Here is a 72,089-nt window from a genome sequence, read left to right as displayed (position 1 = left end):
TAGTTTCCATGGTGGTGCTTTAGTGATCATGAATATCTCATCATCTAGAAAATTGGAAATGAGAGGATGATCACCTCTGAGGGGAGCATCGACCAACTAATCTGCAATAACCTGACCCTTGCTAGCCTTACAATCCACATACTCGATGTCAAATTCACTTAGAATCATCACCCATTTGGCCAAGTGGCATGTCAATGCTTCTTTGCTAAGTACTTTAGTGGATCAATTTTGGAAATGAGTTGTACTTTATGTGTTAATAGATAGTGCCTTAGTTTAGTGGCTATCAATATTACTGATAGGAAAGCTCACTCAATAGGTGTGTAATTGAGTTCATAGCCAACCAGTGTGAGAGAGATGTAGTAAACACACACTCTTTCCCTTCTACATTGTGTTGAGCCAGTAGTACTCCCAATGCTATATTTGTTGCTAAAATATAGAGTAATAAAGGTTTACTCGGATCCGGTGGGATCAGTAATGGTGTATTCATGAGAAAGTCTTTAAGCATCTGGAATGCTTGCTAGCATCCGGTATCCCATTCAAAGTGGATGTTCTTGTGTAATAAGTGTGTAAAGGGGTGACACTTATCTGCTAGTTGTGCAATGAATCTTTGGATGGATTGTAGTTGTCTTTGTAATGTCCTTAGCTAACTAAAATTCCACGTAGGTGGCATGTCCATGATTTCTTTTACCTTTCATGATCGACCTCGATGCCTTTGCTTGAGACAATGTATCCTAGAAGCTTCCCTGAGGTTACTCCAAGACATATTTCTTTGGGTTGAGTCGAACATTATATTGTTCCAATCTGTCAAATATTTTCTCTAATATTTCTAGATGACCTTCTCTTGTGAGTGATTTTGCCAGTGAGTCATCAACATAATCTTCCATTATGGTATGCATCATATCATGAAAAATGATGTTCATTGCTCTTTGATAGGTTGCTCCTACATTCCTTAGACCAAAAGGCATTACATTCCAATAGTATGTCCCCCATGGACATGTGAAGGTTGTCTTATGTTGATCATCTGGTGCGATCTTTATTTGGTTGTACCCTAAAAAGCCATCCATGAGAGAAAGCATGCCATGTCTTGTTGTTAGGTCTACGATTATGTCAATGTTTGGTAGGGGGAAATCATCTTTAGGACATGCCTTGTTAAGATCTCTGAAGTTAATATAGATACGGATGCCCCCATTGGGTTTGCCGATAGGTACAATGTTGGATATCCAATCTGCATAATCAATTAGCCTAATAAAACCAACGTCTACAAGTTTTCTTAAGTTCTACTTTGACTAGTACCCCAATCTGGGGATGCATCTTGCGAAGTTTCTGCTTGATAGGCTTGGCTCCTTCTGCTACAATGAGGTGATGTATGACTAAATCAGGATCAAGACTAGGCATGTCTGAATATGACTGCAAAATTGATCTGACGCTTCTAGAAGAATTCTACAAATTTAGGTTGTTCCTCTAGAGTTAAAAGAGTTGCCAGATGAATGTGGTGAGGAGTTTCAGGAGTCCCCATGTTTTATTATTTTGTCTCTTCAATAAGGATTGTTGATCATTCCTACTGTGTATTAGAGGGGAGAATGTCAAACCTTTCATCCTCAGGTGCCTCAGAGAGTTTTTCACCATTGGATACGTTATTTCTTTTTACTTTTGTGGAATCAAATAGTGCCACAGTGTGGTTTTCATTGGAAGATCTATGTTTTAGTGTTATATTTTTGTAGCTAAAAGGTTTGGCATCTGCCCCAAAGTATGTTGCGCTATTAAGTTCAATGGTGAATCCAACTTTGTGATCCCTGCTTAGTATGTTATCCCATAGTTTCAAAAAGTCAATGATTGCCTCATCATTTTGGAAGTGGTCAAGGCATGGGGGATTAGATTGGTTCCATTCAATGAGCTCAGGATGGATAATGGGCATTACCTCTGTAACGTCATAAATTGTACGCACTTGCTAAAGCAGTACAATTTAACACCTAGTTTAGCACCCGCCTTGGCGCAGTTGCATTTTGCATTTCATTTCCCCTTTAGCACTTAATTAATCAAATTAATTAGGTCTAAAGGTTCTATTTCATCATCTTCTACATCATAAAGTCGGGCCCTTTCATTAAAGCGTGCCCCTTTCATTTTATTCCTCCAATACATCACTTAATCAAAAACCCTAATTAGGCCCTATTCTGAGCTTGGGGGCTTAATTTCGGGGGTCAAAACATCTCGAAATCACCTGTAACTTCGGGATTCTCTCTAAAATCATCATATCTGACGGCCCTGAAAATTTGGTGAAAAGTTGTCAGGACCGTGGCGCTCGGAGTGCACACGGTCCCGAACATTTTTCCCAAAATTTTAGGAGCGCGATCCAATCATAAAATAAAGCTTAACCCCAAGAAATTGGCGGGAGATTCAATCTCTAGGTCGGCCAAAAGACGAAATTACGACCTAGGGTTTCATACATAAGAGCTCTCTTTTCTCATTTGAAGGGATCCGAATTTTTTTTTCAGGAAACTCATATGCAATGAAAGAGCAGATCTTTGAAGACTTCAACCACTCTCAACATTCATTCTCCAAGCATTCATCAAATCCATTCATTCACTTAGGGCTTTGAAGGCATTCATCAAATCAATAAGGGATCACCGACTGAAGATTGGCTTGTACCCCTCCCTTGGGGTTGGGTATGATTTCATGTTGTTTTCATGTCTTTACATAAGCTTCATTATATCACTTACATTCATGCTTTAGATCACTTGGCATCTTGATTTGGAGCATTTACATTGTCATTTACAAGCAATTAGGGTTTACTTTCTAGGTTGCTCTAGTTTGCTTACTTGCATTTTAGATCTTGCACACACACAAGGTCTGCACACACATTACTTTTACAATACAACTTGGCTATTCGTGGAGGTGGAAATCATCGAAGCGGGGGTTTGACTATGGCAAAACCCTATATAGCCGCCCAAACACCTCTTTCAGATATAAGTGCAGATTTCGGGATTCAGACGACGCTACAAGTTACAGATCCGAAAGAAGTAGACGGAGATGGAACCACACACCCAGTTTCAGAGCAGACAGGACAGGGGCGTGGGGTGCCCTGGTCCTGCCAAGACAGGGGCGCTAGGTGCCCTGGTCCCTGGGACAGGGGCGCTAGGTGCCCTGGTCCCTGGGACAGGGGCGCTGGGCGCCCTGGTCCTCCTGACAGACAGCAATCTTTAGCAGTTCAGATAGTTTTCCAGAGTGCAAAACAGCAGTTTCAGGTGCAGTTTCAGGTGCAGAATCAGGATAGTGGCGCCCGCGCCCCCGTCCCGAACATTTCCACTTAGATTTTGACTCCGGGTACGCATTTGCATTCTTGTCTTATCTTTGTATTTACAGCTTTCCATTGTTTAAGTTGAATTCTGCAATCTTGTTATTAGTTCATACTTGCATTTTAGGGTTAGGAATTGAACTTGCATAATCTTACCTTTCAATTACAACAAAGGAATAGAAATCCTAATAGGTAGCCCGTGGCTCTCTCTTTCACAAAAAGAAGTAGCCAATTGTATGATACCTCTAGGCTCTTTCGTATTCCGTAATGTGTGTCAAAAGGTAGGATTAGGGCATGATAACCTAGTCTCACTTTTTCCCCCACACAACCTCATTGATCAGGTTAAGTGCATAATATGTGTCAGTGAGGGTTAAGACGTTGTGGTGAAGATCATTGATTGTACTCTTCCTATCAGAATTGGGCGTAGGATGTGACGTAGGGTCTGTGGAAGATATTTCCAGTTTAGGAACCTAATAGGTTTTAATTTGTGCTTCTCCATAAATAGGGATGTCTTTGCAAGGTGGAGGTAGTGATGCGTCTTCCTCATCTAAAGTATTGAATCAAATTGCCACTCATGTGAGTCAGTCTCTAAGTCACTTTCTAGTATCTGATTACTATACCATACTAGGATGTCCTTTGAGTTAAACACTGCAGGTGCAATCGACTGATGTACCCTCGTAGATGAATTGATTGGTGTTGCAGGAAGGATTATGGGGATTGGTGAATCCGATATAGGTAGTATCAGCATTGTTGAATCTGCTGCTTCTCTTAGAGTTGTCAGCGTTGTCAATATTGTTGTGGGTTTTGATATTGCTAATGGTGTTGTTGATACAGTTGTTGCTACTGCGAGGTTGTTGGTTTGATTGGTGGGATGATTGGTGTTGTGGAGGTTATTGTTGGGATGTTCAACCGTATTGGAGTAATTGGTGTGGTATTGGTGTTGCTGATATAATCAAAGATGGTCTCTTTAGAGTTTTAGGCTAATATAGAGGTTTTTTGGGTTTTCCTTTGAATCTAAGTTTAGGAAGAATATCCTTTTGAAAGCCTAATCCAGTGTTATCTTTGGGCTTTAATTCTGACTACAACGGTTCATGTTGTCCTTTCTTGCAAGTTCCCAAAGCACTCTAACCATCATAGCCCATTCTTTGCATAATGACAAGGCCTTTTCCATACTGATCTGTGGTAAGCTTAGCTTGTGGGATGTTCATGGTGATTGGGTCTTTATAGATCCATTCTACTAAGTCTTCATCTCTAGTATCTTCTTCTTGACTCTTTCCAAGGATGAAAGGCATCAAAGTGCATGATGGCTTGACCAGTGGTATTTGAAGTAACCATTGAGGTTTACCTTGAGCTCTAGGATAAGTGGGCATTTGTCCAACACAAAAGAGTTGGCTTAGATTGTACTCTCCAGGACCTTCTTCTGCCATTTTCATTTTGAGCTTCTCTTGCTTGGGTATAGTGGTGTTTGAATTGGAAAGAGAGGATGGACTAACATATGAGGTGGATGAGGTGGCTTCTCTGTTGTTAGGAACAATAATCTCTAATTGATGGTTGATACTGTTAGAATATGCAAATGGATTTGCATCCCTCAAGATTGTAATTTCTACACCATTATGAGGAAACTTGATACACTGGTGGTAGGTGGATGGAACGGCTTGCATGGCATGTATCCAAGGTCTTCCTAACAATAAATTATATAGTAGAGGAAGGTCCAGAACTTGACATATGATGTACTTCACTACTAGGCCCACTTGGATTGGTAGCACAACTGCTCCTTTGGATGAATGCTCTGCATCATCATAAGCTTTTATGGTTATCATTTTGTGGGGATCCACTGATTCAACTGCATATCCCAATGCGGTGACCAATTGTAGTGTACAGATATTTAGGCCTGCTCCATTGTCAATCAAGACTCACTTGATCTAATGTTGGTTGATAAATCCTTCAATATGGAGTAAGGCATTATGAGGTTGCTGGAAGGATGTATTGTCACTTTCAGAGAAAGTGAGACATGGTGATGACCTCAAATTTCCAACCATAGCTTGGAATCGATCTGTATTTAGATTTGCAGGGACTGATGCCTCTTGGAGAGCTTGAGCCAAGATTGTTTTATGAGATGGGGATAGGCGCAAAAGCTCTAAGATGGAGATAAGTGTAGACATCTTATCTAACTGTTCCACAAGGTTATACTACTTTGGGATGGAAGATGTGCCTTGTGGAGCTGCTTTGATGGTGATCTTGCTGCGATGCATAACAACATTGCAAGTAGAGTTTGGATTTTTGATGGTAATGGTTGCAATTTGTTCATTGGCATCATATAGGTGGTTTACAGTGTAATTATAAGAAGCTCACGTATAATTAGTGGTATCTGTATTTTGCCGTGAAGTGGAAGAACCCCTTTGATCTTGTGATGGAAGTGGATTTTTAAACATAAGATGATCATTGTTTGTAGTTTTTGAGTTGTGGCCTTCAATTTCAATCTTGCCTCGGTCAATGAGATTCTGAATAAGATCTTTCAATCTATGTCAATTGCTTGTTTTATGCCCTTTCCCTTGATGGAATGCACAATGTTCATTGTCCCTCCACCATGAAGGTTTAACCTAAGGTTCATAGTTGGATGTTTTTTGGTAAAGTCAGGAGATTTGAAGAGACCAACTGACATAACACTATTTCAATAGGTTTCCCTAAGGGAGTGTATGTTCGTTTTTGTTTATAATTTTGTTGGCGTTGTCTTGGTTCTTCTTGCGGTACATTACATCCTTGGTTTGGTGGGGGAGGAACCGTGTTGGTCTTAGGAGGTGGGTTTTGCCCTGCAAAGCGGACCACATGTTGTGCACTTTTAATAGTTCTTGCATCTACAACCCCATCATTGACGATGTTCTTGTTTTTATTCCAGAAGTTAGGTTTATCACTGTTGAATCACGGGCGAGACACATCTTTGGGTTCATTGTATATTTTGATAAGCCCCTTTTTGATGAGGGTCCTTTCACATTTTAAACCCTGTGTGATCATGTCATTGAAAGACTTTGTACCTTTCATGTCTAAATGAAATTTCATTTCTTCGTTCAAGTTGGAAATAAAGATTTCCACTAGTTCTCTTTCAGGTAGCTGAAGGGAATGTCTGCTAGACATTTGTTGCCATCGTTGCAGGAAAGCTGAAAATAGCTCCCCTGGTTTTTGCTTAGTGCTGCATAGATTGGCCATGGTGATATCGCGTTCAATGTTATGTGAGTAATGTGCAATGAATTTATGGACCAATTCTTCGAATGTCCTAATGCCACCTGTTAGTTGGGAAAACCATTGTGTCATTGTCCCTACCAAACTTTGGGTAAAGAGTCACATTAAGTATGTGTCCTCATACGCCACTTCTAAGCATGCTGAATGAAATTCTCTAACATGATCGCGAGGGTGTCCTTTTCCTTGATACTTTTCAAACTTATGTGTTTCAAACCCTCGTGGAAAAGGTGGCATATGTAGATTCCTATCAAAGGGATAAGGACAAATATCATTAAGTGAAAACTAGTTTGTTTTCACACCACTATGGAGTTGTTGGGCTAAATTCTTGACTTGTTGCTACAACATGTCCATGTCATTTGGAGGAGGTGGTGGGGGATTCCCTTGATGAAGGTTGTATCTAATGTGATCTCGACCTCTTTCTTCCTCATTATGAATTTGGCATTTCAATGATTGCCTTAGTTGTGCAATATCAAAATCAGAGGGTAGTTTGGCTCCCTCTTGGGCAAGTCTTAAAAAGTGAGCATCAGCGTCGCTCTTGAGGATTTTGTTAAAAAATCGATTAAAGAGAGGGTTGTGTTGCGCCCTTTCTATTGCTGTAGGAGTAGGAGTACTTGGATTTTCATCATTTGCATTTCCTCCAAGGAATTCTTGGAATTCATTGAGATTTTCCTCCTCTTCCTCTTCAATTTCTAGTTGTCTAGACCTTAATCTGGTTTGAGCCATTTTGTTTATAAGTTTTTGTTGAAGTTTGATGAAAATGATGATGAGTTGGTGATGTAATGAAAGATTAATGTTTGGTGAAGTGTTTTTCATATGGATCTCTAACACTAAAGGTAGATGTTACCAAATTCCTTTCCTTGAATTGCTTGTTTGTGTTTGGTTGACAATGTTTGATATGATAAGGTTTAGAGAGATCTGGGATGTGTTACAGACCCAACTACCTAGTAATGAGAGGGTTCACTCATAGACTAGTTTTAACCTGCATAAAAATGCCTCTTAGGATGAGTTTATCCTAGATGTAGAGAAACTCTAAAAGTGATGTGTTGTGTTTGATTCAAGCAATATCGAAATAGAACTTAGGACAAAAACCTCTTGATGTTTTGAGAGTTGGAATGGATTTGATGAGATGTGAATGTGATAATGGATGAAATGTTAACTTCAATAGAAACTCTATGTTACAAAAGGAACAAACTCTTCATCTTCTCTTTTAGGGGTTGGTGGTTCTTCCCTAGCTGAGTTATATGTGATGCAAATGTCTAGAAAGAAGGCAAGATTGATTTTGCCTCCCTTTTTTTGATGATAGCTCAAAGCTCTATATTGAGTAAAAGCTATGTGGTTTAATGCTTCTTGATCAAACTCATTTGATTTTCCTTGAAGATATAGACGCATGTGATGTAAGAAGGTTCTATGTGAGACAAATATTTGTCTATTAAGATAGAAGAATTATCTTCTTTTGATGAAAGCCTTTGAGCTCAATGGTATTTTCTTAAAATTGATGTGTTGATGAAGATTCTTCTTTCCCAAGATGTGAAGAATGGTCATATAGTTTGATACTTTGTTTTTGCACTTTGTTTTTTATCTTTGTTGGTATTTTGAAATTTTTCGTGTTGGCTGAATACTTGTTTCGGAATTGGATTTTTAATTTTTCTTTGACAAGAAAAAAAGAAAGCACACAAACACAAGAATGTTGCCTCAAAAGGCACAAATAAGTGTGGGTCTAGATCAACCCAATCTTTGGACTTTTATGACCCTTTCCTTCCAAATGTTTTTGAGTATGTTTTTCCAAAAAAAAAGCCTGAAGTTGGCTCAATTTATCACTGGTCTTGACACAAAACGAAGACACTTCAAACACTTTTTATCCGTAAGGTCAAATGGCTAGTTGCGATAATTTCAGCCCACATCTTGATATTTCTTCAACTTTGGTACTACATACCTTATGAATCCTATCATGGTAGGTAAGGATGTGATATACTAAGTCTTGCATGAGCATAACAAATAGATGATCCCTATGATGGGGGAGTCACCACTTTTATCAGGCTACAAGTAACCTTTCAAAAAGCTATGTTTCTACTCAAGGAAATATGTATGGTGAGTATCTTGAGAGCAAAACCTTCTATACTCTTGCACTGAATTTATCACAAATATTCTCAATCAATAGAATGGGTGGGCTACTACATAAAGGTGTTTAGTAATTTTTGATGTCTTTGGACATAAGATCATTCTGCAGTGACTCACTTAAGAGCCTTGTAACATGTGGTGGGGCCCATTTGTCCTTTCGGCAAGTTACATTGTAGGAACAACTATACCCAAGGCTACAACTTTCGCTCACACCTGATTTCTATAGAGGCTTGAAGAATTTACCGCATGAGGCCATTCCCAAGAGTGATGTGTCTCTTGGCAGGCCTCTCTTAAAAGGATAAACTTCGAGTGTTACTAACACTTTTCTCTTGCACCTAGGACCATGAAAGCCAAGGGAGAGGATAGTGTGTGTTAGAAGTAGGACCACTCAACAAACTCTTTGCACAAGTGTGCCAAACACAAAAGAAACTTGTTCTTTTTAGCTTATCATTGCAAAGGTGATCTAACTATTTGGAGATGTTGCTCCAACAGTCATGGTGTTCTTTTTATCCTTCAAAGGCAATATGTTGAGTAAACTAGGAAAATGAAATCCTAGTCAACTGAATGAAAAATACGTTTGCTTGAAGTAAATCGCTTTGAAAAAAAAAACAAGTTGATTTTTCTTTTTATTTTCCCAAAACAAAGCGAGGATTGTGATTTTTTAGCTTGAGTTGATGCAAGAAAATCAAATTTGTCTTGTTGAGACCAAAATAAAATTCGAGCTCCCTAACTTGCAAGAAAATAAAAGTTTGTTGTGAGTTTTAAAGCACCAAATGAAATTTGAATTGATTTTAACTTGCAATAAAATCAAAGTTTGTTGTGAGTTTTAAAGCACCAAAATGAAGTGTTTCAAAATGATTTTAACTTGCAATAAAAAAAAGAAAAGTGAATTTCTAAAATCTTAAGAAATAAAATGGGTTAGTTTAAACCTGCACAAGAAACAAAAAGTCAGTAAAATCTGCATACATGGTGGGCCTCTACAAGCCTAAAAAGTTTTGATTTTTTGGTTACAAGGCTTTTTTCACAATGCTCTGTTACAATAGTGCTACTCTGTGTGAGAACAGAAGCACTATTTAACACAAAAGCACAACAACAAGTACAAAAGCGCTAAACTAAATTATTACATAGCGAGCCAAAAGCGCTAATATTGCAACAAAAGCGCTACTTAAGGGTCAATAGCGCTATACTATAAACAAAAGTGCTAATTTTGGGACAATGGCACTATTGGGGAAACAATAGCACTAAAAGACCAAGTTGCGATAGTGCTAAAGCGTGAACAAAAGCGTTGAAGCGCAGCCTATGTGTCAGTTAAAACAGTAAAAAAAATTAGTAGTTTAAGAAGTTTTCTCTTCAATTCACATCAGGCTCACCAAATGATGCTCTGCAAAATGGGAGATTGTTAGACAAAAACTTGTGGTTGTATAACACATAAGAAACACAAGAAACAAAGAGAAATATTAGTGTTAATCAACCAAAGACTAATCTAAGCAGGCATAGCAAGAGAGACACTAAAAACATAATGAAGCATTTAACTATGAAAATAAATGCAAGAACACATCTCCAAATGCCTTTCACCATGCTTGTAGCTCCTTCTCCCTTGTTCCTCTCCTTTGCAAGTTCCAAATAAGTGTACCTCTCAGCATCTTTTTGCACTATGGATGCCTTATGGAGGTTCAAGATTGAAAAATGATTAATCTAATGCTATGTAAGTGTGAACAAAAGCTAAAATAAGAGATTATCTAATTAGCTAGTGTTGATTTTAAACCAAAACAGTGAATATGATTTATTTATACTAAATTCTCTCTAAACATGATTATAATGTAAATGCATACAAGTTTTCAGGATCTGGATTATGAAGAAATGAACTCTATGTATAGAAAAAATGGAGCAATGGATGGTTGAGATTGAGTAATCTCAACAAGGTTTAGGATTGAATGGTTTAAGATCCATGTGAGGACTTTCCCAAGATGACAAGTGTCAACATGAGATGGGTTGAGAGGAGAGGGAAGAAGCATTAAATGCTTGACATGACCTGAGGGTTAACTTGGGAGGTAAGGTTAATGTTGAGTTGAGTGAATAAATTCATTATTCAAAGAATAATGCTTTTATCCAATGGATAAACTCTTGTGCAAGAGTTAGTGAGGATAACCATGGTCAAAGCAATAAATGCTTGAGAAGACACATGGGTCACATGAGGGTTGAGTTAGGGGTCAAAGTCCCTAACCATGGGTGCAAGCAAATTTAACCATAAATGGTCATGTAAGAGCCATTAGTGGTTTGGAAGACTTTAGAGGTTAGCTTGTTGGACACATAAAACATTAAATGATTTTCAAAGACTTTGAAGTCTTTGAGAAGTGACTCCAAGCTGCTTAGGAATGTAACAATAATTAGGGGATGGATTAGGCTAATTAGGAAGGGGTTAAAAGAATCTAAAAAGGCTTTAGGATTGCAAGTGGGTTTGGTGGGTGAGGGAAAATAGGATTTTTATTAAAATAAAATTCATTTATTTCAACAAATAGGTGCAAGTTGCATTTTTAGGAGAATGCAAGTGGCGGGGATTTAATGATTTAAATAAATCTTTTATTTAATTTATTTAAAAGAGGAAAGAGGATTAAATTGAATAAATAGGATTTATTCATTTAATTGATTGTGAATTTGGTTTAATGAATTAATTAAAATAAAATTAATAATTTATTTAATTAATAGGAGAATGTTTGAAGATGAATTAATTAAATATTAATTTAATTAACTAGTGGCTAATGGATTTTTAATCAAATAAATAATAAATATTCATTTAATTAAACTGGATAGATTTATGTGACTACAAATAGTATTTTAATATTATTATGATGATATGATAGTTATCTGTGAAATATGGAAGTGATTTTTTTGAAATCGGTATCTCTATCTTTTGGTTTTATGTTTTGGATTTCTTGAGGCTAGAGGAGGTAGTAGAGTCAATGATGGGAGTGGCTCCAACTAACATTCCTGACCCATAAGTGGTACGCATGCCAATCACATTTGGGGAGTTTTGTAATCAAGTTATAATATAATAAAATAATATAGTAAAGCACTAATAAGATAATTGGATTCCTCAAGAATGTCATGAGAGCTATCACAAGGTTATGGGTGCCTCTAGAAGGCATGCTTGCACATTGACCACTAGGAATTTTTAGAGAGGCATACCCACTCATGTAGTGCTAGGACATGCATGATTATTACTCCCATCCATATGACAGTGTTCGGTTTTGCATGATCCATCACTTCGAGCTACATGATGACTCTCCACACTCTTATCCTATATATACCTATCCCTATAGATCTGAGTAGCAACTAGAAGATAATATTACTTTCATGTTGATAGTGTCCTTTTATGGATTTATGTGGACTCCTTATATGTTGGCCATTTGACCTTATTATCTCTTTGATGATTGGTTGATAAGTGGACTCATTCTAGATGCTTAATGTTTCTCCGCCTTGTTGAGAAAAGTTCTTGTTGGTTCTTGATATTGATTGCCTCATATTATGGCCTTACCATCTCTTACCTTGATGTGTCATTATGTTCCTTAATTATTGATGTGATCATGTTGAGTGTGCATGCTCCATGTTTGGAACTTGTGTGAGCTTATTACTCCCCTTGCATGTGTGTATTACTATTTGGGCCATGTGACTATCTCCATGAGCATGGCTAGGTGGAACTCATGGTTCCACATGGTTGGTTGGCTTTGCCAACCACCATCAGGGACTGAAGGTTTTGGATCATGAGAAACTTGAGGAGTTCTTGTTCTTTCTCCTTTCATTTCTTACAAAATTTGTAATCATTGTATATTGTATCAAGTATGGTCAATAGTGATTATATATGTATTGGACTCTCCAAGAGGAGATGGATATATTTGTAACATATTGAGTTGGAGTGTTGTATCTTTAGATGGATCAATGTTAGAATCGGCTACAAGAATGATCTTGTATGTTTATCATTTCATGTTATATAAGGTTTTTATCAAACAAAAATTTTCAGTGGTGCTTTAAAATGAATGTATATATGTCTCTTATAGCTTCAAAGATTGATTTAGTTGTCTCCTATTGTGGCCATGATATATTGACCAAGTGTTCATAGGATGAGCTCTTTAGAGACAATCCGGGATTAACTAGAACCACCTAATGAGTGTTTCTCGGAGTTAAATTGAGGATTATAGTTGTATTGGGATATTTTGTGTTTATATATGCTGGTTGTGGGTGTCGTGGGTTGAGTTGTGGCAAGATGAGTCCATTCGGACTCTGCCTTGTCTCATAGTGGCCATCCAGTGACCCAATGCCACTCAAATAGATCAATTTTCTCATCATTTTATTTTTTCTTCTAATTCCAAGTTTGTATGCACATTTTGACCTCACCAAGGAGTTTAGGGTGTTTGGAACTTTGTACAATCTAATCGAGAAGCTCTCTAGTTTTGGATGAACACGTGGCTTAGGGATGTCAATGTGATTTCACTAGTATAGAGGATGAAAATTTATCTTGGGGATGCATGAATGCATCAAGGACACTTGAATTACATGCTAGTGTCCTCAATCTATGCTAGCTTCCTCTCAAGAGACTTGCGCAGGCTCACTCTAGTGTCCTCAAACCCTCAAGTGTCCTGCATGTTTGACCTCATTTTAGTGTATTGCATAGGTGGTGACATCAAATAACCCTCTGATGGGTCTTGAGTAGGTTTTGAGTAAGTTTGGATGGTGTCGAGGGTGTTCTTTTTCAATTAGGAGTCTATTGGAGTCTATATGTGACACCTAAGACATAGCTCAATTTGTCATTTTTGTTGTATCAAGCTTGAAAACATTGGGGATGGTTATGTATGACCCTAAACACCTATTAGAAATTTTCCTAAGTTTTGGGAGACCTTTTCCCTTATTCATTTGTAGTTTCAAGTGTTTAGTCATTTGCATGTGAGTTGTCGATTATTGATAGTTTGATCTTATCTTTAGGATTGAGCATTGTAATTGTATATATTATACATGATCATGCTTTATTAATTCCAAAAAAATTATTTTCATACATTTCATGTGTATTTAGCTCTTATCCTATATGGTTCCTTGGTGGAGCTTTACATTTGGTCTAGTAGAAGGTGAGACAACCACTTTCTATAAGGTTTCTTGGAGCATCCAAGTATGTAGGTAAGGTTTGAATCAAATCCTGAAAGGATATCTTAACTAGAGTAGCACAAAGTTGCTCAAAAATAGCATACTCCTTACCAACATGTTGTGAAAGACAAGGGCATGGAGGAACAAAAGGTTGAGAAGTGAGAAGATCATTTGAATATTTCTTGTTGTTTTAAGTGTGCTATATGTGAGCTACTACATGATAATCAAGTTGTTTAACACCTTTTATAACACGCACAAGTTTTTTTGAGGTTGAGGGGCATCTTGACAAATATGGACAACAATATTAGGCTCCACATGGCTAGAAAAATGGATAGAATTGACTTTATTGGGCTCACTATCTACTAAAGCTTTATCTTTAGAAGAGAGAGGTTTGGAAACATTGTTAATAGTATCCTTGTCTTACACCAAAGTATCATCATGAATAGGATGAATTTTGGAAGATAGATGACTGATCTCCACTATATACCTAGAGTTGGTCTATTATATCATGCACTCAACTTAGTTGAAGTGTTTAAAGGGGTAACTATAGAGGGGGAAAAGTGAACCACACTGACAGGTGGATAACAACCTCTTGGGGACTCACTAGTCTCCCTCTCCACTTAAGATGAGTACAAAGCCTAAGGCTATCAAGTAACCTGTAGATAACACAAGGTAGGTCACAAAGGCTTTGTGACACACTCTGTTTACTCTCTATTTGAGGAGATATGAACAGGTCTTAGATGACAACGTAACACGTTGGCATCCCATACAAATAGAGTATGGATTTCCATACATAGATCTTAAAGTAACAAATACTTTTTCTAGATAAAATAATACATGATGTATGTATAATAGGATGAACAAAAAACCTATAGAAGTAGAAAAGGATAAATGAAAGGGAGAAAAAAAAATGGTCTTAAATTTGGTCCACAATTTAAGCCTCTAGCAATAAGCTCTTTGCTAATAAAACCTACACAAAATCAAGAGACAATAAATGTCGAGGCTATATTTTGAGGTCTGCCATAGTTAGACCCCTATTTTGGTGTAATCACCTCCATGGACAACCAAGATAGATTGATAGATAAACTAATAATGGAATAGAAAATAAAGAAGAATGTAAATATGCTAATGGAGATAACAAATAAGGGGAAAGAAGAACTCCCCTTCCACACCCAAAGTCAAGAGCTCGTCAAGTGAAGAAAATGAAGCACCAAATCCTCATCAAGCACAAAGAACCAAGAATGATGGAAATTATCACTAGAAAGCTTCAATGGTGTGATTAGAGAGCATCAAGAATGATCTTGAGTCTAGAGAAGTTCAAAAATGAGTTTCTAGAGAGCTAAATGAAGCCAAAGAGGTAAAATATACATGCAAGAAACAAAACTGACATCAGTGGTCGCTAAGAGGGGCGCCACAAACTCTTCAAGTCATAGGAGTAATACTCCAATGGCTACCTATAAACAGTCAACAAGGTTGGATAAAAGGCAGAAATAGTGGGTGATGGAGAAAGCCACACAAACAAAAGGATAAAGAGGTGAATAATGTCTTTATTTGACATAAAGAAAAGGTTCTTATGTAACATGTAATCGCATAGGGTGCAATTTATGACACTACATTTCCCCCCACTTTAGTAAGAATATTGCTATCACAAGATGAGAGCTAAAGTAGAGATATTTTACCGAGATATGAAGGGGCACTAGTGTTGGGCATTTGGTGGAATTGATTATGTGTTGCATTGATGTTATGTCATTGATGCCAACACTAGTTGTTTGGATGCTTTACCAACACCCTTCCGGTCTTGGTAGGTTGAGTGGATTCTAGTTGTTTTGGATATGACATGATCTGGTAGGCTCCAATATAGTTTGGTGATGGAATTAGTTTATTCATGATACTCATGCTTATATGCGGTCAATTGTTTTTGGTCTGGTGATCGGATGCTATCCTGCTTGCTTAGAAGCTTAGTTTCTAGTTCCAATGAGGGTTTCAACGGCAGAGATTTTGATGAATTGCATAAGTGGTGTTGGTGTAGCTTCTGGTGAAGTTTCAGTATGTTGTTGGTGATCATGTTCAAGACTTGGTGGATGGAGATCATTGTTGTAGTATGTGGACCTATACTGGGTCTCGGTTAATCTAGGTTATGGACCGACTTTAATGTAACATGTGGATTGGACCTCTCGATGTGTTTCTGGGATGTCTTGTGTGTTGGATAATATTTGTTTGATATAAGGCCGTCATGAATTGTAATTATGCAATTGGTTTATTATCTAGTGGCCGACCTAATTGTTTATGGTCAAGGGTTTGTATATATAGATGTAAGATCTCATTGTAGATCATCATGGTTATGTTAGAGATCATGGTCAAGGAATGTAATGTGTGAATAATGTAATATCATCCAAGAAGAGGATTTGGTTGATCATTGGATATCAAATTGGGTTTATGTAAGAGGATTCATTCCTCTGGTATTGAGTTTATGGAACTATACTCAGGCATAGGAGATGTTATCTTTTGTAGTTCAACACTTCTCTGTATTGTAGTATGGATTTCTATGTAGTCAGTGAGGGTCCTTTTGTGATGAGAAGTGTGCTCTAGGTTGTTGGCCTTCCTGCAAGTGCAGGCCCCTCAATTGCAATTCACATACTTACTACAGAAGTATTATTCGACTGTGGGTAGGCTTCCCACCATGGTTTTTCCCTTTACCGGGTTTTCCATGTATAAATATTGGTGTCATGTAGATGGTTTTTATTTTGTGATTATTATTTATGCTTAATTGGTTAACTACTATTTCGGTATTAAGGTTTTGGGTTCTGGTATTAAAATTTTAAATTGCTAATGGTTCCAGTAATCTATGACAACTAATTCACCCCCCCCCCCTCTCAATTGTCTTCTGATTATTTGAACAATCTAACAAGTAGAATCCTCTAACTATGTAGACTTGCCCCTAGGAAAGATAGCTAAACCTTTGTAAGATGTTACTAGACTAATTCATCAAAAACATGTGAGTTGCAGATAAACTTGTTAGATGGAAAAGCAAAAGTTATGATAAAATTATATGATCAAACTCTGAGTTAACAAGATACTGATCACTAAGATAAAGAAAATAAAAAGAAAAAAATATTTCATCAGTGTGGGTAGCAAGTTGTGTTATGCTAAAAATCCATATGGTAGGGTGACCATGCATAGATAGTGGTTTGGCTCCCACAAAAGGAAAAGGATCAAGTGGATTAGCATCCACAAAGGCAATAAAAATAAAGATCAAGTGGATTGGCCCCCATAAAGGAAATAGATAATAAGATCAAGTGGATTGGCCCCCAGAAAGGCAATATAACTAAAGATCAAGTGGACTGGCCTCCACAAAGGTGATAGATAAAGAATAAATCATTAAATAAATATATTAAGATAATCATGATGCGAATGTAGAGATATGAAAGCCCCCTTAGAATGGTATGTGTGGAATGTATGCCATTCTAAGGAGAAGAGACATTGTGTGACATCAACCTAATGATATTTTTTCATGGAATGTCATCTTCAATGAATGACACATGAGACCCACAACATCAAAAAAACCACAAAGGCATAGGGAGATACACAGATTCGGTATCTAAACCCATAGTTGTTAAATAAGACAATGTATATAGCTGCATATGAGTATTTCATCATGGTGCCAAACTTTATGAATCATATGAAGAAGGTACATGAAAACAAAGATAAAAGAAAAATCAAATCAACATGGAAGGGAGCCTAAATGCCCCAAACACTTTTCATTGTCCTTAATATCGAAAATGAAGATACAAAATAAATTAAAAAATCAATAAATAGAAGAAAGGAATGATAGATAATCCCCTATTTCCAAACACCAACAAAGTAAATCATGTCCTACAGGAGAGAAAAAACACATAAAGACAATCAACCTCTCATTTTCAAGCACCAATGGAGTAACTTGTGTTTTTCAAGAGGGAACAAACATATAAAGCAAGCACAAGCGAACATAGATAGGCACACTCTAAGATAAAAGATAAGGAGGGTACTATCCTAGTAGTCAATCACCATTAGGTCATCATCCTCCAACTATTGATCATACAAGGAGGGAGGATGACCTTGAAGAGGGACAACCGTGAGGGAAAAATTGAGCACAACACCAACAACAAGAGCTAGGGATGATGCAACTTCAACATTCTTGTCTAGAAGATCATGAAAGGAAAGGGTCAATGATCTTGTAAAGATTGTATATAACATTGGGATATCCTCTAAGGAGTCAAACAAATGCCCCTCAGTAGAAGAGGCAGGTCACTATTCCCCAAGTGGTGAAATAGGAGTCACACCACTAACCTCCAGATTAGGGATGGAGATAAACTTTGGAGAAGGTGGAACCTCCTCAACAAAAGAAATAGATGCTAAAATAGGGAAAGAAAAAAAAATTAAAAGCACTAGACCTAACTTCCAATGACAAAACACAAGCATGAGGCCCTGCTCAAAATTTTTCTCAGGTTTATGCAAAGGTGAAGGCCTTCAATCACTTGTAGTGAGTTTGAGTACCACAGGAAAATTTTGATGCAAAGGTAGCTATGAATAAGGAAAATAAAACAAAGCTAAACTAGACACAACCTATGTATGCAACATGTCAATGGACTAGGAAAATGGAAGAAAACTGGGCAACAAAGTGATGAGGGGAGGCTCCAAGGAGGTAGCAATGAAAACCTATACCCTTTTTTGGGGGAGGCTCATCAACAATCCCCGAAGAGAATGATAGTAACAAAGAAGATGAAGTAGGCACAAGGATACTAGAATGAACAAAAAAGGCAGAATTAGACACCAATTATTTAATCATAGCCTTCAAAGTAGTCTCATGCTCATAGGTCATTACCCACCTATGATGCTTGTGCTCACATGTGTTGGTATTTCAATAGAGAGGAGATTGTTGGCATTTCAATAAGGATATTGAGAAGGTTGTTGGAGATTATTGATATAACTAAAGAAGGATGATTACTATCTCAATAATATTATTTTGTCATTGATGTCAAGCAATTGATGTTCTGATTCAGTATGATGTTCCCATATCTTGAGAAGTATGTTTTGATGAATATTAAGAGGTCGGCAAGTGACACAGAAAGAATGTGATAATAAAGGGGAGAAATAAGTTATACAAATGGGCAACTATTACTGAGTTAGACAATGATGAGATCACATAGTTTTGATTGTTTTGATATCCTAAATATGTTGTTGATTATAAGTTTAATACTATACTATGTCATCAAGCAAAGAACCTAGTCGGTAAACCCTAAGGTTATCGATATCGGTTAAAGAAGGCAGAATGTCTACCGAGTGAAGTTCAGTGTTAACTGAGTAACAACCGAGTTATAATAGATCGCATTGGATGAATACAAGCATTATTTAATGAAGGATGCTGATGAGCTAGAGATGAATAAATGATTGTTATGTCGCGCATGAAGTTTGTTAAGGATCTACGACAATGGAAAATCAAGAGGAAGATCTACAACATAGATTGAACCACAATAACCTAGCACAAGTTCCAAGGAAGGAATGCAAGTTCGAAGGTGAGATAAAAAAAATTTCAGATCGAAGGATACATTGAACCTAGTCAAGTTTGATGATCTGATGGTTAAGATTGATCATGGGAAATGTGATCAAGGAGATTAAGCGGTTAGAATTGTTTATAAATAAGAAATTATTGATGAACAATGTATGTGGGAAAATGTATGCACATTGATGCTACAGTCATGTTTACCGAGCACTGAAGCTTGAATATCTGATTGAAGAATAGAGTGAGAAGCCCAGCAAGTACACCAAGGGACAAGATAAGTCTTATGACAAGATTGTTTTGAGAAAATAGAATCTACTTTAGCATTTCAGATGTGAAGTTGCAGATATATTTTATTACTGTTATTTATTTTGTAAGTGACAAAAAATCTCTTAACCAAGTAGACCTAACAGTCTTATTTGTAAACCCTCTAACAAGGTAACATTCTAGTTGAGTGTTTGAAATACTTTGACAAGGTCACTTCTAACAAAGTGCAAGGTTCTAATAGATCTGAGGGAAATCCCTTAACCGGGTCACATCTAACAATGTGTTTGTAATCTTTAACAGGATTTTCTTTTTACCGAGCATACTCTAGAAGGGTATATTTCTTAGTGGGTCCAAAATCCTACAGTGGTTTTTCCCTATTTGGGTTTCCACGTTAAATCTGGTGTTATGTGTGTTGTGATGTTATCTATTCATGAGTTTGAATGTTTTTTAGTTTTAGCTATATATTCTGTATTATATGCTATCGAGGTTGAATCTGATGAATTTATCGAGAATTAAGGTTGTATGATTCACCCCCCCCCCCCCCCCCCCCCTCTCATCTTATTATCTATTTGCTTCAAAGCTTTACAATTGGTATCAGAGCTTTGGACTCCAGAAGAAAATTTTAAAGGTACTTGAGGCAAAGATCTGAAGATGTATAAAAGGGATGCACCAAAGCTGAACAAGTCAAGTTTCTCCACATGGTAGAAAAGGATGAAGCTACACTTATTAGGAATTGGATAATATGCAACATATTATCCGGAGAATGATTACATTACATCGAGCACCTACCCAATGATAATGGAAGAGATAAAGGAAAAGCAATAACATATTCAAGCTATGATTAAAATAACATCAACATTGACCGACTCAGAGTTTAATGATCTAGAAGGCTATAATTATGCAAAGGTGATGTGGTCTAAGCTCATATCTATGTACGGTGGTGATAAACATGTTCAAAGAGATAAAGTAGATAGTCTAAGAGGACAACTTGAATCCATGAGAATGAATGAAGGTGAGAATATAACACAATACAGTACAAGGTTAAAGGAAATTCTCAATCAAATTAAAGGAGCATAAGGAACTATTGAAGAAAAGGATGTAACAACTAAGTTATTGAGAACCCTTCTACCTGCTTATGTCATTCGAGTATCTACAATCAATGAATTAAGGTTTGTACCAAACATGCCAGTCTCTTTGGATGACACTATCGGTAAGCTACATGCATTTGAGTTAAGTAATTTTGATAACAGTGGGTCTTCAGTAAATAAAGTTGAATCTGCATTCAGCTCTTTTCATCTTGGTGAATCTAATGACTATAATGATAGAACAAATAAGTATTCTGAAGGAAATCACAGTGGAGCAAGTGAGAGATTTTGTAAAAACATGAAAGAAGTACACAAACTATATGAGGAAATCAGAAAGCAAGAAGAGTTTGAAGCACTATTGGCCAAAAGGTTACCGAGAGGTAAAGGTAAGTATAAAGGAAAGATACCTTTGAAATGTTTCAATTGTGATAAAATAGGACATATGACTTCTAATTTCCCTGACAAAGAATCTAATGAAAAGAGAGAATACCGAGAAGACAGACATAAAGACAATCACTACAGAGGACACTGAGACTTCAGAAGGAGAGATAGAAAGACATGCCTAGTAGCTGATGAGGAATCCAATGATGATAAATCTGATGAAACTGAAATAGAGAAAGTTGTTTATGTGGCTATTAAAGATGGATTAGAAGAAGAAAGGTATGAAGAAGAAGCCCTAATATCTCACATAAATAATAATGATTCTTGGATCATAGACAGTGGATGCTCTCATCACATGACAGGTGATAAACACAAATTTGTAAAATTAGAAGATTATGATGGAGGTTATGTAAGATTTGGTAATGATGCACCATGTCCGGTGAAAGGTAAAGGTTCTATCACACTTCTTGATAATGCTAAATGTAATGATGTATACTGGGTTGAAGGTTTGAAATACAATTTGTTGAGTGTAGCACAGCTAAACAATATAGGATACCGAATAGAATTTTAGAAGGGAATTGTCAAAGTTCATGACAAGCATGGAAAGCTAGCTGCTACCGAGACTGAAACAAGAGGTAATACATTTCAATTGACTCAAATTGGAACAAATGTCTATATGCAAAAATAGAAGATACCTGGTTATGGCATAAAAGGTTTTTTCATGTAAATTTAGTTAATCTGATCAAAATAAGTAAGAAGCATCGAGTAAGAGGTCTATCGAGCTTGGAAAAAACTGAGAATGCTATGTGTCGAGGATGCCAGATGGGTAAGATGACAAGATCAAGATTTACAAGTAAGTCCTACACCTCTAAAGGAATTTTAGATCTTGTACACACTGATCTTTGTGGTCCCATGAAAATTCAGAGTTATTATGGTGATAAATATTTCATATTATTTGTGGATGATTACTCAAGGATGATGTCAGTTATGTTTTTAAAAGAAAAATCATAAGCTTTTCAAATGTTTAAATGGTACAAGAAAAGAGTTGGAAATGAAACAGGAAGACCGCTAAAATATCTTAAATCGGATAGAGGAGGAGAGTTCACCTCTGATGAATTTAACTTATTCTGCAATGATCATTGTATAAAAAGGCAAGTATTTGCACCGAGAACTCCACAGCAAAATGGGATAGCTGAGAGAAGAAATAGATCTATTGTAGATTGTGCCAGAACCCTGATGATTGAAAAGAGGGTACCTCAAACATTTTGGAGAGAAGCAATAAGAACTGCAGTCTACACCATGAACCGAGTACAACTGAAGAAAGGAACTATGAAGACACCATATGAAATCTGGTATGACAAGAAACCTAATGTAAGTTTTTTTAAAATCTTTGGAAGTAGATGCTATGTTCACAAAGATGACAATAATGGAAAGTTTGATCAGAAAAGCGAGGAAGGAACATTTCTTGGTTACTCTTCTAGAAGTAAAGCATTTAAATGTCTGATCAAATCATCTAACAAAATAGTGGAAAGTGCAAATGTGAAAATTGATGAATTTGCAGAAAGAAATGATGAAGGAAATTCCAAAGAACCAGAAAATTATGAAGAATTTGTTTATGTTCAACCAAGAAGTCCTATCGAGAAAGTTGTTGAAGAACATGAAGATTGTATCCAGCTACTGAGTGATGAAGAAGATCATACAAAGCCTACCGAACCTATATTAGCCAAATATCTCAGAAGAAATCATGCATCAAGTAAAATTATAGGAGATAAGGATGATCCAATAATGACAAGGAGCAAACTGAGATAGAACACATGTTTGATATCTGAATTAGAACTGAGAATAGTAAAAGAGGCATTTAACAATGAAGATTGGGTAAATGCTATGATAGAAGATATTGATCAAATCAAGAAGAATGAAATAAGGACATTGGTCCCAAGACCGAAGGACAAAAATATAATCGGTACAAAATGGATTTTCAGAAACAAGCTAAATGAAAAAGGTGAGGTCATTCAGAACAAAGCAAGGCTAGTTTGCAAAGGTTATGCTCAAGAAGAAGGAATAGATTATGGTGAGACTTTTGCACCTGTGGCTAGACTTGAGGGAGCAAGAACATTGTTGGCATATGCTACTTTCAAAAATTTCAAGGTATATCAAATGGATGTTAAATCTGCATTTTTGAATGGTATACTAGAAGAAGATGTTTATATTGAACAACTTGAAATATTTGTTGAAGACAAGAATAAAGACTAGGTACGTAAATTGATCAAAGCTTTATATGGTCTGAAACAAGCAACTAGAGCATGGTATGAGAGACTGCACTCATACTTAATCAAGACTGGTTTCATAAGAATAAGTGAAAACAACAATATGTACATGAAGAATGATGGGGACAATGGAATACTGATCTCAGCCATATTTGTTGATGATATTATTTTTTGTGGAAATGATTCTCTATGCAAGAACATAAAGGAAATCTTGAAGAAATTTGGAATGGAGGATTCTAAACCAGTAAGTACTCCTATGACTACTAATTGTAAGCTATCAAAGAATGATGAATCTGCATCTATTGATGAGACACTTTACCGATCCATGATTGGGAAGTTGCAATATGTTGTTCACAGTAGGCCGGATATAGCACATGTTGTAGGAATAGTTACAAGATTTTCTGCAGATCCCAAAGAAACCCATATGACAGCAATCAAGAGAATTTTTAGATACCTAAGAGGCACTGAAGATTACAACTTAGTTTATGAAAAAAGGAATGATTTTGATTTAAAAGTTTAGACTGATGCTGATTGGGCAGGGAACATTGATGACAGGAAAAGCACAAGTGGTGGAGCTTTCTTCTTAGGAGAAAGACTAGTAAGTTGGCTTAGCAAGAAACAAGGATGCATTTCACAGTCAATAGCTGAAGCTGAATATGTCGTTGCAACATTGAATTGTACCAATGTAGCATGGATCAAGCAACTATTGGAAGGTATAAATGAAAAGGTTACCGAGCTAGTAACTATATTTTGTGATAATACTAGTGACATTAACATTTCAAAGAATCCGGTAATTGGCTCTAAGACAAAGCATATCTCTATAAAGTATCATTATCTTAGAGAAGAAGTTCAAGAGAAGAAAGTTGTCCTAGAATATATCAGCTCAAAGGAGCAAATTGTAGACATCTTCACAAAGCCACTACCAAGGGACACTTTTGAGTATCTCAGAAGCAAGTTAGGGGTCCTACCCCTATCTTCTACTCACTGACAGAGTTTGGTGAAAGCATCAATTAAATGAGTCTATAGAATATTATTTGTGGATTGATGCTAATTTACGCACTTTAGGATATTTTCTAAAGGTGTGTAGGAAATTGTGAATAGAGACAAGTTGCTCTGACCGAATCTGAGATGATACATGTGTAACACAGTGAGGCAATCACTTCAGAGGGGAAGAAACCCTGAATTAATTTTTTTTCTTTCCTTTTTTGGTATTGTTGTCAAAGGGGGAGAAGACTAAATGGAGAAAATGGAGAAGATAACAGAAAACCAATGACAGGGGGACAAGACTTTAGGAGAAAGCTTAAACAACTCAAGGATAATAGGAGAAGTCTACACAACAATCTGAATCCGAATCAGTTGGTACTGCCATTTAAAAGTTGGTATTGCCATCAATGGCAAAGGGGGAGATTGTTGGTATTTCAATAGAGAGGAGATTGTTGGCATTTCAATAAGGATATTGAGAAGGTTGTTGGAGATTATTGATATAACTAAAGAAGGATGATTATTGTTTCAATAATATTATTTTGTCATTGATGTCAAGCAATTGATTTTCTGATTCAGTATGATGTTGCCATATCTTGAGAAGTATGTTTTGATGAATATTAAGAGGTCAGTAAGTGACACAAAAAGAATGTGACAATAAAGGGGAGAAATAAGATACAAATGGGCAACTATTACCGAGTTAGACAATGATGAGATCATTTTGTTTTGATATCCTAAATATGTTGTTAATTAAAACTTTAATACTATACTATGTCACTGAGCAAAGAACCTAGTCGGTAAACCCTAAGGTTATCGATATCGGTTAAAGAAGGCAGAATGTCTACCAAGTGAAGTTCAGTGTTAAACGAGTAACAACTGAGTTATAATAGATCGTATTGGATGAATACAAGCATTATTTAATGAAGGATGTTGATGAACTAGAGATGAATAAATGATTGCTATGTCGCGCATGAAGTTTGTTAAGGATCTACAACAATGGAAAATCAAGAGGAAGATCTACAGCACAGATTGAACTGCAATAACCTAGCACAAGTTCCAAGGAAGGAATGCAAGTTCCAAGGTGAGATAAAATGTTTGTCAGATCGAAGGATACATTGAACCTAGTCAAGTTTGATGATCTGATGGTTAAGATTGATCATGGGAAATGTGATCAAGGAGATTAAGTGGTTAGAATTGTTTATAAATAAGAAATTATTGATGAACAATGTATGCAGGAAAATGTATGCACATTGATGCTACAATCATGTTTACCAAGCACTGAAGCTTGAAATTCTAATTGAAGAACATAGTGAGAAGCCCAACAAGCACAACAAGGGACAAGATAACTCTTATGAAAAGATTGTTTTGAGAAAATAGAATCTGCTTTAGTATTTCAAATGTGAAGTTGCAGATATATTTTATTACTGTTATTTATTTTGTAAGTGACAGAAAATCTCTTAACCGAGTAGACCTAACAGTCTTATTTGTAAACTCTCTAACAAGGTAACATTCTAGTTGAGTGTTTGAAATCCTTTGACAAGGTCACTTCTAACAAAATGCAAGATTCTAATAGATCTGAGGGAAATCCCTTAACTGGGTCACATCTAGCAATGTGTTTGTAATCTTTAACAGGATTTTCTTTTTACCGAGCATACTCTAGAAGGGTATATTTCTTAGTGGGTTCAAAATCCCACAGTGGTTTATCCCTATTTGGGTTTCCACGTTAAATCTGGTGTTATGTGTGTTGTGATGTTATTTGTTCATGAGTTTGAATGTTTTACAGTTTGAGCTATATATTTTGTAGTATATGCTATCGAGGTTGAATCTGATGAATTTATCAAGAATTAAGGTTGTATGATTCACCCCCCCCCCCCCTCATCTTATTATCTATTGGCTTCAGAGCTTTACAACATGAATGTTGGCTTTGGTGTAGATGGAGACCAAGAAAAAATGTCTAAGAAGGTCTAGTAGAATCATTCTCCATGAGTAAAGCCTCTTGAGCTACAACTGATAGTTCTGATACTAAATGTTTAGTATAGATGCCAAGCTAATAAGATGAGAGGGGGGGGTGAATCATACAAACTTAATCTTCCATAAAAACAACAGATTCAACCTCGGTAACATATACTTCAGTAATATAATAAAACTGCTAAACATGCAAACTCAAAAGCATATAAACATCATAACACTCATAACACTAGATTTAACATGGAAACCCAAATAGGGAAAAACCACTGTGGGATTTTGGACCCACTAAGAAATATACTCTTCTAGAGTATGCTCGGTTAAAAGTAAATCCTGTTAAAAATTACAAACACATTGCTAGATGTGACCCGGTTAAGGGATTTCCCTCAGATATGTTAGGATCTTCACCTTGTTAGAAGTGACCTTGTTAAAGTATTTCAAACACTCAATTAGAATGTCACCTTGCTAGAGGTTTTTACAAATAAGACTGTTAAGTCCACTCGGTTAAGATATTTTATGTCACTTCACAAAATAATAGTAATAAAATCTATCTGCAACTTCACATCTAAAATGTTAAAGCAGATTCTTATTTTCTCAATACAATATAGACATAGAACTAATCTTGTCCATCTGCAGGGCTCTATACTCTATTATTCAAACAGGTCTTCAAGCTTCTGTGCTCGGCAATCACTAGGTAGCATCTTTGTGCATACACTTGCCCGCATGCATTTTTTATCAATAGTTCCTTATTTATAAACAATTTGCCAACTGCTTAATCTCCTTGATCACATTTCCAATGATCAATTATAGCCATCAGATCTTCAAAATTTGACCAAGTTCAATGTATCCTTCGATCTGAAAAACATTTTACTCCGCCTTGGAACTTGCATACATTTCTTGGAACTTTTGCTAGGGTATTGCAGTTCAATCTGCATTGTAGATCTTCCTGCCGATTTTCCTTTGCCATAGATTCTTTAACAAACTTCATGCACGGCATACCAATCATTTAATCATAGCCAACTCATCAGCTTCCTTCATTAAATAATGCTTTTATTCATTCAATGCATTCTGTTACTACTCGGTTGCAACTCGATAAATACTAAACTTCACTCGGTAGACATTCTGCCTTCATTAACTGATAGCGATAACCTTAGGGTTTACCGACTAGGTTCCTTAGGGTTTACCAACTAGATTCTTTGCTCGGTAACATAGTATAGTATTAACCTTACAATCAATAACATATGTATGATATCAAAACAATCTAAACATCATGATCTCATCATTGTCTAACTCGATAATAGTTTCCCATTGAATAACTTATTCCTCCCCTTATTCATCACATTCAGTCTGTGTCTTTTACCGACATCTTTATACTCATCAAATCATACTTCTTAAGGTATGGCAAGATCATACTGAATTAGAAAATCAATTTCTTGACATCAATGACAAAATAATAATATTAAGACAGTAAACATCCTTAATCAGTTATATCCATAATCATCAACAACCTTCTCAATATCCTTATTGAAATGCCAACAATCTCCCCCTTTGGCATTGATGGCAAAACCAATTGATTTGACCTAATTGATTCGGATTGCTGTGAGATTTTGAAATGCTCTCCCCCTATCATCAGTCTTCTCCCCCATACATTATTCTTCTCCTCTTTTCTTCAGTCTTCTCCCCCTTTGACAACAATGCCAAAAAGTAAAGAACTAAAACATAATTTCTTCCTGTATGAAGTGATTTCCTATTGTTATGTGTCAACTTAGTCTCGGTTAGAGCATTTAAGTTGTCAATTCATGTTTCCTGTACACCTTTAGAAAACATCCTAAAGTGTGTAAATCAACATCAATCCCTAAAAGATATTCTATAGAGTCATCGAATTGATGCTTTCACCAAACTCGGTCAGTGAGTAGAAGATAGGGTAGGACCCCTAACTTACTTCTAAGATACTCAAAAGTGTCCCTTGGTAGTGGCTTGGTGAAGATATCTGTGATTTGTTCCTTTGTGCTAACATACTCCAACACCACTTTCTTCTCTTGAGCTTGTTCTCTAAGATAATGATATTTGATAGAGATGTGCTTTGTCTTAGAGTGCATAACAGGATTCCTTAAAATGTTAATGGCACTAGTATTGTCACATAATATAGTTACTGGCTTGGTAACTTTCTTATTTATACCTTCCAACAGTTGTTTGATCCATGCTATGTTGGTACAATTCAATGCTGCAGCAACGTATTCAACTTCTGTTGTTGACTGTGAAACACATCCTTGTTTCTTGCTAAGCCAACTCACTAGTCTTTCTCCTAAAAAGAAAGCTCCTCCACTTGTGCTTTTTCTATCATCAATGTTGCTTGCCCAATCAGCATCTGTATAGACTTTTAGATCAAAGTCATTTTCTTTCTGATATACTAAGCCATAATCTTCAGTGCCTTTCAAATATCTGAAAATTCTCTTGATTGTTGTCATGTGTGTTTCCTTAGGATCTGCAAAGAATCTTGCAACTATGCCTACTGCATGTGCTATATCTGGCCTGCTGTGAACAACATATTGTAACTTTCCAATCATGGATTTGTAAAGTGTCTCATCAACAAATGTAGATTCAGCATTCTTTGATAGTTTACAGTTGGTAGTCATAGGAGTACTTACTGGTTTTGAATCCTCCATTCCAAATTTCTTCATGTACATGTTACTGTTTTCACTTGTCCTTATAAAAGAAATCTTGAATAAATAAGAGTGCAATCTTTCATACCATCCTCTAGGTGCTTGTTTCAGACCATATAAGGTTTTGTTCAATTTACATACCTAATCTTTATTCTTGTCTTCAACAAATCCTTTAGGTTGTTCAATAAAAACTTCTTCTTCTAATATACCATTCAGAAATGCAGATTTGACATTCGTTTGATATACCTTGAAATTCTTGTAAGTAGCATATTCCAACAATGTTCTTACTCCTTCTAGTCTTGCCACAGGTGCAAAAGTCTCACCATAGTCAATTCCTTCTTCTTGGGCATAACCTTTGCAAACTAATCTTGCTTTATTTCGAATGACCTCACCTTTTTCATTCAACTTGTTTTTGAAAATCCACTTTGTACCAATTACATTTTTGTCCTTCGGTCTTGGGATCAATGTCCATGTGTCATTCTTCTTAATTTGATCAATTTCTTCTGTCATAACATCCATCCAATGTTCACTGTTAAATGTCGCTTTCACTATCCTCGGTTCAAATTCAGATATCAGACAAGTGTTCTGCCTCAGTTTGTTCCTTGTCATCATTGGATCATCCTTACCTCTTATAATCTAACTTGATGCATGATGTCTTCTGACATACTTGGCTAATATAGGCTCGGTAGGCTCTGTATGATCTTCTTCATCACTCGGTAACTGGATATTTCCTTCATTTCCTTCAATAGTTCTCTCAGTAAGACTTGTCGATTGAACATAGACAAATTCATCATAATCTTCTAGTTCTTTTATGTGGATCCCTATCATCGATAGCTTTTTTGGTCATTACGTCCCAAATAAATCAAAAGATTTTTATTAATGTGAAGAATTCCTTTTTCTTCAATAAAAATGGGAATTCACATGACCAAGAAAAAAAGGAATTGAAGCATACTTTCGGCCTTTCATTTATAAATTATCATAAATGGTTATTTACTAACCAATTAGACCAATTGAGTTATCGTGCCATTGGTCTAGGATTTTCTCTTTTAACTATAGTTATACTTTATGGGGTAGTATGGGCCAACGAAGCATGGGGATCTTATTGGAGCTGGGATCCAAAAGAGACTTGGGCGCTAATAACTTGGATTATATTTGTAATTTATCTACATACTAGAATAAACAGGGGTTGGAAAGGGGAAAAACCGGCAATTGTTGCTTCTCTAGGATTTATTCTAGTTTGGACCTGTTACTTAGGGGTTGATTTATTAGGAATAGGGTTACACAGCTATGGCTGGTTGATTTAGTAGAAATAAAAAAAAAAACTACATCTTTTTATTTATGTACTCGAATTACAAGTAGACAGTTTATTTAATTTGACTTAGGAGGATACAATCGTTCTTATGGAACGGTGGAGAGCAATCGGCATTACTACAGGTCTTCCTTAGGAAGGAAGAAGAATCGGTATTATTGCCGGTAATAGAATATTACTGGGGGAGAATCGAAAACTCAACAAAAAACAAATCTGAATTTTTTGCAGAACTAAAGTTTTATCATTTCAGTCCAAAAAGGAAAAATTAAATTAGAAAACGAATGAGCTCCTCTGACTTTGGCGAGATAATGGTAAAAAGTATATATATATATATTTACTTTTTACTTTTTCAAGGAGTAGGATAAGTTATAAAATCAGCGAAAATAGTAAGCCAAGATTACCAAATTCTCTCCTTCCTTCTATTTATGCTTTGATTTATTTATTTTGAATATGATAAATCAAGGTGAAAAAAGATAACATATATATATAATATTGAATGTCGCGCATAACTAGGGAACTCACTGTTTAACAAGTTTGTTCCTGAATCACTCATTATTAAAGATGCACATATTCTTTATATCTCCTCATTCTTCACAATCAATATATTCGAACAGAGGGAAGGGGCAAATGAAGGGCTCCAAAAAAGTATGACTTTATTATTGCAATTTTTATTTACATAATTCCATGAATCATCCATAAGATGGAGATTCACTTTTATGTGCCTAAAAATTCATTTCAACCAATTGAACTTTCTCAAATTGTTTCTTCTTAAGAACCAGAAATATCTGTGCTAAAATGACAGATGCTAAGAATAATAAAAGACCTTGCACACGTAAAGGATCTTGAAGTACTATTTCTGCATTTTCCTGACCAAATCCACCCACATTAGGGTTATTCATTAATGACTGATCCGCCTTGATGAATTCACCTTCTGAAACAAGAAGTTCCAGTCCCGGAGGTACAAAGTCAACCACTTGTCGACCGTCTGATGGATTATCAATAGTTATTTGATATCCACCCTTTTCTTTATGCGCAATTTTACTTACTTTACCCGTTGCTGAAGCGTTATAGACTGTATTGTTGCTTTTGATGTCTCAGAACACGGTCTAAAAGATTGTTGTATTGAGTAGTCGGATCATAGTCTCTTACCATAAAAATAGCTGCATGTGCAGCAACGCCAACTATGAGAAATCCACCAATCCACATATGGTGCGTGAACAGAGACAGTTGGGTACCATAGTCAGTAGCTAGATATGGATAGGGAGGCATAGAATACATATGGTGAGCTACGACAATAGTTAAAGACCCTAACATAGCTAGGTTAAGAGCTAATTGAGCATGCCATGAAGTAGTTAAGATCTCGTAAAGACCTTTATGTCCTTCCACTGTAAATGGACCTTTATGAGCTTCCAAAATATCCTTGAGGTTATGACCAATAACCCAATTGGTTCTATACATATGACCAGCGACTAGAAAAAGAACTGCAATAGCCAAATGGTGGTGTGTAGTATCGGTCAGCCACAGACCCCCCGTTACTGGGTTGAGTCCTCTGCGAAAAGTCAAAAAATCTGAATATTCCGACCAATTCAGGGTGAAAAATGGGGTCAATCCCTTAGCGAAACTGGGGTAAAGTTGAGCTAAAAGCTCACGATTTAAAATAAACTCATGAGGAAGTTGTATCTCTTTAGGGTCCACTCCAGCATCTAAGAGTTGATTAATAGGTAAAGAAACATGTATTTGGTGTCCTGCCCAAGATAGAGAGCCAAGTCCTAGTAACCCTGCTAAATGGTGGTTCAACATGGATTCTACATCTTGGAACCGAGTCAATTTTGGAGCAGCTTTGTGATAATGGAACCAACCAGCAAAAAGCATTAACGCTGCAAAGATCAATGCACCAATTGCGGTGCAGTAAAGTTGCAATTCACTAGTTATTCCGGATGCTTGCCAAATCTGGAAGAACCCAGAGGTTATTTGTATTCCTTGAAAACCTCCACCCGAAATTTGAATAATAGTAGGATCGAGTCGGAGAAAAAACTTTGTAAAAGTATCCTTATCTATGAGGGGAGAGCGTATGAAAAATGTAACTGATTCTTTCATTTCCCTATCCTCCGCTGAGGGTTTCTGGTTAAATACCAATATTTTAGAAACAAATATAATAAATCTCAGTGTGGTGCTTGGTGTATTGATCTATTTCGGAGAGGGAGTGTGTGCGAGTTGTATATTTGAATAATCTAGCTGGATCCAACCAACTGCACTTTGTAGATAGAAAAGTGCATGATCTCAACGAATTACTTCTAAAAGGGAAAAAAATATGGAAGAACTATAGCATTTCGTAATTGATTGGGAAATTTTATTACCAATCCCAACCAACAAGAGAAAATCTTTAGAATGGTTAAAGCTAAACTGCTTGAAGTCCAAGCACAACTGGGTACTCTTTCCACTGCTGTGCTAATATGAGAAGGGTTCAAAGGCATAGTTGGAGGTTGATCCGATATATAACATTCATATCAATGGAATTATTCAATCTATCTACTGAAAAATAGTCCTAATCTCCCGTCCAATTTTTTGGGTTTAAATGCGGAACCGACGACCTACACAAAAGCGAATTTATTCAAGAAAAAGTAAATAGGAAATATGAATGAAAAGAAAAAAACAAGAAAAAGAAAAAAGAAGAAAAAGAAAAAACAACTTTGTTGATAATAAAAAATCCCTTTTGGCAAAAGAGCCCTTCGTAGATTTTGGTCTTTGATAGATTGATTTTATTTTTATACATAATATGAACGAAAAGGGCAGGCTTGGTAAAAAAAAAGCCGAGCGGGAGAGCCGAATGAATCGAAAGGTTCGTGTTCGGTTTGGGAAGAGATTATCCATTCGTTCAACTTATGAATAGATAATCTACTTTCATTAAGTAATCTATTAGATAACCGTAAACAGAAAATATCGAGTACTATTCAGAGTTCTGAAGAACTATGTAAAGGAGCTGCTAATCAACTTGAGCAAGCTCGGGCTCGCTTACGGGAAGTAGAAAGGCGGGTACGCGAAATTCGGGTAAATGGATATTCTCAAATACAACAAGAAAAAAATGATCTTATCAATGTTGCTTCTATTAATTTGAAACAATTAGAAAATTTAAAGAATGAAACCATTCACTTGGAACAAGAAAGAGTAATTGAACTGGTTCAAAAACAAATTTCTTACAAAGCTGTCCAAAGAGCTCTAGGAACTCTAAATAGTCGTTTGAATAGCAAGTTACATTTACGTACGATCGAGCATAATATCGACCTGCTCCTAGCCATGAAAAACATAACTGATTAATAGTATATATAATATAGTAGGTCCTATTTTTCAAAAGAGAATTAACTAGTGTTAATGGTAACTATTCGACCTGATGAAATCAGTAGTATAATACGTAAACAGATTGAACAATATAATAACGAGGTCCAAGTTGTTAATATTGGTACTGTACTTCAAGTAGGAGATGGCATTGCTCGTATTCATGGTCTTGATAAAGTAATGGCAGGGGAATTAGTAGAATTCGTAGATGGTACAGTAGGTATTGCCCTAAATCTAGAATCAGATAATGTTGGAGCTGTATTAATGGGTGATGGCTTGATGATACAAGAGGGCAGTTCCGTAAGAGCAACAGGAAAAATTGCTCAGATACCAGTAAGTGATGCTTATTTGGGTTGAGTTGTAAATGCGCTAGCTCGACCTATTGATGGATAGGGAAATGAAAGAATCAGTTACATTTTTCATACGCTCTCCCCTCATAGATAAGGATACTTTTACAAAGTTTTTTCTCCGACTTGATCCTACTATTATTCGAATTTCGGATAAGCAGATTTCGAGTACTTAGTAAGTCCCAGGTCCTGCATAACGATAAATAAGGATACAATTATGAAAAAAAACTTTGTTCTATCTATCTACTTCTCCGAGTGTCGCAAATCTTTCTGACCGAAACAAGTGAAGTATAAGTCCACTATTTTGGATCAGCCCCCCCCCTATTGGCTGAACAAGAAAATTGATAGAGGGGGGTCTTTAAAATCCCGAAGAATACGGATTTTGGTCTCCGAGATCAAACAAATGGATTAGCAAATAAAAGTGCCAGAGCTACAACTAATCCATAAATAGTTAAAGCTTCCATAAAAGTTAAACTTAGCAGTAAGGTGCCTCGTATTTTACCCTCCGCCTCTGGTTGTCTCACAATACCTTCAATAGCTTGTCCCGCAGCAATGCCTTGACCAATGCCAGGTCCAATAGAAGCAAGGCCTACGGATAATCCAGCAGCAATAACGGAAGCAGCAGAAATCAAAGGATTCATGGTAATCTCCTCTTAGGTGTGGATAATATGATAGTTTTATCTATTGATTTGATTGTTCACGTTCAACTAGAGAACAATTTCTTTGAAACAACTAAACTCCGATGAAATGGCATTCAAAATTATGATATTACCAATTCTCTACCCTGACATTATATTCTTTTTTAGATGAAATAGAGACAGATTTTTTTTCATTTATAAAATAAAATATTCTACGTAATAGCCCATTTTTTATGGTTAATTCTAAATAATTATAATTATATATACTAGTATATATATAATTATATAACATAATACAAACTATGTACATAAAATATATGTATCCCTTCGAAATCGAAAAATGCATTGTTCCACACCGGGGTACACAGTTTACTAAACTAATTCCCATTAGTAAACCTATTCATTTTACTATGTAGATATGAATCTACAAATAGGATCTATTCTATCTATGAATTTTATCGACGGGATTAGCGATCCTTAATTTTTCTACTAAGATCTTAGAGATGAAGTATTTTCATTTATGATTATACAAGGGAGAATCGAAATGAAAAGTTAGAAAAGACTGAGTCCAATTAATTGAATTAATGATGACCCTCCATGGATTCGCCTATATAAGCTGCGGCTAGAGTTGCAAAGATTAGAGCTTGAATACCACTTGTAAATAATCCTAGGAACATTACAGGTATAGGTACCACTATAGGTACTAAGGAAACAAGAACGGCAACTACTAATTCGTCAGCTAATATATTTCCAAAAAGTCGAAAACTAAGTGATAGAGGTTTTGTAAAATCTTCTAATATGTTAATTGGTAAAAGTATTGGGGTTGGTTGAATATATTTACCAAAATAGCCTAAACCCCTCTTTGTAAAACCTGCATAAAAATAAGCTACTGATGTGAGCAAAGCTAGAGCTACTGTGGTATTAATATCATTTGTAGGTGCGGCTAATTCCCCATGAGGTAATTTAATAATTCCCCAAGGAAAAAGAGCACCTGCCCAGTTAGAAACAAAGATAAATAGAAACATAGTCCCTATAAAAAGAACCCAGGGACCATATTCTTCTTCGCCAATCTGAGTTCTAGCCAAGTCCCGAACAAATTCGAGAACATATTCCAAAAAAATTTGTGCTCCATTCGGAATGATTTGTGGATCTTGAACAGCTAGAGTAGCTGAACCTAATAAGACAGCAATTACAATCCAGGAAGTTATAAGTACCTGTGCATGAACTTGAAACCCCCCTATTTGCCAATAAAAATGCTGACCTACTTCCACACCGGATATCTCGTAGAAATAATTCAGCATGTTAATAGGAAATTGTAAAATATCCATATTACCCTTTATATAGAAAGATGAACTTCAAAAAGAAATGATTTTGGTTCAATGACCGATTCCTTAATTATTTACACTATCATCAGTCAGGCTACGAAATAAAATAATGGAATGATTATTTGATTGATTAAGAAGATTTCTTTATTTCTATCAAAATAGATTATCTTAATCTATTCTATAAGATTTGGGAATAGTAGCCAACTTAGTTATAGCTTCTCTTTTTTTTATTTTTCATTCACTTTTTATAGTACAATTCTCTACCCGCGTGAATTGCTAAAATTAATTTATTTAGGATCAGGCGGATTGGTCCTCTACCATCATCATTGGCTGGGATTGGGATATCCACGAGATCTGGGTCACAATCTGTATCAACTAAGCAAATTGTTGGAATACCCAAAGTTCTACATTCCTGAATAGCAGTATATTCTCCTTTTTGATCGAGAATTATTACAATATCGGGCAATTTTGTCATGTATCTAATACCCCCTAGATCTTCCTGCAATTTGTTCAATTCTCTCTTGAGTATTGCTGCTTCTTTTTTCGTAAATCCATCAAATCCTCCCGTATTTTTTTTTTTCGTTAAATTTTTGAATTTTTCAAGTCTTGCTTCTGTAGTAAACCAATTAGTTAACATACCCGCGAGCCATTTTTTATTTACATAATGACATCGAGCTGCTAAAGCAACTAATTTAGCAGCATCAGCTGTTTGATGTTTTGTACTAACTATCATAAATTGGTTTCTGTATTGGATAACCGCGTCCTCGAGCTCTAGGTCGAAATCTTTTGAAAATAGGACCTTCATTCACTTCAGCCATAAGGACAAATAAAAAACCCTTATCTATACCCATATTGTGATATGCATTTGCGGCTGCAGAATGAAGTACTTTTAATATGGGATAACATGCTCTATGAGGCATCCAATTCAGTATCGAAAGTGCCTCCATATAGGTACAACCATGAAGTTGATGAGCTACTCTACGTGCTTTATTAGAAGACATACGTACATGTTTAGCTACAGCTCGTATTTTTCTAGTCAAAGCCCTATTTATAAATTTCATCTTCATCCTCCACAATGAATTAATGTATACTATTTACAACGATACTTTTTTCTTGTTTCTCTGTTTTATTCCATTTTATTTTTTTTCGTTTTTTGATTTTTTATCCTTTTTCGCATGTCCCTGGAAAATGGAAGTAGGTACAAATTCTCCTAATTTGTGGTTTATCATACCATTTGATATAAAAATGGGTAAATGTGACTTTCCATTATGAACAGCAATGGTATGACCGATCATTGCGGGTACAATGGCAGATCTCCGGGACCAAGTTACTATTATCTTCTTCTCTTTATTCATATTTAGATTATCTATTTTACTCAACAAATCATTAGATACAAAAGTATTTTTTCTTAGTGAACGTGCCATGGTTAATTACCTTTCTTTTTATTGATAGAAAAAAAAATGGATTTACAACTATTCTTACTTACGTCGACGAAGGATTGAAACATCACTATATTTATTTCTTTTCCGACTCTTTTTTCCAAGTGTACTATAGCCCCAAGGGGTCAGGGGTTTTTTTCTGCCAATTGGAGCTCTTCCTTCACCACCCCCATGAGGATGATCCATAGCATTCATAACTACTCCTCTTACTTCAGGACGTTTACCCAGCCAACGTTTTGACCCAGCTTTACTTAAAGTTCTATTTTTCCATTTAACGTTGCCTACTTGTCCAATTGTTGCTAAGAAGTTCTCAGATATTAAACGAACCTCCCCAGATGGTAATCTTAATGTGGTCAATCGACCTTCTTTTGCGATCAATTCTACCACAGCACCCGCTGCTCTAGCTAATTGTCCGCCTTTTCCGACTTGTACTTCGACATTATGTATAGTCGTGCCTAAAGGTATATTGGTTGAAGTAGACCTTTAATTTGTAAAAATCCCTTCCCAAACTGTACAAGCCTCTCTCAGGGCATACAGCTTTCTGGATGTGAGTAAATATTTATATACTCAATATATATATATATATATATATAATATATATATGTATAAAATATATATATATGTATAAAATATATATATATATACACATATATCTATAAAATAGATAAATTTCAAATGAAGGGGATACTTTAAATTCCTTATGTCCTTATTCTGTACATCCTAGGTTTTTTTATTCCATCATCTGGCTTATGTTCTTTTTTCATGTAGCATTCAAAATGAATGACTTTATCAAATTACGTTAATGCTTTCGCATCTCTCGGATAACGTAGGAGGCATTTGAAATAGAAATTTTCTTTTTGAAAAATAAAAATATTTTCACTGTTCAGCTTCGAATCTGCCTTTGACCATCAAATCAAATGTGAGTTACTTGTCTTTCTCTTCATAACAAGGGTTCCTTTACCTTAGTTGTTTCTGCTTCAGACAATTAAGTCTTCTCCATATTATCATATCTCTGGAGTCAATAATTCCAGAAACTATTGAACTCAATCACCCGCTGCTCTTTATCCTTAGTTTCTCTTTGGGGTTGATCCCATCAAACTATCTTAGTTGGATCAGTGATAGATTTTAAGGTTTTGCTGTAAACCCAATCGGTTATTTCCGATCACGTAAATTAATAATTCAAACCGCACTCAAAGGTAGGGCATTTCCCATTGATATGGGAGCTCTTGACCGGACAGAATAGTATCTCCAATCATAATCCCCCTCGGATGCAAAATATATGTCTTTTGACCATCTCTGTAGTGCACAAGATAGATATATGCACTTCTATTAGGATCACTTTCTATTGTTACAATTTTTCCCAATATGTTGTTTTTCTCACTCCGTTGAAAATCAATGCATAGAAAAATCGGAGGGATCATTTCTTCATATCTATATTTATAGGGGAACCTAAAAAGAAACAAGAATATACATTCATTGGTCATTCTCTATCAGAATGGTTAAAATATTCTATGAAGAAATTATCCCTTCCAACTCGAAGACTAAAAGTCTAATCTTGCCGAAGAAATCCGATTGATTGGCCAAATACTTTTGGATCTTTACATCATTTTTATTCATCGGAGAATCAAAATGCCAGTTATCCTCAACCTCCATATTTGTCTAGATGATGCCGCTTTTCATTTGAATAATCCCTTTTTTGCCAAATTGCCTGAAGCTTATGCAATTTTCGATCCAATTGTTAATGTAATGCCAATTATCCCTCTGTTCTTTTTTTTATTAGCCTTTGCTTGGCAAGCTGCCGTAAGTTTTCGATAATGAAAATCTTACAAAAAGTTTTTTGTATTCACTTGATACGGAAACAATTTTAGTGTTTCAATAGTTACGTTCTAACTATTTCTATTGGATCATTTTCATTAACCAAATTGGTGTAAAACTATTTTTCCTTGTTCTGATGTTTATTTTGTGATAGATCAATTGTTCTCAACAAATCAAAATACCTCAGATTAGTCAATATCAACTGCATCACAGTTGGAATTTGGGTTATTAGGTATTGATTAGAATATGTTATTTTATTAATAGAGGGGCATATCTTTGATATTTATTTAAAGAACGAGTAAGGATGAGAATTTATCTATGTATTCCAAATTTTCTTCTATTTTAGACAATTTATATACTTGTTTCTATTTTTTGTTTGAAAAGATGATAGATAAATTTATTAATTGTGATAATCCTAAACAAGTTTAGGATAGTTTAATTGGTACTCGAGTTCCTATTTATCCTGTTCAATTCCGAGCAAAGAAGAAAAGAGAAACAGAATAGATTCAATTCTATTTCTCTTTTCTTCTTTGCTCGGCTAATAAGTATATGATACAAAAATTGATGATCTATTCCATTTTCTAATAAGAATCCCAGAGATTACATAATGCTTACTCTTAAGCTATTCATTTACACAGTAGTGATATTTTTTGTTTCTCTCTTTATCTTTGGATTCCTATCAAACGATCCAGGACGAAATCCTGGGCGTAAAGAATAGTGATGAAAAAAGATTAGAAAGTAGATTTTGTAAAAGGGCCTATTTCTATAGGTTTTGAGGAGTCATCTTAAGTGACTGAATGGAGAGAGAGGGATTCAAACCCTCGGTACAAATAGTCTGTACAATAGATTAGCAATCCACTGCTTTAGTCCGCTCAGCCATCTCTCCTAGATGGGAGATCTAAAATGAATATAGCATTTCACTAAATAAAGACCAAGATTTGTGAGAATCCGATTTTTTTTCTTTATTCCGTTCCAAACGATTTTCCGCTTTCTCTAGCCCGGCCAGTATCTGGCCAGGCCATTATCTTCCCTAGATAAGAATAATTAACCAAATTATGAAGCATACAGTGCTCTAGCTAATCTGAGAGCTAAAAATAATACTATAAAAGCAGCTAAAAGGGCTATCAAAATTTGACCTAGTGATATCATTTTTTTATTTCCTCTCCAATCACTATTTATTATATAAGATAATAGATAAGCACTTCTAGTTATTTATTTTAATGATTCTGGCTTTTTTTTAATACTGAATTTTAGGTCCCTTGTTGAAGAATAAGTAAGATAAATACTCTTCACGAGTTCTTTAGGAACAAAAAGTTCTCTTCGTTCAAAAGCAGGGTGCTTATTTAGAAAGCGAATACTCACGGGATCCCAAAGAAATCGACGAGCTAGATAGATTACTGGCGTATTTAAAGGTTTATACTCCGTTGCATACTCTTCTGTGTCAAATTGATATATTCCCATCCTTTGAAACTTATTGTATAAGAATTTTGCTTCCCAGAAAGCAGCTGTCTTTCTTTCTAGAATATCGTCCTTCGCAGCATAAAGAGGTCAGAAGTCGGGACCAGACATCAGAAATTTCTTCCAATACAAACTAGAAAGATGGGTCGGTCTTTCTTGAAACCTTCCAAACAGATGAAGATAATCCAATAAAGGATTGTCTATTGTTATATCTTTGATATGCTCGAATCGATTGCTGCAAATAAAACTAAAACGCCAGGTCCTAGAATCACAAACTATAGGAGTTTCCTCTTCTTCTCCGTAGGAATTTCTTAATTCTTTAGATAAAATGATTTTATCTAGTATAGAAGATAATCCTTTTTGTATCGTATCTCTTTTGAACTGAGGAGCAATTGTGATGTAATCAGAATTACCCTGATATATTGCCAACGATGGAAACTCTTCCAGAAGACCCTGTAAAAGACTCGAAGCTAGAATGAAATCATTCTCAATGAAAGGATCAAAAGGACTCCAATTCTCGGAATTTGATTCCGATAGAAACCAACAATCTTGAGCTACTGATCTGGCCAAGCAACCCAAAATATGATAGAATATGGTAAACTCTTTCGCAGCTGTTCCGGCAATTGAAGGTTCTAAATACCATTGATGCAAATAGTTTGCCCTTCGACCCTGGAAATCTAGAGTAAGCCTTAGGGAATTTTTTAAATACGTTAATTTATTTTGTATAATAGCTTTCCCTATCTTATAGGGAATTCCTTTAAAAAATTCACTGAATTTCAGATTATAATTGCAAGGACCCCAATTTGATCTATACAAAGCTACCCCAATTATATCATTGTCTATAGCTGAAGTATTTTGGCTCCTGCTAATTAGAAATATTTCATCAGCAAGTTTTGCTAGATCTCGCGTAGTAAAGCCTTTGGTAGTTAATCCAAATTCATCATAGCAGTTCCACTCTTTTCTCAAGTAGAGCCCTTTGTTATGTAAAAGCAAAGGAAATTCTTTTTCTCGATGTGGGGCAGGCAACTTTTTAGTGTTAATAAATGTATCGAATCTTCATTTACTATGAGGAGGAGTTATTAGAACTGGATCAATTTTTTTTGGAATATGAGTTGAAGCAATAACCACAATATTTTGTTTGATGGTGGTTTCTTTTTCACCATCAATCAAATTATATGGATCCCCAAGGAGTTCTATCAATAATGCAATAAGGAAGAAATAATCATTCAGTTCATGAATGCTTGGAATCCATATGACGCAAGGAGACATCAATTTTGCCAATTTGAGTGCAAACATGAATTGGATTACTCTTCTCGCAAAATACTTTGGAGGGTTAGGATCCCCTACTCGGTCATACAAAAACTTATGGGGTTTTCTATCATAATGCGCTTTTTCATATACGTCTTTTGGCCTGCCTGACCAGCCGAGAGACCTAAGGATATTTTCATGCTCAAGGTATGATTTTTTAGCTGAAGATGTATACTCGGGTTCATAGCGAGACAAAAGTTTCTGCTGCCTCAAAAAACTTTTAGGAGATATTCTTATTAAAGGTAAATAAGAATCTGCTGCTAAACTTTTAGCCAAGTACGATCATCCAGTTTCCTTAGGCCCTATCAGCAAAATTCGATTCGAAAGGGACGGTACCGGGTAGAGTGGGTAAAATCTCACTTGGTCAGATAAAGATGAGTGAATTGGTATCGAAGTAATCTTCTGATAAAAAGCAGCGAAGATCGGCATTTCTACTAAAAACAATGAATTTAATTCGGAGTTCATTAGGCCTATTCTATGAGTTAGGCCTAGCTGACTAAATTCAGCTAAATATCGAAAGTAAAGAAGTCCCGGCTGTTCTCTTTTTTCAAAATATTCATGAAAGAAACCAATAGGGGGAGTTAACTTCAATTCAAAGTAAGAGATTTGTTCTTGTACTAAAAACAATCTATTTTCTCTCAAAAGGAAATCATCCACTTCAAATTCGTACAAAATTGTTTTTACAATTGAGTGAAATTGACTAGAGTCTTTTAAACGCCATTTAATATTTTTGACATACATAACATGATACAATATCACTTGAAAGAAAAACCTTTTTGACAATAAAGGCTACAAAATGAGTATTTTGTATTACAAAAAATTTTGTAATACAAAAGTGATTCTTTACGTTCGACACCCAGGTCGAGTCGACCTCATTCTTGTAAGAGCTATTAACCAATAAATCATAGGGAGGGACTTATTTATGTCACCAAAAACAGAGACTAAAGCAAGTGTCGGATTCAAAGCTGGTGTTAAAGATTACAGATTAACTTATTATACTCTGGAATATCAGACCAAAGATACTGATATCTTAGCAGCATTCCGAGTCACTCCTCAACCTGGAGTACCCCCCGAAGAAGCGGGAGCAGCAGTAGCCGTCGAATCTTCCACTGGTACGTGGACGACTGTTTGGACTGATGGACTTACCAGTCTTGATCGTTACAAGGGGCGATGCTATGATATTGAACCCATTCCTGGAGAGGAAAGTCAATTTATTGCCTATGTGGCTTACCCTTTAGATCTTTTTGAAGAAGGTTCTGTTACTAACCTATTCACTTCTATTGTAGGTAATGTATTTGGATTCAAAGCCTTACGAGCTCTACGTCTAGAAGATTTATGAATTCCTCCTGCTTATTCAAAAACTTTCCAAGGCCCACCACATGGTATTCAAGTACAAAGAGATAAATTAAACAAATATGGTCGTCCTTTGTTAGGATGTACTATAAAACCAAAATTGGGTCTATCTGCCAAGAATTATGGTAGAGCGGTTTATGAATGTCTCCGTGGTGGACTTGATTTTACCAAGGATGATGAAAACGTGAATTCCCAACCATTTATGCGCTGGAGAGATCGTTTCTACTTTTGTGCAGAAGCAATTTATAAAGCTCAGGCTGAGACGGGTGAGATTAAGGGACATTACCTGAATGCTACTGCAGGTACATGTGAAGAAATGATGAAAAGAGCAGTATTCGCCAAAGAATTGGAAGTTCCTATAGTCATGCATGACTATCTGACTGGAGGTTTTACGGCAAATACTTCGTTGGCTCATTATTGCCGAGATAACGGCCTACTTCTTCACATTCACCGTGCAATGCATGCAGTTATTGGCAGACAAAGAAATCATGGTATGCACTTCCGTGTACTGGCTAAAGCACTACGTATGTCTGGTGGAGATCATATTCACGCTGGTACTGTAGTAGGTAAACTTGAAGGAGAACAGGAAGTGACTTTGGGTTTTGTTGATCTATTGCGTGATGATTTTATTGAAAAAGACCGAAGTTGTGGTATTTATTTCACTCAATATTGGGTCTCTATGCCGGGTTTTCTGCCTGTAGCTTCAGGAGGTATTCACATTTGGCATATGCCTGCTCTGACCGAGATCTTTGGGGATGATTCTGTATTACAGTTCGGTGGAGGGACTTTGGGGCACCCTTGGGGAAATGCACCTGGTGCAGTGGCTAATCGGGTCGCTTTAGAAGCTTGTGTACAAGCGGTATCCGAAATACAAACGAGATAGATGTTTGTTGCCTCAACCATTCTAACTAGCCCTTCCTTAAAAAGATTTTTTGTATTATAACGAAGCATTTGTGTTGTCGATTTTAACGCGTAGTGCTTTTTCCCCTATGCATACCTATCATATAGATTTGACCATTAACATCTATGTAATAGATATAACCTTTCGCTTAATACTAGAATCTCAGAAGATCAAAGCATCTAAGGCTGCATAAATCGGGGATACACGACAGAAAGAATTGTTCTATTTCTAAATCTCAGCTACTAAGCGTAAGTTTTCTTTAACTTAACTTAATAAATATTCCGCCATTCTACGAAACAAGAAAAAGAAGAAAGAAAAAAATATCAAATCACACCATCTCTGTAATAGGTAAATGCCTTTTTCTCCCCTGAAGCCATTGGGATTATCTGCAATAATATATCCGCTACAATTGTGAAAGTCTTGTCGATAAAATTGTCGTTTCTCTGAGATCTAGGCATAGTCAATTATAAATTTGATAAAAAAAAATTTATTCCCCATACGGAAATGATTCCATGAACAAAATTATATTCCAATGCACAATAGTATAATAAATGGATTTCCTTACGATCGCAAATATGTAAACATTATCAATTTTTTCTAAATAAAGAAAAAATGGGAATATTTGAAAGAGTTCATTCAATTTATTGATGAACAATAAATTGAATTTTAGACAATGTTTATATCTATATATGCAAATTTAAGAAATATCGCACTCGTTTGCTCATGATCCCAAGGATCAAATGAGCAAGTAAACGGTAAATTGGTGAAGAGTCAATTTTCTGCTTTTTGATAAAATCAGGATCATGTGTGTTCATACTTATTCTAAAACATAGAATATATTGAGTATAGTCATTATGATATAATTTGTACCATTCATTCTTACCGAAAAATGATTCATAATATATTTATATATATAGGATCATTCTGGATCAATAGATCTGGCTTAATTTCACAATTGGATCGGCAATAAAACCCCGAATAAGATAAAATAATCAGATTAGATTGAGAAAAATAAAATATCTTGAAATAAGAAGAAAAGAAGGAGTGTGGTAAAATACTCTTTTGTCTTTATGCTAGATTTCGTAAATACTTTACTTATGCAAAAGTAAGTTATAACATAATAAAACTTGTTCTTTTCATTTTGTCGACAAATGAAGAGATCGTATAGGAAAGATGGCTGAGCGGTTCAAGGCGTAGCATTGGAACTGCTATGTAGGCTTCTGTTTACCGAGGGTTCGAATCCCTCTCTTTCCGTAATCAATCGAAGAACACCATGCATTGATGGATGATGAGGACCCATACTTACCATCATGAGGTCTTTCTCCCTAGCAACCATAATCATAACTCTTCCCCGGTTTTTTCAAAAATCAATGAGAACAAAAGAAAGAATGACTCATTAGGATCTGGAATTTAATAAACCATAATTGGATCTTAAAATTTCGTTCGAAATTAATGCGGTCCATGCATATCTAATTGACCGATTAAACTTTTGTAACGAAGTCTGTCTTTCTTGAACAGATAAATCAGAAGTCGTTTACGTTTACCCACAATTTTCCACAAACCTCTTTGGGAAGAGTAGTCTCTTCCATGTAGGTCCAAATGTTCAGTAAGTCTTTTAATTCGACCGGTTAAATAACATACTTGAGATTCAACAGATCCTCTTTGTTCTCTAGGAATCAAAGAGGGGCGAACGGACAAATTTTTTATCATAAAAAAAAAAAAAAAATTCCGAAATTCATATTTATTTCATTTAGAGTAAGAAAAAAGAATGAGATCCATTTCTTTTTGTTCATGGTCCATATATTCCTATGTTTCGATCGAATTTATCTTCGGCATAGAAAAATAAAATGCAACTTTCATAGAATAAAGTGACCATACCAGCAAGATTTAATGTGGGAGCCGAGATTATTAAAAAGAATGATGCACTTTCCTTTTCTATTGGGAAAGAAAAAAAGATGACGGAATGATTCATAAATTTCCCATCTTGAAGGTCAGAGAGAAGGGCTGTAGTGGATTATAGAACCGTGTCCCTTCTGCCCGACCATCTTTCCAAGTACCTCCAAGAGACCCTAGAGATTCCCATTGCTCCTCTTGGAGGGTGTACACCACTTCCTCTAATTTATTCATCATTTTCAGGATCTTCTTGTCTATCATTTTCGGAATCTTCTTTTTTGGGCACAATAAAATCGGGGGGTCAAAAATAGTGGTGAAAATTGGGTCGAGCCAGAGGACTTCTTCTCATCCTCTTTGTTCTCGTTCCCGCTTATCCTCTTCCTTTGCTATGGAGGATGCTGTGGAAGAAAGAAAACCCTCGGGTTTTCTTCCCGGTGAATTAGCTGCAGGGAATATCTTCCAATCACCATCACCGTAAAGCTCAAGCTCAGAATAAATATACTCACTCTTAACATAAGAAAGAGCTTTTGCTGCGGCCCAATACGCTTTTTTCCTCCAAACATTGTTACGATTTTGTTTTTTTGATTTAGAGGTGCATTTTTTTGGTACAGCCATAAGAATAGTATCCATTTTTATACCTTGATTTTATTTAGAAAAGATATAATATTTTCTATTATATACTATTTTTTATTTTATTTTGCAAACTCTTTAAATTCATTTTTTAGAATATTATATCACATTTTTCTTGCATTTTGCAACCTTATTCATATAATATTGATTAGCAATAGGGGATCCACGATACAAATTGATAATAATTATCAATTCTTACATACGTATATACTCACGAATTTTGAGTAAATGAAAACCCACTATGTCATTTTAACAGATTCAATTATTTCTTATCTTAAGAATTCCGATTGGTTTCATTTTCTATTAAGTTCCATTCTTAATACTACTATTCATCTACAATAGAAAATTGAATAAAATAAAAATGTGTGTGTACATGACTAATAGCGCAGTACCTAGACTGAAAAAGAGTTCCTTCTTGCTCATCTTACAAATATTTGATTAGTATCAGTATTGATCGGTTCCAATCTGGTATTTGCAGAAAAAAGATGAAAAAAGGTCACAATCAATATGAAATCGATAGGACTCCATCCCTTCCATCCCATATTCTATCGTTCTTTTTTATTCATGATCTATCATTTTTATTTTGTTCTCTTCAGGATCTAGTGGATTGGAAACCAAGAATGTGGAATATAAAAATATTTAGAATAATCATTTAATCTTCCTATGGAATTTATATACAAATATGCTTGGATCGTGCCTTTCCTTCCGCTTTCAGCTTCTGTACCAATCGGATTAGGCTCCTTATTTTTTCCAGGAGCAACTAAGAGTGTTCGCCGTACATGGGCTCTTATTAGCATTTTTCTGTTAAGCGTAGCTATGTTTCTTTCTTTCAATTTGTTCTTGCAACAAACTACCGGCGGTCCCATCTATCGATATTTCTGGTCCTGGGTTATCAATAATAAGTTTTCATTAGAGTTGGGCTATTTGATTGATCCACTTACTTCCATTATGTTAGTTTTAGTCACAACAGTTGGAACCATGGTTATGATCTACAGCGATAATTATATGTCTCATGATAAAACATATGTGAGGTTTTTTGCTTACCTTAATTTTTTTAATGCTTCTATGCTGGGGCTAGTTATTAGCCCTAATTTATTACAAATATATATATTTTGGGAATTAGTAGGAATGTGTTCCTATTTATTGATAGGTTTTTGGTTTACGCGACCCAGTACGGCTAATGCTTGTCAAAAAGCATTTATAACTAACCGTGCAGGGGATTTTGGACTCTTATTAGGAATCCTAGGTTTTTATTGGGTAACAGGTAGTTTCGAATTTCAATATTTGTCTGAAAAATTAAATGAATTGGCTGCCATTGATGGGGTTGGTTCATTTTTTGAGGCAGCAGAAACTTCTGTCTCGCTATGAACCCGAGTATACATCTTTAGCTAAAAAATCATACCTTGAGCATGAAAATATCCTTAGGTCTCTCGGCTGGTCAGGCAGGCCAAAAGACGTATATGAAAAAGCGCATTATGATAGAAAACCCCATAAGTTTTTGTATGACCGAGTAGGGGATCCTAACCCTCCAGAGTATTTTGCGAGAAGAGTAATCCAATTCGTGTTTGCACTCAAATTGGCAAAATTGATGTCTCCTTGCGTCATATGGATTCCAAGCATTCATGAACTGAATGATTATTTCTTCCTTATTGCATTATTGATAGAACTCCTCAGGGATCCATATAATTCGATTAATGGTGAAAAAGAAACCACCATCAAACAAAATATTGTTGTTATTGCTTCAACTCATATTCCTAATAAATCAACCCCTAAGTAACAGGTCCAAACTAGAATAAATCCTAGAGAAGCAACAATTGCCGGTTTTTCCCCTTTCCAACCCCTGTTTATTCTAGTATGTAGATAAATTGCAAATATAATCCAAGTTATTAGCGCCCAAGTCTCTTTTGGATCCTAGCTCCAATAAGATCCCCATGCTTCGTTGGCCCATACTGCCCCGGAAAGTATACCTATAGTTAAAAGAGAAAATCCTAGACCAATGGCACGATAACTCAATTGGTCTAATTGGTTAGTAAATAACCATTTACGATAATTTATAAATGAAAGGCCGAAAGTATGCTTCAATTCCTTTTTTTCTTGGTCGTGTGAATTCCCATTTTTATTGAAGAAAAAGGAATTCTTCACATTAATAAAAATCTTTTGATTTATTTGGGACGTAATGACCAAAAAAGCTATCGATGATAGGGATCCACATAAAAGAGTTGCATAACTGAGCAATATCATACTTACATGCATCATTAACCAATGAGATTGTAAAGCGGGTACTAACATTGCAGATTGCTGCATTTTATCTGGAAGACCTAAAGTAGCAAAACCATGAGTTAACATAGCACTTGGCGCGGTGATTTCACCTAACCACCAAGCATCCTAGCCCCGTACTTCTATAACTATATGAATCATGGAGGAAGTCCATGAAAGGAACATGAATGACTCATACAAATTACTTAACGGTAAATGCCCCGAATAGAGCGAACGAGTAACTAATACGCCCGTTAAACAAATACACGTCACTATCATGCCCTTTCCTCCCAAATTACTTAGTTCTTCACTTTTATAAACTAAGGTTCCCCAATAAATGAGAGTGACAACAAAAGTAAGAGAAAAAGAGACATGAGCTGATATATGTTCTAGAGTTATAAATATCATAATAAACCCATTTATTTTATTTAATATAGGATTCGTTTCGTAAGAGAAAGATAAAATCGATTGATATGTCATCAATTATATTAACATAGATCGAACAATGATAGTAATTTTGATCTATATAGGTACTCCATAAATAACACACACACACACACACACACAGATATATATATATATATATATATATATATATATATATATATCGAAGGGATTGAACCCATAGTATCTTATTAACAATAATGCCGCCACTCGGATTCGAACCGAGATGCTCTAGCACTGCTTCCTAAGAGCAGTGTGTCTACCAATTTGACCATGGCGGCTTGATATTGTTTAGTTACTATATTAGACTATTTTTCCTGAAATTGTCAATGCAAATATTGAGAGAAGAGTATTTTTTTTCTCTTCAATGGTGTCTTCAAAGTTCCTTTCTTAAGTTGTACTCAGTTCGGGGTGTAAACTACTATGCTTATTGCTTCTCTCCAAAATGTTTGTGGCACTTTATTTTCAATCATCAGGGTTCTGGCACAATCCACAATAGATCTGTTTCTTCTTTTAGCAATTCCATTTTGTTGTGGAGTTCTCGATGCAAAGACTTGTCTTTTTATACCATGATCATTGCAGAATAAGTTGAACTCATTAGATGTGAACTCTCCTCCTCTATCTAATCTAAAGACATTTCAGTTGTCTTCCTGTTTCATTTTCAACTCTTTCCTTGTACCATTTAAACATTTGAAAAGCTTCTGATTTTTCTTTTAAAAACATTACTAACATCATCCTTGAATAATCATCCACAAATAATATGAAATATTTATCACCATAATAACTTTGAACTTTTATAGGACCACAAAGATCTCTGTGCACAAGATCTAAAATTCCCTTAGAAGTGTAGGACTTACTTGTAAAGCTTGATCTTGTCATCTTACCCATTTGGCATCCTCGGCACATAGCATTCTCAAGCTTTTCCAAACTCAGTAGTCCTCTTACTCGGTGCTTCTTACTTATTTTGATCAGATTATCAAAATTTACATGACAAAACCTTTTATGTCATAGCCAGGTATCATCTATCTTTGCAAAGAGACACTTATTCCGAGTTGAGTCAAGGTGAAATGTGTTACCTTTTGTTTGTGTCCCGATAGCAGCTAACTTTCCATTCTTGTCATGAAATTTGACAATTCCTTTCTAAAATTCTATTCAGTAACATGTGTTATTTAGCTGTGCTACACTCAACAAATTATATTTCAAACCTTCAACCCAATAAACATCATTGCATTTTGCATTGTCAAGAAGTGTTATGGATCCTTTACCTTTTACCGGACATGGTGCATCATTACCAAATCTTACATAGCCTCCATCATAATCTTCTAACATAATGAACTTGTGTTTATCACCTGTCATGTGATGTGAGCATCCACTATCTATGATCCAAGAATCATTAGTATTTATGTGAGATATTAAGTCTTTTTCTTCATACCTTTCTTCATCTGATCCATCTTTGATAGCCACATAAACTACTTCCTCTGTATCAGTTTCATCTTATTTATCATCATTGGATTCCTCGTCGGCTATTAAGCATGTCTTTCTATCTCTTCTTCTGAAGTCTCGGTGTCCTCTATAATGATTATCTTTCTGTCTGTCATCTTGGTAATCTCTCTTTTCAGTAGAATCTTTGTCAAGACAGTTAGAAGCCATATGTCCTATCTTATCACAATTGAAACATTTCAAAGGTAGTTTTCTTTTATACTTACCTTTGCCTCTCGGTAACCTTCTGGCTAATAGTGCTTCAAACTCTTCTTGCTTTCTGATTTCCTCATACAGTTTGTGTACTTCCTCCATGTTCTTACAAAATCTTTCACTTGCTCTATTGTGATCTCCTTTAGTATACTTACTCATTCTATCATTGTAATCATTAGATTCACCAATATGAAAAGAACTAAATGCAGATTCAACTTTATTTACCGATGACCCACTATTATCAAAATTACTTAACTCAAATGCATGTAGCTTACCAATAGTGGCATCTAAAGAAACTGGCATATTGGGTACAGACCTTAATTCATTGATTGCAGAGACTCGGATTGCATAAGCTGGTAGAAGGGTTCTTAATAACTTACTTGTTATATCCTTTTCTTCAATAGTTCCACCTGCTCCTTTGATTTGATTGACAATCTCTTTTTGTCTTGTACTGTACTGGGTTATGTTATCACCTTCATTCATGCTCATAGATTCAAGTTGCCCTCTTAGACTATCCACTTTTTCTCTTTGAACATGTTCATCACCGCCATACATAGATATGAGCTTGTCCCACATTGCCTTTGCATCATTGCAGCCTTCTAGATCATTAAACTCTGAATCGGTCAATGCAGATGTTATTTCAATCATTGCTTGAATATGTTCTTTCTTTGCTTTTATCTCTTCCATTGTCAATGGATAGGTGCTCAGTGTTATGAAATCATTCTCCAGATAACATACAACATATTCTCCAACTCCTGATAGGTGCAACTTCATCCTTTCCTACCATGTAGAGAAACTTGACTTGTTCAGCTTCAGTGCATCCCTCTTATACATCTTTGGATCTTTTACTCAAGTACCTATAAACTTTTTCTTCCAGAGTCCAAAGCTCTGATACCAATTGATAGTTCTAATACTAAATGTTTAGTGCAGATGCCAAGTTAATAAGATGAGAGGGGGGGGTGAATCATACAAACTTAATCTTCCATAAAAACAACAGATTCAACCTCGGTAACATATACTTCAGTAATATAATAAAACTGCTAAACATGCAAACTCAAAAGCATATAAACATCATAACACTTATAACACCAAATTTAACGTGAAAACCCAAATAGGGAAAAACCACTGTGGGATTTCGGACCCACTAAGAAATATACTCTTCTAGAGTATGCTCGGTTAAAAGCAAATCCTATTAAAGATTTACAAACACATTGCTAGATGTGACCTGGTTAAGGGATTTCCCTTAGATCTGTTAGGATCTTCACCTTGTTAGAAGTGACCTTGTTAAAGGATTTCAAACACTCAATCAGAATGTCACCTTGCTAGAGGGTTTTACAAATAAGACTGTTAAGTCCACTCGGTTAAGAGATTTTCTGTCACTTCACAAAATAACAGTAATAAAATCTATCTGCAACTTCACATCTAAAATGCTAAAGCAAATTCTTATTTGCTCAATACAATATAGACATAGAACTAATCTTGTCCATCTACGGGGCTCTATACTCTATTATTCAAACAGGTCTTCAAGCTTTTGTGCTCGGTAATCACTAGGTAGCATCTCTGTGCATACACTTGCCCGCATGCATTGTTTATTGAAACAGTTCCTTATTTATAAACAATTTTCCAATCGCTTAATCTCCTTGATCACATTTCCCATGATCAATTATAGCCATCAAATCTTCAAACTTTGACCAGGTTCAATTTATCCTTCGATCTAAAAAATGTTTTACCCCACCTTGAAACTTGCATACATTTCTTGGAACTTGTGCTAGGGTATTGCAGTTCAATCTGTGTTGTAGATCTTCCTGTCGATTTTCCTTTGCCATAGATTCTTTAACAAACTTCATGCACGGCATACCAATCATTTAATCATAGCCAGATCATCAGCTTCCTTCATTAAATAATGCTTTTATTCATTCAATGCATTATGTTACTACTCAGTTGCAACTCGATAAATACTAAACTTCACTCAGTAGACATTCTGCCTTCATTAACCGATAGCGATAACCTTAGGGTTTACCAACTAGGTTCCTTAGCGTTTACCGACTAGATTCTTTGCTCGGTAACATAGTATAGTATTAACCTTACAATCAATAACATATGTATGATATCAAAACAATCTAAACATCACGATCTCATCATTGTCTAACTCGGCAATAGTTGCCCATTGAATAACTTATTCATCACATTTTGTCTGTGTCTTTTACCGACATCTTTATACTCATCAAATCAGACTTCTTAAGATATGGCAACATCATACTGAATTAGAAAATCAATTTCTTAACATCAATGACAAAATAATAATATTAAGACAGTAAACATCCTTAATCAGTTATATCCATAATCATCAACAACCTTCTCAATATCCTTATTGAAATTCCAACAATCTCTCTTTGTTTGTTATAATGCCAACAACAACTAGTTAAGGAGAAACCCTAATTGATGAAATAGGAGGTGTAGCCAAAATGGGTCCCATGGACATAGTCATAGGCGCCTTTCCTCATTTTTCTATAGGAGTAGTCAAAGGAACATGATGTTCCCTTGGGGGTTGTGATGTAGTAACCAAGGTTAAAAAACAAGCTTGATGTGACCACCTACCCTTACCATACCGATAAAGACGAGGGATATCTATGAGAATCAAAGGCTTGAAGGGCAGATGGGTTGTGGTCAATAGCAGTGTAGGTATCTTTCCCTTGCTTGTACTGAGTGTATACATAGGAACTAAAGACACCACTAGAGGTTGCATGGTCCTAAGAAAGAAAGGACATCTACCCTAAGGAGAAATTCTATCCTTATCCCTTGATGTAGGAGGAGCATAAGATACAACCCATTGTAGAATAGGAGAAAACAAGGGAGGAACAAAAAGGGGTTCAAGAGGAGGTAGAGAAGTAGTAGGTTCATTCAATGCAGGGCCTAGCCTCCACTTCTTATATTTATAATAGGCTTTATATAACAAGCCCCCATGGAGAAGAATAGGCCCAATTGAAGGAAGACAAAATTTGTCTAATGAAAAGCCCGCACAGGGAATTATCGATTGAAACCCAGTATCTTGGATAGTGTGCACTATGCCCTCATGAGGAAATTTTAAACACTTAGGAATAATCAACAGAACTATTTCCATGGCAATAAGCTAGGCGATACCCAAATTAACTCAAAATAGGTACAATTCAAGGATAAAATTGAAAATAGTTGAGATCGCCTTGCGTCCCACAAGGACCATCAAAGTGGTGTTACCCGGAGGAGGGAAAGAAATCCCATCATGCAAATAAAGGCACGACACTCATCATGCCTCACCCTATGCAAACCATTAACAAATAGAGCCTCCTCAGTAATTAAATCAACTCGACATGCAAAATCAACCTTCACACTATAATAGTATGATAATTTCTCTTAGCCTAGATGTATAATAGGGTAGGCTCCCACTATAAAGAACATCTAGAGGTGTGAAGGATATATCAATGTTTTTCATCCTCTCGTTGGGATGTGAGATCAAAGTGATAGTGACCATATTAACAAATAGGCCATGACTTGGATTAGATTCTGATAATGTAGAGATAAAATTTGATGAGTGGGTAAGGAAAGGACCAGTGTAGATTTGCAGCTCACTATTTGATTTATCAACGAACTTGTCGGATTTTTGTTTACATTCACTAAACCAAATAGCACTTTTGTCTATATGATCTTGGGCCAAATATCTAAGATGGATGCATCACTTGGTGTCATGTCTCAACACATGGTGGTATTGTAGAATTTAGAACCATCATACCACCAAGGGTATGGTCTATTGTCAGGGAGTGGTCTAATCTCGGGATGGGTTATAAGATCATCTTTTAAGAATTTTTGCATGATACTCAGATAGGAATTAGATAACTTTGTAGAGACCCAATTCCATTATATATCTTATGTAGATATCTCAGTAGCCTTAGGGACCACAATGAAATTTTCTACATATTTATTCTTTTTAGATCCTCCCTCAAAAGTATTAGCAAGAGAGCTTAAAGAAGATTCTCCAAGCTAAGTCATCGTGTGTTGGTAATGAGTGAGTGCAAAGCATAGATTTGTAAAGTTTGAATAAAAATTAAGAGCTAACTTCTCCCTTAGTGTCGATTTTAGATTTTTAATAAAAAAATATTTTTTAATCACTATCCGGCAAGGAAAAAGGGATCTTGGCCTATTAATGGGCCAAAAATGGTTCATCCTTTGGATGGTGAAGTAAGGATAACAAATTGGAAACCTCCATATCAAGATTGCATCAAGGTAAACTTTGATGGGGCTGCAAAAGAGAACTCGCGACCAACTGGAGAAGGTTGTGTGAAAAGGGACTATAATAGTAGAATCATTGCTAGTTGTAGCCAAAGACCAGGTTGGGGAGCTAATAATGAAGCAAAAGTATATGCAACCCTTCTTGTTGTGTGCATGGCAAAAAAGTTGGCAGTAGAAAATCTTCACCTTGAAGGGGATTCACAAATTATTATGAATGCAATCTCAAAAGGGCAAGTTGATAACTGGAAAATTGGTATAGTCGTCCAAATTACCAACTGACTACTATCCACTTTTAGAAAATTCAAAATATCTCATGTGCTAAGGGAGGGTAATAAAGAAGCTAACATATGAGAAAACATGGCATTTTCCCTTCAGATCGAAGAAGTCAAATGGTTTGACATGGGGATTAAAGTGTTGCATGAGGTGGTCTAAGAAGTCAGCAAATTTTAATTAGAGTTGGAAAAATCTATATGTTATGGGAATTGGGGGTCAGATAGCACTGGTAAAGGTGGTAATAAATGAAGGTGATGGAGAGGAGATGGTAGAAAGAATGAAATGATAGTTTGTAATGCTTAGGAAGCCAAATTGGCACTTTGAAAGAAGATATGACTTTTACCTCGTGTGATAGGACAAGGGGGGAGGATCAATGCATGGTTGAATATTGTATTTGACATGGATTGGATGAGGTGGAGGTAAGATTCAATTTTAGCCAAGTAATTCAATTTAGTTTTGGAAGGTGGATGTGATGTTTCTAAAATAGAATCGCAAGGTGATAGCTTTGATACATGTGAAGGAGATGAGTTTCTAATTACAATGGATAGTCCATATTTATACATCAAAGAAGTGGTTAATGGCCAGTGAAGTCAAATTTATTTCTTGGTAGTTGATAGGTTGGCATCAACATTTTAAACTGATGCGTATGGATGATGAATTAATATTTTGAGATAAGGCACCAAGTTGGGTAGCTAATTGTCTATGTGAAGATAAGTACATTTGAACTTGAAAAAAAAGGAAGGGAGCAATATGTAGGTAAATTTATCCTTGCAAACCACCAAATCTATGGGGGCTTTTTGGGGGAAGGATTTTGAAGGAGTGCCTAACCCATGTCTTCAAGATCATAGACCAATCATTTCTGAACAGGGTGAAGATTGTGCTAGGGGATGAATACTTGAATGCTCAATACAAGTATCATACTAATATTGATATTGCCTCTCTCTTCATGGCTTGGTGTTTAGAGCTTGAGAAGAGTGATACATTTTTTTGGCTCATGAATAATTGTGTGAAGGATGACTGGTGTTGGGGTTTAGCAAATCTCATAGGCATTACACGATAAGGTGAAGGGTTTGTATGTCCCAATAGTGACTAGCTACACGTTGGTGCATTTACACCACCATTGAAGTATTTCCTCCTTTGGAGTTCAAATGAAAACAAGGAGGTGTGCTTGGGTTCTACTAAAATTGGGTTACAAGGAATCAACGACCTTCTTAATTCTAGGAAATCATGTATGGTGTGAGAGGAGGGGGAAAAATGGATGTTGAGAGAAGAGGACCAGAAAAAAGTAAAGGAGGTGTCTCCTCCTAAAAGGAAAAATGGCCGACCTTTGGGCTTATACAATGTGAAGCAGAGATGATTACTAAAGGGTAGATCTTCCTCAAGCATGGAGAGTCAAATCACAAAACCTAGCTAGCAGGCAGGAGTAGAGGTGAAGGAGGCCCATGGTAAAGGAATTATGGTGCAAGAGCCATGCACCTAAATATTGATAAGTAGTGTTTATAATTTTGATATGGTATGTTTTTAAAGGTTATTCATTCCTATTTTGTAATGAATGATATATAGTTTCTTGGTGGTCGGGGTTAAGAGGAACAAGGCTTAAGGGTAGGATGTTCGTACACTATTCTTTTTACAATCTTGCATGATATAGATAATGTATATTTTTTGCTATATTGATACAAGGAACCAATTACTGATAATAAAAAAAGGCAAAAGGGATCTTACTAGAAATTGACTAATACTAAGACATGAATTTTATAATCCTCTCATTGGATTTTTTTCTTACAGTGAACAAGGAATGCTATTGTGACCTTGCTAAAAATGTTCACCTTAAACTGTGTATGAAAAAATATCCATGATTTGATCAAAGGAAATGATGGAATAATTAGGTAACAAGTTGAACCATTCTAATGTCATCCCCTTAAGGGATTAGGAGAATAGCTTCAACAACACAAAATCAAGATTATGATAATCACTACAAACTATCATGAAAGAACTAATATGTGTGCTAGGATCTTCTTCTCTATTATATCGATCAAATTTTAGAGATTTAGTTCATTGAGGGGTGATCATGTTTAATATGCTTATATCAAGAGGATTGGTTAGAAGTAGATTCTATAGTGGTAAGTTGTTGTTGTAACTATCCCATAATCTGTACAATAGTATTTAGCACAAGATTGTCAGGTGGAGGAGGTAGAGGAGGAGAATTAAAGTCGTGAGGGCCCATACTACGTCCACCACAACAACTAGTGCCACTGCTACTACCACCACTACCACTAGATGCACTATAATTCATATAAATAGTAGCCATACTAGTGTATCCTAGGGGCGTTTCTATTAAACATTGGTGCCAAGTATAGTTCCATCAGAGAATGGGTTGATAATAGGTCCAATATCCACCATGTGAATTGATGTTCTAGGGATTTTAACATCAATCCATGGACTAATGAGGCCAGACTAATCATCTAGAGTAGAGAATTTAGCAAGAGGCACATGATTTTTAACAATCATAGATAGAGCCCTTAATACTTTCAATCCTTTCTTATTTGAGATTAGTGTATCTCTTAAAGTATGAAAAATAGGACCAACTTGAGTCCAAGGAATTTTTTGATTCAAGGAATCTCTCAAATGGAACCTCAAGAGGGGACTCATGATCAACAGTAGTTGGATATGTCAGGGAGCTATTTGTCAGGGTATTATTTCTCAAACTATTTCTAGAAGATCCCCCAAACATGATATTCTTAAGGGGTTTAGAGGAAAAGGGATCACTTGTATCCATCATACTTGTAAACATTGGACTTGGTTGAGTAGCACTATAGTGGTCCAAGAGAATGCTTCATCTTAAAAATCTCCATACAACAACCCCAGAGGCAGTCTGGGTTGTAAAGTTCATAGATGATCCCTACAACACTTTGAAAACTCTATAAAAGAGGAGGGAAAGGAAAGAACCCAACACAAATATTCAAATATAAGCTTAACATCAACCAACTATAAATACAAAATAAGTTTTCATGTCAGGTTCACCAAAATGTAGAGGGGGGAAATTGAACCACATCAAAAGGAAAATAACAACCTGTCGACGACTCACTAGTCTACCTCTCCACTCAAGATGATTAGAAAGCCTAAGGCTGTCATGTACCCCATAGATAACACAAGGTATGTCATAAAGACTTCCTGATTCCCTCTGCTAACTCTCTCTCTAAGGATGCATGCGTAGGTCTTAGATGATAGTGCGGTACATTTGCCTCCTGTATGGATAGAGTATGAAGTTCCATACATAGAGCTCAAAGTAAGAGATATGTGTACCAAATAAAACAAAACAAGACGTATGCATAATAGACAATAGAAAAATGACTATAGAAATAGAAAAGGATAAATGAAAGGGAGAAAGGAGAATGATCATACAAATAGTCCACAATTGAAGCCTTTAGCAATAAGCTCTTTGCCAACAAAACCTACACATGAGAAAGAGAGGAAAAATGTTGGGGATGGGTTTAGAGGTCGGCCATAGTTAGACCCTCATTTTGGTGTTTCTACCTCCACAGATGACCAAGATATATCAATAGATAAACTGATAATGGAATAGAAAATAAAGAACAATATAAACATGCTAATGGAGATAACAAAGAAGAGGAAAGAAAAACTCCCTTTCCACATACAATACCAAGAGCTCGCCAAGTGAATAAAATGAAGCACCAAATCCTCCTCAAGAATGAAGAAGAATCAAGAATGTTGGAAATTATTACTAGAAAGATTCAATGGCATGAGTAGAGAGAACTAAGAATGATCTTGAGGCCAGAGAAGTCCAAAAATGAGTTACTAGAGAGCTAAAATGAAGCCAAAGAGGGAAAATATAGATGGAAAGAGGGAAACCAACATTAGTGGTTTCTAAGAGAGGCATTTTGAACTCTGCCAATTGTAAGCATAAATCTCAAATGACCACCTACGGACTACAGATTCACGAGAGGACAATGCGGCATGCAAACATATTTGTGATGCACTACTCTCCATGAGTCATACAATTAACAAGGTTGGAGAAAAGGCTAAAATAGTGGGTAACGGAGCAAGCCATGTGGACAAAAGGGAAAAGAAGTGAATAAGGTCTCCATTTAGCATAAATTGAAGGTGCTTATGCAGCATGAAATCACACAGGGTGCAATTTCTGACACTATAGCAACCTAATGTCCTAAGTGGAGGCTTCACTTAATTATCATCTAGGGATGTATCTTCAAAGATGGTGTTGGCACTATGTGTGCAGCATGTTGGGACCTTTAAAATTTGGCAAAATTTGAAGGCCCTTGATAAGAAAACTAATTGCAATATTTCTACATCCTTGCAAATTCTTCCCAAGTATCCCACTTTGAGGATGAATAACTTCATTTCCTTTGATTTTTATGAAGAACCAATTTGGAATCTTGTTCACCTATTATTAGAGAGTGGCCATGTCCATTTACAACTTCACATAATAAGATATAATAGGTTTTCAGAGTACCAAGTTGGAGGGTTTTGGGAAAGTTTATTGTTAGAACAAGATAGTTTTCATGACAAATTAATTGATTTTTTTTAATGTATTCATATTAAAGTGCTCTCGTGTCCATTTTAATAGCCCCAAGACCTCGTTTAATATTTTTCCTAAGTTAAAAGAATGTAGATTACCTAGATTTATTGTTGAACCATTGTTAGATCTGCTAGAGTGAGATTACATATTGATTAGTATTTCATGACCAAGTGACTTGCATATCAAATGGATTGGTCCTCATGATTCTATGGATATTTATCTACTCCTTTGCTTGTTTGTAACACCCCAACATTTAGTTTGATATTTTTTTGAGGCCAAAAGCAAACTGATTTAATAGGGTATTGATATTTGCATGTTATTGATAGTTTTAAACTGGTCAACTTTGGCCACTAAATTTTTTCAGATTTGATGGAATCGAGAGAATTTGCTTGGCACATGTGCCCACTATATCTTAATAAACTCCTCCCAGTGATGACCTCCCAAAGAAAAGTTTGTTATTTTTTTCAAGGCAGTGGTTTGGCAAGGTTCAAATAGGTTCAACATGTGTAATTTCATAAAATACTCAAGTAAATAATTTTGACCATTGATATTTTTCACCTTGAGCATCATCATGTGAATCCACCTAGCAGTCTAATTTTCATAGCTATAGTTAGCATGTATGTCAATTTTTGGGACTCAAGGAGAATGTTTGATTAGTTTGTGAAGACGTTTTTGGAGGCCACCTGGGTTGCTCTGAGCATTAAGCCGAGATGTCAGATTTAGATTTTGTTGATTACCCTCTTCATGTTTTTCATATAGAATGCATGTAGGATTGATTGTAAGTTGATTTTAGGGTCCAATTGATCGCAAATGAAAATTAATTTTAGTCAAGCCCATAAGGGGTCCCAACAAACACCATGGTTTCACAATGTCATGTTGAATTCAATTTTAAATATTTTATTATTTAAATCATTTCATGATTTAAATGATAATATGCTTGATGTCTCCAAGTGCGAGTTGTTAGGGCCTCATATTTGTATGTCTTATTTGACAGATATTATAAAAGGATAAAAATCTTTTTAAAATCTTTTTTAAATAATAATTTAATTCTATTTTTATTGTAATGGGCATTAATGTTATTTTAAAGTTGGATTTAAGGTTAATATGAAATCATTCAATTTCATCAAAATGATGAAATTTTTGGCAAAATAATGTGCAAAATGTTTTAAGGTAATAGCTGATAATGTGGGCCCCGTTTGGTCACAGGAACATGTGTAGATCGAAGGGATCCTTTTCGGGTCTTTTTGATCTCTGGTCAAACCTTTGGAGGGTATTGGCATGGTGGTCCCATGCATATCAAAGAGACCCTTATGCATCAAAGAGACAAGTTTTAGGTCTCTTTGATTTATGATAGTATGAAATAACAGAAATGTTGTGCCCTAATTTTGTCATCTAAGATAGCGGTGCATAGGAGTTGGAGATTGAGAGAAATGAGAAACACATCAGGTTTTGAAAAGGGGTACCATGTTAGCCAGAGTTAGAGAATAATTCCATCACTATCTTTGTCATTTTTTGAGACTACTAGAGGAATATGGCCTCTACTGTATTCCAGGCTAGACTATGGAATGAGTAATGCAGTTTCATGTATCACAGAGTGTAGATTGTATCTTTATATGCAACTAAAGGCTTCTCTATTTTGTACGCATTAATGTTATGCACTCTTGTAGATCTAGTGAAGATTGCAAATGTGATGTTGTTACACTATAAAATCATGGCTATTCTCAATGGTAAAGCCTATAGTGAGGATCTTCCACAAATTATGGGATACCAACAAAAATATTTTCAATTCAGATTAGAACCTTGTGCTACAAAGTGTTGAAGCTTCAAGTTCTCTCATTTGTGTAGGTAAATTGATGTTGTGGTCTTCTTGATCGCTGAGAATGCAACGATTAAAGCTACATGAACAATGAGGGTCTGAGATGTGAATTGAGAACAGATGAGAAGGGTCATTCAAAATAAAGGGAAATCAATCCCAATATTAATTCTCTACAAAACAATACCATGTTTCCTATATCAGTTATGTTAGTACTTGCTTCCATCTTAACATCACCATGCACATCTAAAGATTTGTGTTGGAGAAATAGGGGAGTGAAAACAGGGCAGAGAAAGCATAGAAAAACAGAGTAAATACCAAAAATATAAAAGAAAACATATTTATCTTATGAAATCATCAATGAATGTCAAGAAATAGTAGCTTCCACCAATAGAGGGTGTTTGCATTGGCCCACACAAATCTGAGTGAACAATCTCCAATGGCTTGTTTGCACGAATTGACTTTCCAGTTGGAAATGATTCTCTATGTTGTTTCCTTCACATACTCTATTCAGTTTTTCTATTAGTGGCAACCCCTTCACCATTATTTTCTTATGCAATAATTTTAAGCTTCCAAAGTTTAGATGCCCAAATCATAGATGCCATAACCAATTTTCATCCATAATTTAAGCTTGAAAGATTGTTTGTGTGACTGTTGTAGCTTTCTTTTCTTCACCTTGTGAATTCATTGAAGGTTGTCCTTGAGCAAATTCTGCCTTTAAATCTAGTTTTAGTCTTAGGGGAAACATTCTATTGCTTGTCATTTGGACTTTTCTATGAGCTGATTGCTTGGAAATTTATCTAAAATTGTGCATTCTTTGTTCTTGAAAAAGACTCGATACCCCTTTTGAATGAGTTTCCCAATGCTCATTAGATTATGTTTCAAACCTAGAACAAAATACACATCTAAAATAAACTTTTTCTCCCCCTTTTTGGTTAGAATATTGACACTTCCTTTACCCATGAATGAAACTTTGTTCTCATTCCCCAAAGTGACATCTGATTTTACACTTTCATCCAAACTAGAGAATAGTTATAAGTTCCCACTTATATGATTACTACAACCTGAGTCTAAAAACCATATGTTTTTCTCACTTTCTTGTGCAACATTACAAGCTATGAACATGTTGTCCTGAGTTTGATTTTCCTTGATAAAATTTGAACTTTGTTGCCTAGAATCATATTGCTTCTTTCTACATTCATTTATGTAATGTCCAAATTTCTTGCAATAATGACATTGGATTGAGGATTTTTCATGTACCTTTGGCTTTGGGGCTGATTTTGAGTTGATGTTTAATAGTTTCCTCTTCCACTTGAGCTTGATGGGCTTCTACCTCTTCCACTTGAGTTTGATGGGCTGCTTCTTCCACCTCTATATGAATTTCTTCCTCTACCTTTGAAATTTGTTCTTCCCCTACCTCTACCATGGCTAATTGAGACTTTTGTCTTGAAAGCATGCTCCAATGATGAATTTGATGACCTATTTAGCTTATGCTCATGAGAAATGAGAGATGCATGTAGCTCATCAACCGAGAATTGTGAAAGATCCTTTGTTTCTTCTATGGCCACCACAATAGATTCAAATCTTGTAGGTAAACTTCTTAGAATCTTTTCAACTACTCTCTTATCTTCAAGGGTTTCACCATGTGATGTGATTTTATTTACCAGTCCAATGATTTGAGTAAAAAATGAGTCTATTGTTTTTAACTCCATGTAAATAGTCTCAAAATCTCTTCTCAACATTTGTAGTTTGGTTGTCTTCACTTTTTCCATTCCTTGGTAGGTTGTTTGGAGAATATCCCATGCTTGTTTTGATTTTGTTGCTGGTTGAATCCTTGGAAAAATGCTTTCATGAACTCCTTGAAAGATGTAAAAGAGGGCTTTTGGATCCTTCTTTCTATTTTCTTTGAGAAGATCCTTCTTTGCTTGGCTTAAAGCATTGTATGTTGTTGTATCAACTGGTTTTGGTTAACCACTTTCTACAAACTCCCTTAAATCTTGAGAAATAAATAAAGCATTCATTTTTACTACCCAATATTCATAGTTCTTACCATTAAGCTGTGGAATTTGTTGATTTGTAAAACTTGTTCCTGATGTTGATGTCATTATAGACTGTAGAACTTTCTATCTCCTTTCAAATTTCTTTAAAACCTTTAGCTTACTAATCTTATGCTCTAATACCACTGATAGACAAAGAGGCAGAGGACAAAAAAATAAATAAATAAATAAAAATTAAAATTAAAAAATAAAAAATAAAAAATAAATTAGAGCAAAGAAAAAGTAGTTGATGTAGCAACATCAGGGGTAGTAATAGTCAAAGAACAAAGGATCTTTTACTGGTTATAAGAAGAAAGAACTGTAACTTTGCTTAATGCAGCCTGCTCTCTATCATTTTGAATACATAATATTGTAATTGCTTTATTATTTTGTCTATGTTATTGCTTTGTTTGATATTTGTTTTTTGGTCCTCTGCCTCTCTGTCTATCAATTTGCAAAATGATATTATGGTAACATTTTTTAGACTCTTCGTAAGTTGTTGGTCCTAGAACACATGAAAAATAGTTCTTTATATGAATAATACAAAATGGAGGACTTTTTAAAAATGTTGAAGTATAAAAGGAAGTCGATCTAGCAGTATGAAAGACTTTGAAAAGAAATGATGATTTAAAAATCATACATCTTATTTTGAGGTGGTAATAGGAGGTTTAAGCTAAACACTTGTGCCAACTAGCTCAGTCAATGCCTACAATAAAACATGGAAAGAAACTCACAGAAGGGAAAGCTTTGAGTAGCCAAATAGATTGCACACACTACAAGGAAATAGAATCGTTCTAGTGTAATATGAAGCAAAGTTTGTTGATTATTAAGATCTCTGCCCCAATGTTATACCTTTATGTACGTGTTCCAGAAAGAGAACATTATAATTTCCTTTGCTTGAAGTTAGTTATCTCTCAAAAAGACTGCATTCTACTAGTTAGTTGCAAGCAACAAAGATCTTACTTCTTTTAGACATGTTCAATGGGATAAAAAAATATCATTGAGTGAAATGTTTTCACTAAAGATGCGTGGTAAATCAAATTATTGGGAAATGCAAATGGGGAATTATTTTCACCCTAGGGTATAGAAATAGGTTGCAAGTAAACTGTTGTCACTTAGGCAAAAATGTTCTCACATGTACATTAGGGGAAAATGAAACAATGTCCTGGTGGTGAAAAGTCAAAGCAAAGTATGGTGAACAAAGAAAAGGTTAAATTAAATGAAGGCAGAGTGCAACAATAAGGGAAACATTTTTACTCATAGATAATATGTCTTTGCCTAGAGTTGGAATTTATTTCATAAGATGGATAATGGATAAAGTAAAAGGATAGAGTATCGAAGTTGAAAAACCACCCAAACAAAGTGCAACTTCATGTTTATTTTTCACTTGAGGAATAAAATGTTTTTGGAAAGGTCATACAAGAGAAAAATAAATTTATACAATATAGTTAAGGGAAATTATTTCAGAAAAGAAATTATTAAGCCGAGAGGCTTCTACAATGGCAGCAAATTTATGCGTCAACATTTGGGGGTTTTCAATAATTTTGACGGTCATTTGGTTTTCAATTATTTAAGGTTTAAAGTAAAATAATTAATAGACTAATAGATCTGGTTTTCAAGACGGTTACGAGACAGTTTCGATAATTAAAAATTGCAAAAACGGTAGTGCACCATTCTTCGAAGGGATCAACTCTATAGTTTCATTGTGAGATAGAGGTATGTAATATTGTTTTACATCTTGTTTTCATATTGTAGGTTTGTTGAATCGATTTTATCTGCAGAATCATCAGCATATTAATATTCAACTTTTGGAAAGCTATCTGGATTGATTCTTCAGTGTAGTTGTGTGATGGGTGAAGATGTGGAGACATTTACACCAAAACAACTGGGTTATCTTGAAAAAAATCTTGTGCTTGCAGCAAAGAAAGTTCAAGAGAGAAAGGAAAACATATTAATACGTGTATATGAATTGAACAAAAAATAATGTATACTGATCAATTTACCTCTTTTACTTGGTGTTTCAAAACAGATAGAAGTCTTAAAATATGAACGCCCAAAGACAGAAAGCAAGGTAACATTGACACAAGCATTTAATTTTCTTCTTAAAATAGTTGTTATCTATTAACAACATGAATTTTCCACACTTTATAATTTTAGTATGCATTGATCTCTGGTTTTGATTCTTAATATTTACCAACATCAATGTTTCAGATATGAAAACAAAATAAAATTAGTTTCATGTTACTGATGGATTGTATTATAAGATCTAAAATCGTGAAGAAGAAAATAAATGAAACCAATTTTATCTTAAAGGATCGTGGAAATATGATCCAAAATATTGATATTATAAAATGTTGCAAAATTGAATCCAGAAATCTACACATACCGAGTCTTCATCTCCTAAATGTGTTTACTTTGATCTTGGTTGTGTACAGTAATTGGATTCCAGCATAAGTGCTTTATTCTCAAGGAATGGGTGGGTATTACCTACAAATTCATTCATTTGGTTAAAGACTTTAGATTTTTATAGTCAACTGATATCTTTAGAAGAATTACAAAATCAATAATATGAAAAGGATACAAATTCCAGCTAAACTTTGTAACACTAATATTTGTCTGTTCCATCCTGTAGCTTACAAATCTGGAAAATGGTGAAGAAAATAGTCTAAACGATTGTAACTCAGAGGGACAAGAAAATGGTCTAAACGATTGTAACTCAGAGGGGCAAACTCCTCCACCTGCATTTCGTGTACAACCAAGCTAGTCGAACTTGCAAGGCAGTGGATTTTGAAACTCTAACCCTAGAGATTAGGGTTTCTACTCCGCTATCTGTTTCTCCATAGATTTGTAAGGTGTTTACCTGCATGTATGATGATGTTGCTTCGTGGAAGAAAGCACATATGTTTATACCATAAATAGATTTGCAGAAAAAAGTATCTGTAAAAAACCTTGTTCTGGCAATTATAGTGAAAAAAAAAAAAAAAAGTTATGGTGCACACACTGAAAAACAAATTACTAAATCTAGTTCATCTTTGTAGTTTTAATGGTAGTTTTTAAATCGAGGAGCACTTCAGCAATGTCTAGAAGTTTTCCTAGCAGATTGATATAACTTTTTGTCATAGATTGTGATTGAAACTTTGTTTAAAAATTAATTCTTTCAATAGATTGTGATTGAAATTTTGTTTAAGAATGATAAAAAGAAAAAGTAAGAAATTAAAAAAACTAAAAAATAGATATCCTATTTTCAATGCATCATTTTATTTTAATATCTCTTTCGATCCATGAAGGTGAGTCCAAATTTACCAAAAAGATTGAATGAAAATAATGAGTAGTTTTAAAGAAGTTTAATCTACTTAAAATGATAAAAAGAAAAGTAAGAAATTAAAAACCGAAAAAATAGATATCCTATTTTCAATGTGTCATTCTAACTAAGTCACGAGTAGAGGAGGGTTGATCTGGATTGAGGTTGTAGAGGGATTCTTTAACATTTATTCATTTGTGAATTTTTCTAGGTTGACATTTATTCACTTTCAAAAGATTTAGGGTTTTTATATAATGTTTGGTTTTGTTGTATTTAATTTAGGGTTTTGCATTTTATATTTTTGTGTATGTTGCATAGTATGTTTTCATTATCTTTATGAATAACATTTTTTAATTTTAATAAACTCATTTGAATTGCAGAAATGAAGAGATCAATGCATTGCAGAAGGAATGCAAGATGCCAGTGAGAGTTGTAAATCTATTTTACAACTATATTTCATTAGAACAAAGCTTCACGGTAATTATTTCATAAAAAAATTCAAATAAGGAAAAACGATATTCATAAGAAAATTACATAATATTAAAGTTTTTTATAATATTTTATAAAAAAATGACAATAAGTGTTATGAATGCATTATCCTACAATAGTTGCCTATTTATAGCCTGACCTTAACACTAAACTCTAATTAACTATAACCTTAACCCCTAAACCTAATCTCTCTAAATAAATGCAAACCCTAACCTAACCTTAAAGTTAACTCTAATCATATAGTTTTTAAATTTTCCAAATTATATCATAAAAGTTTAAACCCTTATTTAATTTTTTGGTTTGATTACCATTATTTGAATTTTAAAATTTGAATTTTTTTTCATGCATAAACAAAAAGGGTAGAATAGAAATTTTGTTAATATATTTAGATTAATTTCTTTTCTTTTTTCAATTTCACAACTAAAAGCATAATCTAACAATTTATTATCAATTAACTTTTACTAATGCCTATACAGTATAAGTTTAAGTTTTATTTTAAAATATATAAATAAGGAAACAAAATATTCATAAGAAAAGTACATAATAATAAAGATTCTTTTAATATTTTATAAAAAATGATTATAAGTGTTATGAATGCATTATCCTACAATAGTTACCTACTAGCCTTACCTTCAAACTAAACTCTAATTAACTATAACCTTAACCCCTAAACCTAATCTCTCTAATTGAATGTCAACCCTAACCTAACCTTAAAGTTAACTCTAACAATATAATTTTTAAATTTTTAAAATTATATCATAAAGGTTAAACCCTTCATTAATATTTTGGTTTAATTACCATTAGACTTTGATAAACATTAAAATAATACTCTAATCATTATTTTAGTTTTAAATTTAACCTTGCCATAATAAAACCCTCACCTCGACAATATCTCTAATCTAGACCTGATTGAAATTTAAACCATAACTTGACCCTAAACTTAAATATAACCCTAACTTCACCCTTACTACAATCCTAACCCTAACCCTTAACACTAGCACTTAACCTATGATACAAACCCTAACCCTTGAGATAATCCTAAATGTAACCCTAATCCTAAGCCTAACCATAATCTTAACCTTATCCCTAACCTTAACCCTAACCATGATATAAATCCAAACCCTAACCATTAGCCTAACCCTAACAATGATGTAAACCCTAACTACAATCCTAACCCTAACTCTAACCCTCTAATTGAAAACCCTAAATCCAAAACCCTAACTCTAACCCTCTAATATAAAACCCTGAATCCTAACCCCTAACCCTAACAATGATGTAAACCCTTACTACAATCCTAACCCTAACCATTAACCTAACCCTTAAAGAGATGCAAACCATAACCATTAGCCAAACCCTAACCCTAACCATGTTGTAAATCCAAACTGTACCCATTAACTTGACCCTAACAATGATATAAACCATAAACATAATCCTAATCCTAACCCTAACCCTATGATATAAACCCTAACCATTAGCCTAACCCTAACAATTATGTAATCCCTAACTACAATCCTAACACTAACCCTTAAAACCATAACTCTAAGCCTCTAATATAAACCTTAAACCCTTAACCCTAATCCTAATGTTGTGATATAAACCCTAACCCTAAACACAAAACTAACCATAATCGTAAATCCTAATCCTAGCCCTAATCATAATCCCATGATATAAAGCCTAACCCTAGAAATAATCATAACAATGACACTAAATACTAATCCTAACAACAATTGTAAACCTAACCCTAACCTTAACCCTAAATCCAAAACCTAACCATTAGCCTAACCCTAACAATGATGTAAACTCGTACTACAATCCTAATCCTAACCATTAACCTAACCCTAAAAGTGATGTAAACCATAAATATAAATCCACACCATAACCATAACAATAAATATAAATCATAACCCTAGAAAAAATCCTAAATGTGACCCTAAATCCTAACCCTAACCATAATCTTAACCCTTTCCCTAACCTTAATCCTAACCATGATATTAATCTAAACCCTAACCATTAGCCTAACCTTAACAATGATGTAAACACTAACTATAATCCCAACCCTAACCCTTAACCCTAACTCCCACCCTCTAATATAAACCCTAACCCTAACATTGTGATATAAACCGTACCCCTAAACATAAAATTCACCATAATCGTAAATCCTAATCCCAACCCTAATCCTAAGTCCATGATATAAACCCTAACCCTATAAATAATCATAACAATAACATTAAATCCTGACCCTAACAATAATCGTAACCCTAACCCTAACTTTAACCTTAAACCCTAAATCCAAAACCTAACCATTAACCTAACCCTAAAAATGATGTAAACCCTTACTACAATCCTAACTCTAACCATTAACCTAACCCTAAAAGTGATGCAAACCATAACCATTATCCTTCTCGAGGTGCCTATTGCACTTTAATGTTGATAAATCAATAAAAAAATAGGCGCCTCTAGAAGGATACCTCTCGGCTTATTCTATATATATTATTAAATATATATAAGCTAGTTATTTTCATCTAGATAAATGCAGATTTCAAAAAGAAGAAAATTCAATATAAAAGACAATATTTCATCCAACGTGAAGTATTTTCATTGAAAATATAAAAGGGGAGATAGACAAGTTAAGAGGAAACTATTGTAGTTGCAATATGTTTTGCATTAAGTGAAATCTAATTCACCAGAAAAACCAAGAAAGTAGAAAAGGAAAAATTAAGCCAAAGGAATAATAGTAAATATGATTTAATCTTAGTGGGCAGGTAAGAGTGTTGCAGTTAATATTTCATGGAAGGGCAAAGAAAGAGGTTAACAAACATAAGAATAAAATTTAGTTGCAAAGTTTGAGAGGATATAGAGTGTAGGTAAAAGTAATAAAGGAGGGAAGTGCTAAACCTTTTTTACATTGCTAGACGTCAAAGAAGAAGATTTCAATTGACGGGGAATTTGAAGATGTTGATCAAAGGGCAAGGATGCAAAGAGAAGAAAGAGAGAAGATTCAAATTTAGATTTGAAAATCAAGAGAAGAGAGGAATGCCAAGTGTCACATTTAGATGTATCTTTAGTGCTTTTTTTAATTTAATTCTCTTTTTCCATTCATTGTAAGGGTTTGTTGAAATTATTATGAATAGGAGAGTATATATAGTATATATAGTCTTTAGTCTATGTGTCTGATAAAATAGAATGCAAATTTATTTTTAGTCATATGTAGTCAAATATGTTTTTGATAATAAAAGCAGCCAAAAACAAGGGGGCTGACCCATGGGTACAATTAAGAGAACAATGGAAGGACCATTGTCTGCAAACAATCAGCACAGAAGCAGCCTTTTACCTCTATCAAAAAAAAAAACCATCTTACGAGAGTTTATCAGCAATAAAAATATTACCAGTCAGAGTATACTTCCGGTGCCACGCAGGGCTATAAGCATTAAAATATAAACATAAGCTGAAACTAGACCTATCCAGCCTACTACACTGCATAGACAAAAAACTTCTCCACATGCAGAAAATTAATTCTTTTTCCCTCGGCTCTTCTTAGGGAGCAGCTTCTTAGCCCATTCCTTAGTGAGGAACTTGAACAGGCCTTTAAAGTCCTCGTCTTCCTTGCCTTTACCTTTGTCCGCGCTATCCTACAAAAGGCATAGAGTAGTAGCTGAGCATCTCATGACATTCGGAGCGAATTTAGACACATCATGCATCTTGGACTCTGTCGCCTCCAGTTTGCTGGTAATCACCTACAGGTTGTCAAAGAGGGCTTCTATCTTTTTCTCAAGCTTTGTCAGGTTGGGATCTTCTTCCTTCACACTACTGGCCTCTTCAACAACCAGCATTTTCTCAATCCTGAAGGTTGGGGAAGGGAAATTGGCTGGCTCCGGACTCATAGAGGCGGTCGGGCTTTCGGAAACATGGGTTGAGCTCATAGAAAGGGGGGAATGTTTGTGCTAGGCCTGGGGGATTTTATCAGTCGGAATGGAGTTACCCGTGTCGTGCGAGGAGGAGGGGTCTCTTAGGGATTTATCGGAGGGTTTAGAGGCCAATCTGTTAGAGCGGCGGGGCGTGTTGGCATCTTCGGTAATGTCCAGGTCCGAATCAATTTCTTGGATGTAGTCAAATATGTTATAGTAGTTATGAACGTGTGATATTGTTTCCTAATTTTTTTACTTGAATACCATATGAAATACAAATATCAAGGATGTTCAATTTCATTTATTTCAATTCTCTGAATTTGTGTTAGTTGTTTATTATTTTATTTCAATTAAGGAATTAAAATGTTTTAAACAATTAACAATGATT

At 35.2% G+C, this 72,089-nt stretch overlaps 4 protein-coding genes, 2 non-coding genes and 2 pseudogenes across 6 annotated transcripts; 2 read left to right on the top strand and 6 right to left on the bottom strand.

The window, feature by feature from the left end:
• Positions 1-30,956: 30,956 nt before the first annotated feature.
• LOC131858453 (photosystem I P700 chlorophyll a apoprotein A1-like) lies at positions 30,957-32,331 on the bottom strand. The gene is made up of 2 exons (XM_059211690.1): positions 31,384-32,331; positions 30,957-31,253 (listed from the first exon to the last, which is right to left on the bottom strand). The coding sequence occupies exons 1-2, from the start codon at positions 32,329-32,331 to the stop codon at positions 30,957-30,959; spliced, it is 1,245 nt and encodes a 414-aa protein (XP_059067673.1).
• A 1,629-nt stretch (positions 32,332-33,960) lies between these two features.
• Positions 33,961-34,714, bottom strand: LOC131858201 (ATP synthase subunit c, chloroplastic-like). Its single transcript, XM_059211325.1, has one exon. The coding sequence runs from the start codon at positions 34,553-34,555 to the stop codon at positions 34,310-34,312; it is 246 nt and encodes an 81-aa protein (XP_059067308.1). The 5' UTR covers positions 34,556-34,714; the 3' UTR covers positions 33,961-34,309.
• Positions 34,715-34,876: 162 nt separating this feature from the next.
• Positions 34,877-35,880, bottom strand: LOC131858642 (ATP synthase subunit a, chloroplastic-like). The gene has a single exon (XM_059211942.1). It carries the CDS (start codon positions 35,878-35,880, stop codon positions 35,134-35,136), a length of 747 nt encoding a protein of 248 aa, XP_059067925.1. The 3' UTR covers positions 34,877-35,133.
• Positions 35,881-36,115: 235 nt separating this feature from the next.
• LOC131858452 (small ribosomal subunit protein uS2c-like) lies at positions 36,116-36,682 on the bottom strand. The gene has a single exon (XM_059211689.1). The coding sequence runs from the start codon at positions 36,680-36,682 to the stop codon at positions 36,116-36,118; it is 567 nt and encodes a 188-aa protein (XP_059067672.1).
• On the bottom strand, positions 36,644-38,737 carry LOC131858451 (large ribosomal subunit protein uL2c-like; annotated as a pseudogene).
• A 1,192-nt stretch (positions 38,738-39,929) lies between these two features.
• TRNAS-GCU (transfer RNA serine (anticodon GCU)) lies at positions 39,930-40,017 on the bottom strand. Its single transcript has one exon. It is a non-coding gene; the product is annotated as a tRNA-Ser (tRNA).
• A 2,775-nt stretch (positions 40,018-42,792) lies between these two features.
• On the top strand, positions 42,793-44,133 carry LOC131858450 (ribulose bisphosphate carboxylase large chain-like; annotated as a pseudogene).
• Positions 44,134-45,318: 1,185 nt separating this feature from the next.
• On the top strand, positions 45,319-45,405 carry TRNAS-GGA (transfer RNA serine (anticodon GGA)). The gene has a single exon. It is a non-coding gene; the product is annotated as a tRNA-Ser (tRNA).
• The last annotated feature ends 26,684 nt before the right edge of the window (positions 45,406-72,089 follow it).

The sequence above is a fragment of the Cryptomeria japonica genome, chromosome 9 (assembly GCF_030272615.1).
Source record: "Cryptomeria japonica chromosome 9, Sugi_1.0, whole genome shotgun sequence".
NCBI classification, from domain to species: domain Eukaryota; kingdom Viridiplantae; phylum Streptophyta; class Pinopsida; order Cupressales; family Cupressaceae; genus Cryptomeria; species Cryptomeria japonica.
The sequence above is the reverse complement of the archived record's forward strand: the minus strand, read 5'-3'. Positions and strand labels throughout refer to the sequence as shown.

Bases quoted from the DNA above. Each gene is read 5' to 3' on its own strand.
- LOC131858453 (XM_059211690.1), bottom strand. From the start codon at position 32,331: ATGAAAGAATCAGTTACATTTTTCATACGCTCTCCCCTCATAGATAAG. The intron at 31,254-31,383 runs GTAAGAGACTAT...CATAAAGAAAAG, and splicing joins CACATGCAGCTATTTTTATG to GGTGGATATCAAATAACTAT.
- LOC131858201 (XM_059211325.1), bottom strand. From the start codon at position 34,555: ATGAATCCTTTGATTTCTGCTGCTTCCGTTATTGCTGCTGGATTATCC.
- LOC131858642 (XM_059211942.1), bottom strand. From the start codon at position 35,880: ATGGATATTTTACAATTTCCTATTAACATGCTGAATTATTTCTACGAG.
- LOC131858452 (XM_059211689.1), bottom strand. From the start codon at position 36,682: ATGAAGGTCCTATTTTCAAAAGATTTCGACCTAGAGCTCGAGGACGCG.